Genomic DNA, 72089 nt, shown 5'->3' on the forward strand with positions numbered 1-72089 from the left:
GCAGACAAATTGGAGGTAACGTCTTTATGCTTTATACTTTCCTAGGCTATTGTAATTCTCACTTTTTTTTTCTGTGAAGAAATGTTTCATGGTGTTGGTGAATTCTTGAAAAAAAAAAAAAAACACTAAATGTTGTAACTCCCGTTACTGAGACCCGTGTATGATATTACCGACATGTAATTAGTAATGAGCTATATTACTGCGTTACAGCAAAAATGTATATATTACTGTAATTGCCTTACACCCAACACTGATTATGATAGATGCATCCTCAATGTTACGGTTTTGGCCATTGAGTCTGACTACAATGCTCTTTCTCCTTCTTACTTATTTAGGGGACACCATCCAGTGACAGAGACAGAATTAGCTGCCACAGTCAACTCCCAAGAAGGCGTCCAGCTGGTCATCCAGTCAGTTTCAAAATAGTTATTTCAAGTCCACAGAAGAAAAAAGCCCTTACCCCGTCATGGACTGAGAAGAAGGCGACTGCTTTGTAACATAGCCCCAGTTCCTCTGCTGGATAAGAGTGAACTGGTTGCTCAAGCCAGGTCACATTATAAGAGCTTGTTCTAGGCCTAGGAAAAGAGTATTGAACTATTTTTTCTTTGTACACTTCAGACTATGCTGCAGCATGATTATGTATTAAACCACACACTGTACTGTACATACTTTACATTAATTGTGTCTAGATTGTGATATTTCCTTTTTTTTGAAGTAAAGACACAAAAGCACAAATGTAATGTGTATTGTTATATTATAAAACCACTGTAACAGACAGGTGCAGTATAGAACTGTACAATGTACTTATTCTTACAATTTATTTATTCTTACAATTTACTTATTCAACTTTACTTGTACAATATACATATTCTTACGTTTTCCTAATATAACTGTGCAATTGGTTTTTTTATTCCTAGTAATGGCCATACCAAGTATTACTAGTAATGATAGTTTTTGACTCAGAAAATGTCCTCTGCCTCTTTGAATCCTGTGTAACTTCCAGTTGGGGAGGGGTACTCTTGTCTGATTGCTGCTATAACACAGGTAGGCAATGTTCTTCTGGTGCTACAGCCAAGGCGCTCTACTCTCAGAACCCACTCCAGAATCACCTGGTAGGCCACGAGTCTGCATTAGCTGGGGGGGGGGGAGAGGGAGAGCTTTGGTTATTTCACTAAAGAAGTGAGGCATTTATTTATAATAAATAATAATACATTTCATTTATAGAGGGCTTTTCATCATACTCAGACACTTTACAGTAAAAACCAGCACATATATCACATTAAAAACAGATAAGCAATAAAACCAACACATACAACAAGCAATTAAAAACAATAAAAACAGTAACTATCAGGTGAGAAATGTAAGATTATTGTATGTGGAAAGCTAATCTGAAGAGGTGTGTTTTGATTAGTGTTTTGAATGTGTATTTACAACTAAAAACAAATTTACCTAAGCTAGACAGAGTCACGAAAGCCTGTTGTACTCACTCATTAGACAGCTGGCCATCAGGTCTGTCCGGTTAGATCATCCTTATAGATCCGATGGGGAAACATCTCTGTATGGGCGAAACAATGTCCGTTGACCCGTCCAGACCAGGCTGTATCCTTACAGCACAGGCTTTCTTCCTCGGTGGTCATTGCGATACAGTATCCACACGAGCACCACCATGTACCCGCATCAAGTGCAACCAGCCATAACGGTAAAATCTCCCGGCTGCGGAGGTTGTAGACGGTGAAAGCTCAAGCTCAAATATCTCTTCATTTGGTTGCCGCAATTTGGAAAGGCACAAACTCGAAGCATTTTCTCATATTAGTCCTCATCTAACTCCAAGCTCCGTCTGTCAGCTCTGAGAGCTCCTCCCTGCTTCTGCCACAGGCAGGCTCCGCCGTTGCTAGGTTACCTATGCAAATGAGCTCCTGAACTTTTGAACTGTAGGTCAGCAGCTCTGCTTCACTGCGGTGTCAGGTTACAGCCTGTTGATACATGCTCATTACTATGGACAGGACCTCGGCAAATCGTTTTTTTGTGGAAAAAATACATTTTGGATTATTGGATTGTATGAGATCGGCACTCGATTGTTGAGGACTTGACCGGAAAGCAGTACATAAACAGAGGTAAGGATTAACACAATTTTTATGCCTTTCTGTCACATCTACTGCCGTCAAATTTGCTGTGTTCCCTCGTAAGGAATAACTGCACATGGCTAAGCACTAGTAATGGCATTTCGAACAGGTTTAGAGGCTAAAAACGCGTTTAAAACTTGCCCTGTTTAAGCCTTGTTTAAGACTGTTGGGTGCAAAATCTAGCAGGGGGATTACTCGGTGTAGGCGGCACCGTTTGTTTTCGTTTTTCTCGCTACTGACAGTACTCCTGATTTACAAACAACAGAGCTACGGGTTGAAATCGACCGGAATTCTCCTTTAAGGGCTGTGTAGTTTGTACGGTGCCATGCCATTGTTCCGGGTCATAATTCCAAAGCCCCAGTAGTTTGAAACATGTCCCGCAGCCTGTTATCCAGAAAAAAAAGCAGTTTCTCTGCTCTGCTGCAGTTTCTGTCGGGTAAAAGTTAGCTACGTCTCCTCCTGCATCTAATCAGCCAGTCAGAGTAAGGTTCTTCTTCTTCTTTTTGTTTCGCAAACCAGTTTTTAAAGGTATGTACTGCCACCTACTGTGTCGGATTGTGTAGTCTATTGTCTGAGCCACACACACTGCACCATTGTTTGGGTGTCTGTATTTTGTTTTTGTGCATATGAAGAGTGTGTGTGTGTGTGAGTGTGAGAGAGAGATAATTAAAAATGGATAACCGTAAGTGAATAGATACTTTTTATGGGGACATTTTTTTATTAGTTGTTTTTGTGGTTGTTAATTGCACATAAAAGTTTGATTACATAATGATGGCTAGTAAAAAAAAAAATGAGTGGCTGGTAGAATTTGAAATCGACCAGCCTAAGAAAAAGTTCATTTCCAACACTGTGCTGCACTATCGACTCTACCGCTGACTACTGGTTGGTTGGGGCACCTGCACATTGGAGGGTGATACTCGGGGTGAACTGCATTGTCAAGTAAAAAGATGCAGCTGGAAATATGATGTGTCATGGAGGCAACACAGCAGACTTAGCTGTGATGAGACTGCAGTGCGGAGGGAACTGGAAATGCAAACTAAGGGGAAAATGGGGGGGAAACCAATGGGGGGAAAAAAATAATGCATCTTGGATCACAGCATTGTCTGTGTAACTAAAAGAAGTTTGCCTTGTTTGTAAAAGAAACTTCTCTACCACGTCTGTGGTTCTTTGAAAACCATTACTTTCAAAAAGCAGATAATGACCTATCTTAAAATCCCATATGTTTTAAAGCAGCAAACCGTAGTATCTTTACCTTGCATGGCAGCTGGATTCTCGTGATATCACGATCACGTGAAAATCGCAAGATCACACGAAAATCCATCTTGTCAGGCTTCAGGTAATGTCCGAACAGCAGCAAACCGGGACCATTGTCCCGTGAGGAGCTACTGGCAGCTACAGGCATAGTTTAGTGATGGCTGTGACTTCAAATCTTGATGGCTGACGTGATACCAGGTCTTTTTTGAAAGTGCCTTCCTTTTTCAAAATAGTTTCCAATGATGGCTTCTTAGATGGTTCTGGGTTAACAAACCATCTGGTGCGTCAGGTTGGTAGTATCTGTGTGTTTTCAAAACAGAACTCCCTTTGCAGGTTGTAGGAATAGTATTGACCTCCAGAGACTGCAAGAAACTATGCATTACATCTGAGGCCAACACAACCGCCCTCGTCGTCAATGATGGCCCACATCCTTTTTCTCTTTAGCCCTAGACCGTGGCACCAATTTTGGCACCATTTCTCACTATCATCATCACTGTTTTATCTTCTCTTCTTTTCAACTAGAGGGAGTACAAGAGAGAAGGAGGGGAAGTGGGTGGATGTGAGAGAGGGAGAAAGAACAAGATAGAAAGAGAAACCCAGCCAAACAATCATGGCCCGGCATTAATTGGCGAACAAAAACCCTGTTTCTACCAGCCAGTCGTAATCTGGTCCCTTTGGCTCGCCTGCACTTGATTGGCTAGATGTGCTCACACGGTGCCCTGAGTGCTTCACGCTTTGATGATCCCCTTTAATTTCTTTCTATCTGCCCTGCATCATTTTTCTCCTATAAGCTCTTTTTCTTTCTATCTCTTTTAAGCAATTTAATGTTCTCTCTGCTCCCTGTCTCTCTCCTCCTCTCTTTCTTTCTGTGAATTAGGCAGCCAATAAGGCATGACATGAGGCCAGAGGGAATTGTGGGTATTGCAGTTTATTGGAGGTCACAGTCTGAGAGAGCAAGCAAATTATGTTGCCAGAGAGATTTTATACCGGTGCCTTATTGCACAGGGAATATTTGTGTTTGATTGGCAGCTCCTTGACTTTAGGTGTGTGTGTGTGTGTGTGTGTGTGTGTGTGTGTGTGTGTGCGCACGCGAATAAAAGTGAGTGAGAGATAGAAAAGGGGAATAAGACAGAGAGAAGGCATAATAATTATTCCTTTTTTTTATCAAATCATGTTTGCTTTTAAGTGACAGAATTTGGCCATAGAGCAAAAGTTATGTCTTGCTTTAACCTAGCACTTACCACATATTTTATTTTTCTGACACACAAGTGTTTAATTGATATTATGATTGACAATGAAATAAATTCACTGAAGCAAGAACAATGGCTGTTTCGGATATTAAAGGTGCAATATGTAATATTGTATGTAATACTGGCAGCTAGCGGTTAAAATAGTTACTGCACTACCAATTCAAAATACTGGAGAGTCGTCTCCCCCGCCCCCTCCTGCCCAGACTCGAAGTTCACGGAGGTTGCCAGGCTGAGACCGGAGCATTCACAACAATGTTGCTAGACGCTTTTCTCACATAGCCAGACATTACTCCACAGCACAGCCGAGTAGCTAACGGTAGATGCTGGCTATATTGTCAGTCATAAAAGCCCGTGCTCACGCTGAGCTCTGTAACCAACTGACAGACACACTTTTTCGGCTTAAAATGACAGTATGAACCGCTAAAAACACAACAACCTCACTGTCCTCTCCACACGCCAGTCAGGCACACTTCCTCGGCTTAGAATTACAATACGAAACGCTAAAAATACCACTACGGACGCCGACGGAACACACTTCATTGGATTAGAATTACGGCAACAATTGCTAAACACACTGCAAACTCACAGTCCTCTTTTTCCGATTTACAGCCCCCCTCTCGTGGCTTAAAATAACTCACCGTTGTCGGCTCCAGCCGCTAAACTACACGTTGTAAACAGCCATGGGCTGCATGCCTGGTCCTCCCGGTAACGTTAACAGTTAGCAGGGTTAGCATGGCGGCGTTAGCCAGGACCAGTCGGGATCACTTTACTGGCTGTCTCAATTGTTTTTGCGAGTAACCAACTCGGGTACTCTAGCTATATAATTCAATGTGAGTACACAAATGTTGAAATGACAAAAAATGCCCGTCCCTAGTAGCTGTGATAAATTAGTCTGAAGCTAATGCTTACCTGTTCAGGAGAAAATAAGCCAACTCTGCGTCCTTTTGGGATCTAAGCTGTCTCCATCTTTCAAATACATCTCCAATATTTACCAGGGGGTTGTTACGTCTCTGGTCACGCAACTGTTAGAAACATGCTGTTTTCTTTTTTTATGTCATGTAGAAATCTATCTCCGTTGATCCTGTTCGTTTGTTTGCTGCTTTCATGGCTGTACTACCGTTACAGCTGTAGCGTGCTGGGTTTACGTTTTTACAGGTATATCTGGCAACCCGGCCTGGCTGTCAAACTGGGCCGTTGATAACAACACACAGATCAAAACATAAACATAAATTCCGTCACGGAATGTGAATTTCAAAAAGAAAAAATACTGACATTAGCATTGTTGTCAGAAAAGATAGTATTTCAGTTTAACATGTTTCCTTAATATCTGATGAGGCATTGGTGTCATTTTTGGATTTATTACAGTACAAATATTACATATTGGACCTTTAACATTTAAAATGAAATAGGGGATGGTTGCAGCTTAGTTCAATAAAATATTTAAAATTAAATTGACCTTTTTGAAACGGTTGAGAGGTTTTGGATGATGAAACGGGCCCCAAAGACTAAATTATATTAATGCAGTAGCATCCAACACAAATGTTAATACATCAATCTACTTATCCTACATTTATCCTAAATTGTGATGACTTTTCATTTTCATTTGTACAAGAAATGTAGAAACATAGAAATATTGCGCAGTAAAGGAAGAAGAAAACAAAGTGAGTGGGTGGATGATACATCGCATCGTCGATGTCATCAACATCAGATTATTTTTTAAATCCAAATATGTTTTCCTCTGGAAAAGTAGAATGCAGCAGAAGAGCAGTAAAACTGGACTTGTACAGTGTACAGCTGCTCTTTTTCACCAGGGAGCAGTAATACAGAACAAGAGGAATAAAAAACAATCAGACTTTTTTTCAGTTCCCGGGTCCTGGCTGGCTTGATTTGTTCTAGTAATTGTTCTCAAAGGTCCTGGAAAGAGGGATAAATCTCTTTCGCTTTCAACCCCCACAACACACACACACACACACACACACACACTCATATTCATACTCATATCCACCACACAAAATACACATACCCACGGACTCAAACAAATCTGCTGTTAAGCACCTGTGTGTTTGTGTGTGCACACATATCCAGTTTTTTCATGTTTGGCTGTATACCGCTCTGCAAATGCACCTAGTAGTAGTGGTCAGTTTTCTTGGTTCTTCATACTTAATAAATTCTAAATATTTTTTAAGCAAAGAGCAAGAAAGAGAGGCCATGCATGGCAATCATTTGGAGAAGATCATTTGGAAGATGAGCAGTAACAGGTACAAACTGATACTTAATAAACGGTAGGGCTGGGTATTGTTAAAAATCTGGGTACAAAAAGGATTGCATGCAGGTATCGTTTGATGGGTTTATTTACTACTGTACCTGTTTTTTGTTGGTTGATACCTTAAAAGTATTGAGTACTGATACCCAGCCCTAATAATCAGACAGGGATATGTTAGGATATCACTGGAAAGACATTTACAATTGAACATTTAGAATTTAGAAGCTTAGAGGTTGTTAGCTCGAAGCTAGATCGATATAAACAAGCTGTCAAGAATGCAGACAGAATGGCAGACAAATGTGACTGAGCTCATGTAACAGGTAATGTATTGCCATGGTCATTTGCACTGTGTTACAGTGAAGGCATTGGAATGCCCACACAACAAGGACAAAGACAAGCAAAAGTAGAGGCAGAGACTAATGAAATAAGATATTTTAGGGTAATAATTTTGTATTTTGTATTGCTGAACAGACTACTAATCAGAATTGGTCCTCTGTGGGTAAAATGTGTGATTATGGACCAAAAAATACAGATGTTGCCAAAGATGGTTACACGCCAGGAAGTAAGATACTTATTATTGCATAGTACACAGAGTCTATGTGACATCTATACGGATTATCATATTTAAAGCTCAGTAACAGATATGTATACATAACATTAATTTACTGAGTAAAGAACGTCATTATACTGACATTCTAATATTCTGTACATGCGTAAGGCATTTGAGCGTATCCTACCTGAATAAATTGCCTTGGGTTAATCCATAAAATGAGCAGCGCTAGCTTTACTGAGCAGGCTCTACTCATCCTAAACCCCTTCAGTATGGAGGATCCAACAATAAATCATTGCATGGTATTAAAACTTATATGAAAAATTGCAAAAAAAACATGTTTTGAATACATTTTATTTGTTTCTACCGTACGTGTTTTTGCTTACTAACAAGCTATCTAATTAGGGTCATATTTCCCAATTCCTGTGTTTTTGCACTTTTCTTTAAAATGCCACAACATGCCCTCATTTGTAACTGAGAAAAAAATACAAAGAAGAGGAGTGATCTAGTTATAGTAATCACAAAAAAAATATGTTTATGAATTAATTGTGTATAATACAGGATACATGTTACTATTGAGGGAAATAGACGAGACTAACAGCTGGTGACATGGCCATAATTGTTCATTTAAAACTGATTAAGAGGAATCAATGCAGAACCTGCAGCTCCAAACAATCAATGCAAGACTCGGACACAAACACGTACACACACACACACACACACACACACACACACACACACAAACACTTACACACAAGGAGTACTGCTTCTTTTTTCATAACACTCATCCTTACGCAAACCCATTACAGTTTTTTTTTCGATTGCTTAAGCACTATTTTGAAATCAGGGTTTTTTCAGAACACTACACACAAGTAGCACAACCACACACCCACTTAGCAGAACACCTCAGACCCTTTGCAAAATTAACCACTCTTGCAAAAACTATACACTAATTTATAGAAACCATATTTTGTTACCATAACGTTCAGTTTGAACCAGTTACACACTGCTGTTGCTAACCTAAAACACTTTTAGCAATTCTACTTCTCAGTGATTAGAGTACTGTCAATGAAGTACACAGAGAAAGTGCAAATATACAATAAATTCACCAAACACTACACAAGACCAATGCTGCAGACTGAGGAAAATATAATTTATTTCTCTTCATATACCCAAATCAGTCAATGTGGAGAATCATAACATGTCCCAGTTTTCATGCTACAGTACTACAGTAGTGTGGATAACACTGTTAGCTCAGCAAACAACAGACAAAAAAAATAAAAAGATCTGAAAATACAGTACAGAAAATAATAGACTTACCTATTGCATTTTTATAATCCTTAAACCTGATTGGTGTGTCTACAAATTAGCAATCGTCTTTACGCACCTGATGGCTGTGTTTCACAGATTGGCTCATAGGTGTGGTCATTTGACAGTCACTGCTTTGGAATTGCAAGGAAGTGACATCATGATATACTTTTGTGTCTAATGTATACAAGTGTGTGTTTGCAAAAAGTGTGAGGCTGACATTGTGCTTATAGTGGTGCACATCTGGTAAAATGTTTTACTCCTTGAGTGTAAAGTTTTGATAATTGTGTAATACTTTTGATTTCAGTGTGCAAGCAATCGGCAAAAACTGTAACATCCTGCACCACATCCTGCACCTCTCCCTAAGCCTGGAGAGGTGTTAACAGATCCCTGTAGTACACATTCACATGCACACACACACGCAAACTCACAGAGGAAACAGTTTTTTTTTATTTATGTCCCTTGCCAGCATTACAAGAGGTATTGACTGTGGAGTCTATCTGCTCTGGCTCACAGTTAATTGCATGAAGCTCATGTTCAAAGCTATTATTTGTTTCTGCCCTCTACGGGATTATTTACACACGAATAGCGCGTGCAAACAAACACACACACACACACACACACACACATACATACACACACACACACACAGTTGAAGAAATTTGAATTGCCACACAATAAACAAAAAAGTGTGTCCTGTATATGTAGTCAATATTTAACACCTGCTGCTTGAGCATTCATTACCTTTCAAGCATGTCTGTGTTCCTGTAGACTTCCTTTTTATGTTTTCTATTGTACTGTGACCATTAATCATTCAGACCTTGTCACCCTCTCAGGCACAAACACGTAAAGACACACACATGCACCTACAGTACTGAAGCACACACTAAAGCTGATTTATTTAGCGGGGTATTGCATTATACAGATAGGAATTAGCTTTTATAACGATGGGGAAAACATTGGCACATCTTGGCCATTGTCTCCATTGTTTCACCAAGACCCATAATCACATTCTGATTATCATTTATTCACCTTTGTTTGCGTATCTGTGTGGCTACTTGAGTGTCTGTGTGTGTTGGCTCATGTATATTTAAATGAGTTGGAGGGCTTCTGAGTGAACCACATAGATGTAGTGGGCGCAGGTGCTCGTGTGTTGCTGATTGTTCTTACTTCCATGTAATGGGACTGAATACATTTGTATTCATATACTGCATGTGTGCGTGTGCGTCTGTGCCCGTCTGTACCGTTATTATGTTGATGAATGGATGTTAAATTAACGCAGTCACATAGACAGACGCAATATTAAAGGTGAAGGCCGACTCGGACAGATAGCCAGTCAAAGAATGAGACACGCTGACTTACAGAGGCTCACATACATTAGTGTCTTTTTGACTTGTTAAGGCTGACTCAAAAAGTAAGGTTGTGGTTCAGATTGGTATGTCAGAACTAGCTAAGGAAAGCTGTTTTAGTTTTTTTTCCTGACAAGCCTTAAGGTACATTATAGAATCAATAAATAATTACCACATCTATTTTGAGACACAACTATTACATTTTTAGATATTGTTTCCCTGGTAATCTCCTTGATTTGCTTCAGGTGCAAAGAGGGAGATTGCTTTGTGGTAGAAAACAATGGAGAAACTCCACCGGCACCATTATGTTCAATGACAGGTGGTGAATTGAATGAAATGCTGATGGAAATATTACTTTAAAAAAAAAAAGGACTGAAGTGGCAAGATTGCTTTTGTGACAGGTAGGCAGAATAAGAAATCTGTAATCTTGAGATGCGTTATAGTTTACAGAAGCATCACAGTTATTTTATGTATGGAGAGCAAGATACTGTCTGAAATTGTTAAAACTGATTTCTTTTTTTCTCATAGTGGAAATCCACATTGACCCATTTTGACTGACTTCCACTCTGATCAACGTCTTCATTAAATTGGCAGCATGGGCTAAATTGATATCCGCATGATATCAGTGTAAATAATTGATTACCCATAGCAATTCTTTCTCTTTTTGTAACAGTGTTCAAATCACAGTCCAGCTCTCGGGTAATCCCAACAGTGCTTATGAATACCTGACTCAGCACAAATCAACCATTTAATCATTTTAATGTGTGCTTATTTGGGTGCATTTGAATATTATGTGTGTGGGCATGAGTGTGTGTGTGTGTGTGTGTGTGTGTGTGTGTGTGTGCACTCTGCATGTGTATTCATGCAATACCCCTGCATTCACTTGTGTTCATGTGGTCTTTTATTATTTACTTTTTATTCCTGCCGTAACAGTACGGAACCTGTAAAAGTAAATGTCGGTGTGTAATTAAAATAGCAGAAAGAGAGGCGAGTTAGGGGTGGGGAGCTCTGCCCCCATATTACAAGGAGGATTGAAGCTGTGATCAGACTTGGCAGCATGATGAGATGATGCTTAAATGTCAGCTACAAAGCAGGTGTTCATACATTACGTAGACTTTGCAGAAGGGAGGAGAAAAGGGAAGTAGAGGATGAGAAGTAAGTACGGATGTTTTTCATCTATTCAAAAGGTATGATACTGGACAGGAACAGTCTGTTGCTGAGCAAAGCTGTACAGGTGTGTACTAATATTAATTTAAGACACATTACAGATATATCAGATAATGCTCCTTATGCTTAACTGTGTGCATAAATATAGACTGTGCAGAATATAGGTTTTGAATTAGGACAGAAGCAAGAAAAATAACTAATACATCACTAGACCAAACAACACTAATGGTGCATGTATTGGGACACTAGACAATGCTTGCAACATCAACATGTAGTTTTATTTCAGTTTTTTTTGCTTTTAACTAGATATAGTGTGAAGACTATCTGCTTAACTAAACATAATCTCTGTAACTCACGGCAACAGTCCTGATGTATACTCAATGTTTTCTTGTTTTTCTACACCATTCTTTAAGCTGTTTCCCCTATTTTTTCTAAACATCAACATTTCTGTAAGTATTTCCATCATCATTTATGATCTCTTAAAAAGGTCTGACATGTACCTAGTAATTGGTTTTTAACTGACATGATTCCCTCTGCTAACACTGTATCGCAACACTTTCATCACCTCTTATCAGTCAGCGAGCCACAAGATTCTATAAAGCATCGGGACTTTAAATAAGCGAAAATGGGAAGGGAGGCAGGCGGAGAAAAAACAGAAATATGTATAGAGATTGGGTGAATTGTAGAAATCAGCAAAGAGACAGCCAACTGACTAAAAAGAAGAGGTGAGAGAAAACTAGATAAGGAGTACAAGCATGCAGACGGCAGTGAAACTGGAGCAAAAGAATGTGAATAAAGTAGTCTAAGTGTGAGAAAGTGATAGAGACAGCAAGATAAAGTAAAAGGTATGGGCAAAAGAGTAATTTGAGCCTTTGTGAAGTGGCACACGTAAATCCATTTACCTCAAAACAGACGCTTTAAACCTGCAGGTTTCCTATAACTATTTCTCCACTGTCTCCCTGCCTTCTGCTGGTATTAACCCTGCACTGACATGAAATGGAGGCACATTCATTCTTTAAGAATTAAGGTGAGAATGATGAAAAGGGAGGTAAAATAGAACAAAGATGGAGAATGAGGCTGCTCCTAGAGCTGGATTTTAGCTCAGGGTCAGTGTTTCTCTATTTTTTGGCCATTGCCTATTCCCTTCAGAGACAATTTCAACAAAACATGGCAGTCGATTGCACAGCAAGATCAAGTGAATGTCATACATTATACACTTTCCCAGTCTCTCAACCAATGTTCCATAGCACTCATGTGCCATAACACTTAAGTGGTGTCCACAGTGGTTAGGGTTCAAGTCCAACTCACAAACAATGTTGCGTGTCTTTCCCTCTCATTTAGTTGTTATCTGTGTCCTTATTACCAAAGACAGTAATACAAGACAAAACAAAGGTTTATCCAACCAATAGTTGTATAACATATGAAACATCGGTAACACTTTACTTGACAGTACCGACATAACCATGACATGACACTGTCATAACTATGACATGACACTGTCATGAATGTGTCATAAACCTTATAAACAAGTCATAAACGTTTATGACTTCTGTCATTAAGTGTCATTCGATTTTTGTCATGACAAGTTGACATTGTTTGGCTTGTCTTGATTATGACAACTTGACATTAATCAAAGTGATATTACCAGAAGTTGTCTTTGTCATGACAACTTGACATAAACAGAAATTCACCTCTTTTTGTATTTATGACATTTTGACCTAATGATTATTATAATTAGATTACTTTTTCAGATAGATGTCTGACAGGAACTTTCACAAAACTGGGTGTCATGACACTGTTATGACAGTGTAACTAATAAATATTTTGACCTCAAGTAGTGGTACCAATTGTATTTGTCATTAAGATATCATTGATAAGACTTGCTGTCATGACAACATTATGACAGTGTAACTAATACATATTTTGACCTCAAGTAAAGTGGTACCAATTGTATTTGTCATTAAGATATCATAGATAAGACTTGCTGTCATGACAACATTATGACAGTGTAACAAAAACATTCTTTGACCTCAAGTAAAGTGGTAACATTTGTATTTGTCATTAAGATATCATAGATAAGACTTGCTGTCATTACCACATTATGACAGTGTAACAAATAACATTCTTTGACCTCAAGTAAAGTGGTACCAATTGTATTTGTCATTACGATATCATAGATAAGACTTGCTGTCATGACAACATTATGGCAGTGTAACTAATACATATTTTGACCTCAAGTAAAGTGGTACCAATTGTATTTGTCATGAAGATAGCATAGATAAGACATGCTGTCATGACAACATTCTGACAGTGTAACGAAAACATTCTTTGACCTCAAGTAAAGTGGTAACATTTGTATTTGTCATTAAGATATCATAGATAAGACTTGCTGTCATTACCACATTATGATAGCCTGACGTGGTCATACTCAGATTCTAGTCAGAATGTGAGTCTGAAACCGCTCCATTGGGTTGTGATTATGGGGCGTGTTCCAACCGAACCAGGAAAAGAAATGCCTCTGCATTCATTGGATAGACCTCCAACCAATCAGAGCAACGGAACTCAACACTGTGTATCGTCTCCATAGCAACCAATCTTTGCACAATGCATTCGTTCTAACTTCCGACTTTTAGACTTTTTTGAAGCTGGATATATCATTTGTTTCTTGTAAATATAAATGTGGATAACGTTAGTGATAGTGACATGCTCGCTACAGTTGCATTTCTAGAGATGGATTCGTTTTATTTCTCTGATTCACGGCTTTGTTCTAGCGCCGGCGGTCCCTCTCTTCAGTCTCTCTCTATGTCTCTCCACCATATAACGCTCTCTCTCTTCAGTCTCTCTCTATCTCGCTCCACCATATAACGCTACTGTGCTTTTGGGCAGTTGTTGAGGCTCCTCCGCTGAGGATTTTAAAATGAATGCGCTGTCGATATCTTCTGTAACAGTCAAGTAAAGTGGTACCAATTGTATTTGTCATTAAGATATCATAGATAAGACTTGCTGTCATGACAACATTATGACAGTGTAACTAATACAGTGTAACTAATACATATTTTGACCTCAAGTAAAGTGGTACCAATTGTATTTGTCATTAAGATATCATAGATAAGACTTGCTGTCATGACAACATTATGGCGCTGTAACTAATACATATTTTGACCTCAAGTGGTACTAATTGTATTTGTCATTAAGATATCATAGATAAGACTTGTTGTCATGACAACATTATGACAGTGTAACTAATACATATTTTGACCTCAAGTAAAGTGGTACCATTGTATTTGTCATTAAGATATCATGGATAAGACTTGCTGTCATGACAACATTATGACAGTGTAACAAATACATTCTTTGACCTCAAGTAAAGTGGTATTAATATACACAGAAATATGGCATACATACAGATAAATTAACTGAAAAAATAAAGTGTGCACACAAAAGAAACCCTTTTCAGTTCTATGAGCTCAATTGTTCTTTGATGACGAGAGTTCAGAGATGTTCAACATTGGGGCCCATATGAGTTTGGTTTCCGTTTGTCCTTCCACCATGACGAATGAACCCTGGAAGTCTCTGGGATGTGAAGAATCGATGTGATTCAATATCCCTCTGTGGACTGGGCCTCCCCTGCGTAGCCTTTTCACCTCCTCCACCTGTAGATAAGGCCAAAAAATTTCTCTCAATTACTATTCAGTAATAAAATCAATTGCTTAGGCTACAATGAAAATAAAATGAGGTCATATTTCAGTTAACCCCTATTGAAATGTCTAAACCTCTATTCAGTTTGTACAACTGTTCTTAAATTTCTTTTCTTAGGTATCAAACGTATATAAATCCCTTTCATGTACCAAAAGCACATTTATATTAATAGGTAACCTTTATACAAACAATGCATTTCTAATTCAAGTTGTATGGAACCTTAGTAACATTAACACTATCCTAAATATAATTGCATAAATTGCATGTAAACATCTCTCAAATTGTATTATTTTCCCATAACTTAAGCTACAGTGTTGTAATCTAGAGGCATTAAGCCTTGCATGCTTATTTATCCCTCCCTGCACCGGTAACTGTAAAAAGAATGCATTAAAATTAGCCTCTTTAAGTTAGCTACTTCACCATAAACTCCAGTTAAACAGTTAAACTCACAATTTGTACTAACATTCATTCAACAAAATACCCACAGCCAGCAATAGTGTTGAAAAGCAGCATTACTTTCCATAACCAATAGATATAATCATTAACTTTTGTGGCTAATTACCCTATTAGCATATGAATACAGCACCTTAGCTAACCCGTTAGCTTAATGCTATTAGCACCGATTAGCATGGATGCTAGCAAACTCTAGCGTTAAGGAGCAACTCACCATTTTACTGCCTAACTCTGACGATAGCTGATTCAGGCACAGATCTCTTTCACTCTATTTACAACAAGGTATAGCCAGTATTAGATAGTATTTAGTATGTAGAATTATTTCACTAACTGGCGTTCTTTTTATCTTACTGAGTGAATAACGGCAGCATCCTCCTATTTACCTGAAAGCTTGAAAAACACTTTGATGGGCTTGTAAATAAGCCAATGGGTGAACTTGGGTCCGTGAGCTGACCAATCAGATTTACGTCTCCTCACATCCATTTGGCGCCTGCATCAGAATGTAGGAGGCTGCCATTATTAACTCAGTAAGATAAAAAAGAACACCAGTTAGTGAAATAATTCAATTCTACATACTAAATACTATCTAATTCTGGCTATACTTTGTTGTAAATAGAGTGAAAGAGAGCTGTGCCTGAGTCAGCTATCGTCACGGAGTTATAGGCACTAAAATGGTGAGTCGCTCCTTAACACTAGAGTTTGCTAGCATCCATGCTAAACGGTGCTAATAGCATTAAGCTAACGGGTTAGCTAAGGTGCTGTATTCATATGCTAATAGGGTAATTAGCCACAAAAGGCTAGCAGACTAGCTACTGCATATTGCCTGTGAAAAGGCTAATGACTATATCTATTGGTTATGGAAAGTAATGCTGCTTTTCAACACTATTGCCAGGTTTGGGTTTTTTGTTGAATCAATGTTAGTACAAATTGTGAGTTTAACTGTTTAACTGGAGTTTATGGTAAAGTAGTTAACTTAAAGAGGCTAATTTTTAGTGCATTCTTTCTACAGTTACAGTTGCAGGGAGGGATAAATAAGCACGCAAGTCTTAATGCCTCTAGATCACAACACTGTAGCTTAAGTTATGGGAAAATAATACAATTTGAGATATGTTTACATGCAATTTATGCAATTATATTTAGGATAGTGTTAATGTTACTAAGGTTCCATACAACTTGAATTAGAAATGCATTGTTAGTATAAAGGTTGCCTATTAATATAAATGTGCTTTTGGTACATGAAATGGATTTATATACGTTTGATACCTAAGAAAAGAAATTTAAGAACAGTTGTACAAACTGAATAGAGGTTTAGACATTTCAATAGGGGTTAACTGAAATATGACCTCATTTTATTTTCATTGTAGCCTAAGCAATTGATTTTATTACTGAATAGTAATTGAGAGACATTTTTTGGCCTTATCTACAGGTGGAGGAGGTGAAAAGGCTACGCAGGGGAGGCCCAGTCCACAGAGGGATATTGAATCACATCGATTCTTCACATCCCAGAGACTTCCAGGGTTTAGAGATTCCCAGTTCAGGATCGAGACTCTGAACATAGATGGAATTCCCTTGATTCATTCTTCACGGTGGAAGGACAAACGGAAACCAAACTCATATGGGCCCCAATGTTGAACATCTCTGAACTCTTGTCATCAAAGAACAATTGAGCTCATAGAACTGAAAAGGATTTCTTTTGTGTGCACACTTTATTTTGTCAGTTAGTTTATCTGTATGTATGCCATATTTCTGTGTATATTAATACCACTTTACTTGAGGTCAAAGAATGTATTTGTTACACTGTCATAATATGGTAATGACAGCAATTCTTATCTATGATATCTTAATGAGAAATACAAATGTTACCACTTTACTTGAGGTCAAAGAATGTTTTCGTTACACTGTCATAATGTTGTCATGACAGCAAGTCTTATCCATGATATCTTAATGACAAATACAATTGATACAGCTTTACTTGAGGTCAAAATATGTATTAGTTACACTGTCATAATGTTGTCATGACAGCAAGTCTTATCTATGATATCTTAATGACAAATACAATTGGTACCACTTGAGGTCAAAAGATGTATTAGTTACACTGTGTTACGGCCTCCATTAAAAGGAACAAACAAAGGCTCAAAAGGGAATGGAGGATGCAACATATATAAAAAGAAGGATGCCAAACACCATGTTAACAATAATCCAACAAGCTTTATTAAATAATAAATACTCCCAAAAGTAACAAACCAAAAAGAAACCAAAGGGACTGGACACCCCGGCCAAAAAGAACAAAATATGGGAAGACGCTGGACCAACCTCGCAGTGGGTCGTCGCTCCCCGCGTCTCCCCCTAAACTAACTAAAAAAAGGTCAACTAATCCTAGAACAAACAAAAAGAACGAATAACTTAACTACCGGTAATCTCCAGCCCAAACTAAAACAATAAACTAAAACAACAAAACTCCAGCACCTAAATGTGCATGGAGGTTGGGAAAAGAACAGACCTGCTTGTGGAGAAAAAGGAAGATGAGGAGACAACTCCTCACTAGTGTGCTGCCAGTGTGCTCTCTCTCTCTGTGCTCTCCACTCTCTGCCTTCTTATCACCTCCCCCACTCTACCTGAGCACTGATTACTCTCAGGTGTGCAACAGGTAGAGAAGGAGGAGGGCAGAATAGGAAACAGAGAGAGGGAAAGAATCAAGACACACAAAAGAGGCACATGTAACAACTGTCATAATGTGGTAAAGACAGTAAGTCTTATCTATGATATCTTAATGACAAATAAAAATGTTACCACTTTACTTGAGGTCAAAGAATGTTTTCGTTACACTGTCATAATGTTGTCATGACAGCAAGTCTTATCCATGATATCTTAATGACAAATACAATTGGTACCACTTGAGGTCAAAATATGTATTAGTTACACTGTCATAATGTTGTCATGACAGCAGGTTTTATCTATGATATCTTAATGACAAATACAATTGGTACCACTTTACTTGAAGTCAAATAATGTATTTGTTACACTGTCAGAATGTGGTAATGACAGCAAGTCTTATCTATGATATCTTAATGACAAATAAAAATGTTACCACTTTACTTGAGGTCAAAGAATGTTTTCGTTACACTGTCATAAAGTTATGACAGCAAGTCTTATCTATGATATCTTAATGACAAATACAATTGGTACCACTTTACTTGAGGTCAAAATATTTATTAGTTACACTGTCATAATGTTGTCATGACAGCAAGTCTTATCTATGATTTCTTAATGACAAATACAATTGGTACCACTTTACTTGAGGTCAAAATATGTATTAGTTACACTGTCATAATGTTGTCATGACAGCAAGTCCTATCAATGATATCTTAATGACAAATACAATTGGTACCACTACTTGAGGTCAAAATATTTATTAGTTACACTGTCATAACAGTGTCATAACACCCAGTTTTGTGAAATTTCCTGTCAGACATCTATCTAAAAAAGTGCTAGAATTGGTCTAATCTTGCACATCTAATTATAACAATAATTAGGTCAAAATGTCATGAATACAAAAAGAGGTGAATTTCTGTTTATGTCAAGTTGTCATGACAAAGACATCCTCTGGTAATATCATCCTGGTTAATGTCAAGTTGTCATTACAAAGACATCCCAAACTAATTTAATGTCAACTTGTCATGACCAAGACAACTTCTGGTAATATCACTTTGATTAATGTCAACTTGTCATAATCAAGACAAGCCAAACAATGTCAACTTTTCATGACAAAAACCAAATGACACTTAATGACAGAAGTCATAAACGTTTATGACTTGTTTATAAGGTTTATGACACATTCATGACAGTGTCATGTCATAGTTATGACAGTGTCATGTCATGGTTATGTCGGTACTTTCAAGTAAAGTGTTACCGAAACAGGAGCTACAGAATTGCATAAAGATAATAGAACAGATAATGGATCGATATGCACACTCTGCAGTCCCTTCACAGACAATTTTCTATATATCTTGTCTTCTATTTGTCCATATCTTCGCCTCACAATATGGCAGTTTTCTGATATGAGTCGTATTGCATGGTCTAACAAGGCAAGCAAAATGCATTATGCTGGCACTGCAAGAAAATCAATTACTCTCTACATATAGAAAAAGTGAACACTTTTTTCAAAAAGGCCTTAATGCTTACACTGTGAGATTAAGAGTATCAGATACAATACAGTATAAAATGTGCAGTCTGCATGTTTGCTGGTTAATAATCATGACTTTCAGCAGCCATGTTTCCCCTGGAAATCAGTAATGTATGGGGTTAGTTGTATGCAGTTGAACAGTTGAAGTTGAGGGTTTTTTTCTGAATCTTAGATGTTGATAGTGATGCATGAGTATCTTTGCCAACTCTCACACACCAAATGGTATGTTATGAACACACACACACACTCACACATAAGGACGTAGGTTTAGTTTCAACATTGGGGGGACACATTATTAACAAGGGATTTCCGTGTTTTGGGATGTTTTTTTAGGAATCATGTAGGCCTACATTTCAACAACAAATCTTGTAGAGACTGAGACCATGTTAAAGCTAGAAGCTCCAAAGTTTAAATCTACATATCTACATGTCTATTTGTCTCGCTCCTGTTCTATTCTTCAACCCCCCGGTGTTGCAAAGTAGACACAGTTCCTGTATTCCGTTCATGCTTTGAGCCACTGAACAGTTATGTTTACCTCTTTTGGGGAGTGTGTTGTCTTTCATATGTTTTGAGGGGGACAAATCTACCTCTTCTAAATATTGGGGGGGACATATCTCCTGCATCCCACCTGAAATCTATGCCTATGCGCACACAACCAAAGTGCTATACAAGGTAAAAAACAACAATAAAACAATTGAATACAGAGTACATCACAAAGAAAAATAATAAATGAACAAGGGTAATAATATCTTTCCTTAACTGGAAGGAAAGGCCAGAGAAAAAAAGATGTTTTAACAGTGATTTGAAGTGTTCGAGAGTAGGGGCGGTTTTAATATGAAATGGTAAACTGTTCCACAACTTAGGGGCGGCTACAGCAAAGGCTTGATCACCTCTGGTTATGAGCCAGGAGGAGCAGATTGGCTGAGTATGAGCATGAAGGAGCTCGGTCAGGTAAGGCGGCGCCAATCCTTGGATAGATTTAAAAGTTAATAGTAATCAATCAACAGTATATTCTGAAGAGAGTATTTCATTAGTTGATCTTGGTCTTTTCTTTTGCCTCTTTCTTGCATAGTTCTTAGAAGTTGTTATTTAGTGTAATTAGGGTGGACTCTACAATTTCAATAAACATAGCTACGAAGGAAGTCTCATCTTGTACTAAAATATATGGCTTCTGCACAATTGCTTCTCTGGCCCCCATTGCCAGGAGAAGTGCCTAGAAAAATCATGTTATACTCCTTTTACTGCAGTCAGTAATAAAATGTGAAATTGTGTGGTAATTACTTGGTTGGAAGGAACAGAGTTTCCTCTTAGGATAGAAATGAGAATAGTATAGCAAGTATGAAAAAGTACACGTATGGCTTCATCTGCTAAGGACATTTGACATTTTTGTTACATTGTACATCTATAGCACAATATTACTGCAGGATTAAACAGGCCTATTCCCTCCTCTATGGCACGAATCCTATTATGTCCTGCCAAAGTATGTGCTGCAGTGAGCTATGTGCATATTTAACTTCCACTTGATATATGCCCCTGTGTGAAAGGATCTGAATGAAAGGGTTATTTTTCAAGCTTTTTATCTTCCTGACAAAATGCATCACATTCTTTGCTGGTGTAACATATGTACATTTAGTGTAGCACAAGTTGGTGGAAAAAATGATAGCACGTTTGCCATTGTTCACTGGTTTTGTTTGTCTCTCTCTGTACTGACACTGAATTGAGTTGATGTCCCTGCAGGCAAATGTTCTAGATCACACAATACTGAAGCGCTTATACTGTATAATACAGCGACATACACACAAACATTACTGGATCAGCAAGAGATAATACAAATTATAGCTTACAATCTGAGCTCCATTGTTTCCCGTAGCTAACAAAGAAGTAAACTCCTGTGCACTGTCAACACTTACCATCCTTTCATAATGTGTTTCAGTCAGATGACCTTCGACAGGCATTTCAGTAAAGGTTGAAGTGATATTGTACCGAGAGCGAGTTATCAAGCTTAAGTGGCTGTATCTCTGAAAAGCAGTTGAGGTTGCCCCCTCTGGTGTGTGCTAAATGGTGGGTCTGGCGTTAGTTGTTTTTTATGATTTCCATTGGATTGGCTAAGAAAATTTCTTCTGTCTTTTTGTTCATATAGAAAACACTGACAGAGTGATACTCATCCATATCTACCAACTTCTAGGATGCAGAAAAAAATGCCTCAAATGCAAAGCTAAGGTTAATCTGTGTATACATTTTACTCCACATTGATGTAAAAAAAAAACAACCTTATTCTTAGAAGTACATAAGGTTCCCAAACATGAACAATATGAGAGTAGAGAATTTAATTAAAAGCATTTTAATGGTCACGATGTTACAGATTTTGAAACCAAAAACCAATCAAAGGAACAGTTCAGATTTTTATATAGCCTGTCTGATTGTGATTGGGAATTTAGAATCAGTAACTGCATTCAGTCATCTCTGTGATCTCTGTGTTTTTGGTTGTTGAAGATAGTCAAAGAAACAACTGTTCTAATGATTTTGGCTGAAACAACTGTCCTAATGACTTTGGCAGAATCACAAAAACAGTTTATCTAGCCACTCAACTTATTTTATCAAAAAGCAGACACTGCGTGTTCAAATATATAGGCTCTGTGAAAATAATGAGCTTCAGAAACAAGGAACACCTCATGTATATTGTACGAGATTATCTCACTGATAATATTGCTGAAGTACTTTGCAGTTTAGATCAAGAGCACCTCGTTTCCATCTACTTTAAGTTTTTTGGCCCTGAATCATACGCACGTGCAATCAGAAAAATAATCTGTAACCGTAGCCAACTGGGTCAACGGGGATGTGGTTGCTAATGAAGACCCATCCAATAGTTGTTAGCTCTGATCACAGAGGCGGGTTTTGAGCCTTGACGGGGCCAATGAGTGCACCCGTCTGGCCATGACCTCATGAATATGAATGAGCCATGCAATGGTAAGACATCTTTGATAGGCTATATGCAAATAGTTCTGACTCTGTTGTCTGAAATGATTTTCACTGCTCAGGAGAGGTGTAAGAGAGAGAGAGGGAAATGCACAGAGAGAGAGAGAGAGAGAGAGAGAGAGGATGCAAAGCACACCATTGGAATATTGATGTTCTTCTTCATTGGCAGAGAAGGCCCTAGTTCATGAGGTTGTTGATGAACATAAACCGATGTAAGAACTCAGTAATATACTAATATAGACACAGATAATTACATAGACAGAATCTGATGTCAATTGTGGAACATTGACACATCACTGTGTTTAAATAATATGGTCCACCTCCATGCCCACCAACAGCCTTGCAAATAGATGCACACACAAACCTGCATTCATAGGGTCCTGAACACCAGAGAGCTTCCACTAAACTGGCAGCTTAATTAGTTTCCTCTAGTATACATGCATGTTCAGTCTCTTGACAGTCTAATGGTTTTCCAAAGTAAGTATGATGCCTAAACTCTCTCAGTGTAGTAAAATACTATTGACCGGTATCTGTATTCAGGGAAACTGTCTTACTGCAGTAAGAGCAGAAGCAGTGTGAGTGTTTCAGTAGTGTTTATGAGCGTTTCAGTTGTGTTTATGAGAGTGTTTCCGTCAGTAGAGTAAGAGTTAACATCAGTGTCCACTTCACAGTCTGTTCCCTTTCTGCCATTTATCCCATCCACCAGTACTGAGTATCATGCAGAAACACATCAAACCATGACAGAAAATTACAGTCTCAGCGTCTAACTACAAAGTGAATGCTACTTGCATAGTGATCCTCGTAATAGCACACAGCAAATGTCAGGGCGTTGTACCTGCAAAAGTGTATTTTTGTAACATTTGTCCATTTGCTATTTTGGTGACATGCTGTGAACTTGATTGCCTGCAGAGGAGTAGTACAGGGGAGGGGGGGGGAAGAGTGGTCAAGCAGTGCAGTGCAACTTTGTGAGCAACTGATACCAGCTGCTACTACACCTACTAATAATGTATTGCAACGATAGTCTCACCCTGTGTCAAAAATGTAGACATATGTGTTCTGAATGTAAATGCTGACAAAGTTGCTACACACATGACTGACCAAATAAATTAATTTTCTGATGCAATGACTTGTGTATCTGTGATATACACCACTGATTCATAAAAATAGAATTTGAGATGCAAACTTTGTTGTTTCTTATACATAAAAGAACAGTTGTGCGTCTGCAGTAAGTCTGGTTTTGTGACTCATTAAGTATACGGGAAATGAGATTTAGATATTACCGTATATTTCTATCAATGCATGTGTTTTATTTGCGTTGAACAAATTAATATTTCCATTTCAGGAAACAAAGTTCTTAATCTTGCACGTACATTTCCTTAATTTCCATTTTCACTCTTACAGTCTCAGAGTTACTTAATGTGCTTCAGGCCCACCTATCCTTTTAAAGGAGTACTTGAATTTTTGTGATCTCTTCTAAAGTGCAGCTAATAATGGAAAACACAGTTATAGTATATACTGACAGAGATCTCTCTTTTACTCTAACACAGACACACACACACACACACACATACATAGTAACACACAAAACCACATAAGACATTAGAACAGCAAATAATTTTCCCTCTGAAACTCTACCCCCTTTTTATGTGTACATATGGTTATGAAAAAAGTACAGTGTGGTTTATCATGTGCCAATATGGATGTACTGTATGTGAGTGAATGTTTAAACAGATAGATATATGTGTGTCTGTGTGTATTTATTGTGTGCACATAAGGATCTTTGTGTACACTTTAGAAAGAGGTTAAGATGACACTGATCTGTGTCTATTTCCTCTATGTATACTTCTAAATGTTTGTATGGGAGGACAAACCACTGCACTGCAGATGTTCCAGCAGCTGAAAGCACCCCCTTGTGAGCCACATGCTGCCATCATTACTTAGAGCGTGCCCTGGCTCAGCCGCCAGCACTAAACACGGTGTGGAAGACACTGTGCCTTATGGGGTCTTTTAACTTTACAATTGGTTGTCCCAGTTCTGTCAGCTCACCATGGAGTGTGCACAAATACACAAATGACTGTGCATCTCTTTGAATGCACATATTTATGTGTGTGAATGTTTGTTTTCTCTGGCTTTCTTTAATGTTGTTTGTTGATAGATACTGAGCTAAGTTCAGGCACTGAGTAAACCGATAAGCTCTCGCACACTAGTTCATAAGTAGGCCTAGATTAAAACACACTGTAAAACATTTATAACTTTTCAAAGTCGTGGCTGATCATGTCCATTACAGGTTTCCTGTTCACACCAATGTTTTGATACTTACTGATGTTTATGTAAGTCATAAGATATCATACTTATAAATAGACTAAAGATTAGTCGAGTAGATTATTTAAATACTGTCAGATCGTAAATAGACTAAAGAACGAAACTCTGTCCTCACCCAAGGCCAAGCTTGAACAGGATTTAACCAGCATTCATGGTGTTAAAGTCATTAAAAAGAGGTACAGGAGAAGTGATTAATTACCTGTTCTGTTTAAGTTGGGTCCCCATTTAACAAATATCGCAGCATGTGTAATCAATCTGGACATCTGGAGTCAAAACTCTACTTGGTGAATACTTGGGTTTTAGAATACAACTGCTCCAGCACATCTGGCTCTAGTGTAAAAGATGACAATGCATTTTAAAAGGAAACAGAAACAGTGATTAAACACTGATTAAAGCAAACACTGCTCAGGTACACAGCATGTATCAAAAGCTTAAAATGTGTTCCTATTGAGAAGCAATCCAGCTTGACCTTACAGCTCATCCCCTACAACTTGGCAGTCTGTTAAAGCTTAAAACATGAATGCACTAAGCACACACACACACTGAGCCCCTAATTGTGTTGCTACAGTAGTGACCTACTACTATTTACTCACTGTTTTTTTTGAAATTGTGAACAGGAGTGATCACACGGGAGCATTTTTTTTTCTCTCATAGCATTTTTCTTTTGGCTTAATGAGCACTTAACACCAGCCTGACGGTAGGGGTTGAGAGTAATGGGCACAAGGCCAGGGTTCATTTGACTTAGCATTGTCTTGCAGATAGTGATTGGGATGTCTAGCACAGCTGGATAATAAAAGCAGGACGGCTGACACTGGTGTGCCCACTAGCTCCCTTCATATTTCCCCTGTTGCCTTGTTGTTGCAGCACCTTTTAAGGATAGAAAAAGAAAAAAAGCTACTGAGGCACAGGATTTCCCATGTCCTCTCTTTCTGCTTCAATCAACATTAATGGAATGCTCTTAATCAGTTAAACCCTTTTCTTAGTTTAACATGATTTTTGAACAAATGTCGTTTCACAAGATGATATTAGGGTTATAACAACTGTCTGGTTAAATTGGGATAGGAGCTTCTCATTTTCACATTCCAGCAGCAGCAACACTGTTTAAAGTGGGAACAACATCTTGTGTTTTGTACAGTGTGTCTGCTATGTAGGTTCTTGTCTTAGGTGATCGCCATAAAATTCATACACAACACCTGTGCTTATCTCTGCGACAGCCTTACAAACATTTAGCAGAAGCAACGCTGCTTAGCCATGGATTTGGCTTGTTCAAATCCCAATTGTTGTAGCTGCTTTTAATCTCAATGCCAGCCCCTTTTCCTATATGATGCAGTTGGCTCCTCACTGACAATAGATACGATGATAAAGCAAGTTGTCATTGCATGACTTGGCTGGTGAAAAGCTTATTTGGGCAGGAGAAACACTTCAGCCGCCAAACAACCATTGAATGTTGGAAGGGTCTGTCATTCAGTCTTCTGTGCCATTAACCCCCACTCAAAAGAGATTAACACACAGAATCAGAGCTTCCCTTAGCTTCCAAGTGCACCACCTCAAAATATGCACACTGATGCACATCCATATGCAAACACGGGCACATTTGCATACATGCATATACAAAATGCTAGACACAAGTACATCTTCATTTTAGGATGCAGACATATGCATGTTTCTATTGCTTTCTTTCAAATTCACCTCCTTTCAAACAATTTAAACAGTTGTTTAGTGCTCCATTATTGGCTACCAATCAATTGCTGTATGTGCCATTCCTTACTCTAAAGCCTTTTACTTTGTCTATTCATGATTTGTGTGATATGGGATAAAAATGGCTACTGGCACAGGAAAAGAAATTAATAACCCCTTATTTTTGTTCAATGTTTGTCTAATAACACAAACTCCTATTTTCAAAAGGTTGATTTACATTAATAAATGAAGAGTAGTATAATAGAATAGTTAGATGAAAAATGAACATTACTGTTTCACTGTGTTTAAAAATAGGCCTGTTTTATTACTAAAATTGAAAACATTAATGTTAAGCTAAACTGCAAGAAATAATGACTAGTATTTAGTTGCTTCCTCCTTTTTAGGTCTACAGTATGGATTTAAAACTTGACAGGTCATTTCAGAGTCAGAGTTATAATCTTGGATGTCTGAATGTTTGTCCACAGTTTAATCAAAGATTCTCTCTTTAATACACATTATTGTGAATTTATTGACAAGAAAGTTGAGACGTGTGCAAGGAAATAAAAATGTTCTGTGCTATACAGCAATAACATGTGTTGTCCATGGTAATGCGGTTTTCAGCTGGCTACCAGATTGTGATTTTAATCCATTAATTTTAAAGTGTGTATTTATGGCTTGAAAACTTTTAGTCAACTGCAATTAGGACTCTCACTCTGACACTCTACAAGTGGCTCCTGTGATGATAATCAAACCAAGCCCTTTCTCACCCTGACAGATTGTCCACTAGTGAGCCATTCTATTTCTCCCTTACCGGGCTTGAAGGCTTAGTGCAATTGCAGAGGTGGGTTGTGTAAAAAATGAAAACCAGTTACCAAACTGTGTAGTTTAAACAGTTGTTGGCACTGGTTTGTTGCTGAAAGGCACCCAAGGTCCCTGCAATATAAAACAGAATAAGTTAAACAATTGGCTTGAGGAAATTGAATGTCACATACTGTTTTACATTTCTATGATTGTAACTGTTCATATACCAGAGGATTATCCTATTTTAAAATTATTGATGGACAGTATGTGCACTAATGCTTTATTCCTCCTATAACGTTGTGGGCCAATTTATTGATTTCAGTTCTTGGGTTGTGGAAAAACATACTCATTTTCTTATGTATGCTATTAAATTGCATCATGTGAGGCCCTGCACTTCAATATAAAGTTTGGACATAATGATCCATTTTAAAGGTCTGATGAGGCAAGATGATTTAAATAGGGGTAATTTATAAAATATACACAAGTAAAAACACTGACTTTGATGCGAAAGCGATTAACATTGGGGGTATTTCCCTTTTTATATTCATTGCAGCTCCTCAAGTATTAAACTCAGTATGTGAGGGACAGAAAGAGTGCATGTATTGGATAAATGGATGCATCCCTGGTCATTTAATCTCGGTGTATCGATACTGTGCATCTTTACATCTGAAGCACCACCAGACAAAAATTATCAATACTGAATCCTTCTGATCTAACTTTTAAAATGATAATATGCTCTTTCTATTCTATCTATTCTCCCTCTGTGTGCAAACGTACTGCACAGTATGTGTGATGAAAGGTCTAGGCTCTGACTAGCGCTCAATGCATAGTGCAGATTCCACTGGTCGCTGAATCTAATTTTTTAGTGCAGCCACACTCTGCACAATGCATGCTAGTCCTATCACAATGGAACTGACATCAAACAGTCTTTCAATCTCTTCAAAATAGTACAGAAGGCAAACCTATTTTAGATGTTTCCATGGTTCTTTTAAGGGACTTTCCTGCTCTTTATGAGGAAACATTTTTTTTTTGCTTACGCAGCTCAAACAAATGCTCCTTTATTTAACTACTGATATTGTGGATGGTTTGTATGACTATGAGAATAAAGGTGTGTGTGTGTGTGTGTGTGTGTGTGTGTGTGTGTGTGTGTGTGTGTGTGTGTGTGTGTGTGCGCGTCTGTCTATTGTGTGTCTTTGGGCTTTTTTCTGTCTTTTGGCTGTGAGCTGGAATGGACTGGGTTTGTTTCTGTCTGGACTGATAAGAGGAAGCCGCTTACATCCCTCTCTTATCACTCTGCTCAGGGCTAATATCCCTTTTATTTTTTCTCTTTTTCACTCATTGTCACCCTTTGTTGTTAGCGGACTGGGAAGTGGTTTGGTAACTTATCCACTGTCTCTCTTTTTCTTGTCCTTCATCTTCTTGTCTTTCTTACTTTTTTCTTTTTCTCCCTCGGTCTGGTGTCACCGGCATATTACTTTGAGTGGCAACAGACAGTAAACTCATCAAGAGATTATGTTTAACCAGAAGCCAGAGCAATTTATAATTAAAACATTTGAAACCCACAGGCTGTTTAAAAAAAAAGGATAGCTCTGTAAAAGTGTGTTTGAACATCACACACACACACACACACACACACACACACACACACAAAACTATCTATTCACTAATGGTTATCAATTTTTAATTATCACACACACACGTACATGTAGCCCTCTAAAGGGGGCAGAAGGTGGGATGGGATCAAAACGCTAGATTTGAGTTTTCAGTAATTTTACTGTCTTATATCCTGTTTTGCTCCCCCTCTTGATGCCTTTTTGTTGGCTTATATTGCCTTTCCTTGTGTATTTACTAGAGATAAATTGATTTCTGTTGCAACATGAGATGTGCCTGTCAGTCATATAAGAGATGCAAATTTAAGGCTGCATTTCCACGTAAACTGGAAGAAAAAGAAATACACGGCACAAAAGTGTGGACATCAAGCTGTGTATCAATTCATGCGCCACCCAAGAGAACACCCAGAGAGGTCATCACAAGGATAACCCACACATACTGTATGCATGCAAACTCTAGCTAGTAGGCATTTCCAGTTTCTTTCATATATGTGAAGTTCTAATTATCTACGTTAAGCCATTATCAATGTAAATTGTACCCTATCCACAACATCAGATAAACACAGTCACATGCCATGTCAGAACACAGTTGTGTCCAGGTTTTTATTTGTGACTCACTCACTCACTCACTCACAGTGGTCAAAATTACACATACAGTGGGCCGAATGCTTAACATGATACATTTAAATGCAAGCATTTTAAAAATTAACAAGTTTTCACTGTTCAGGTGTTTGTGTATGTGCTCAACTTCCCAGCTTTTGCATCGTTGTCATTCAGTTTCCATAGCAATCTTTACCTATCTTTACCTACCGTATGTATATTTATCACAATAGCCCACAAATTAATTTCATGGGCACTTCTTTTAGAGATTGACAATTATGAGAAAAAAAGCGTTGTGAGTTTGCAAATGAGGAAGCCAGTGGACTGGAATATTTCTTCAATTTATTGCAAAATACATTTTAAAAATAAATGTACTGATGACTTTAACGAGCGTGAAAAAATAGATAACAAAATAGTGTAAGGAGGGACTAAAAACATAGAGGAAAGATGCTTTTTCATTGATGTCATTCTGACCTTATTACAAGGCAACCAGCATCTTTAAACCTATATGACCGTGCTCTGTTCATAAACATACATGAACGTATTATGCACATGCACTCAGTGACAGTGTCAGTCCAAACGGAACATTGTTATCTTTGTTGTGGGAAAGTGAGAACTAAGTGTATAGATACCATATTAAATACTTTTTCAGTAGTGATGATGAAGCCTTTACAGAACACCTTGTTATGTTAGGCAGTGTTACTTTTCCCCCAATGGCTGATTACTACTGCAGTCCTACATTAATAACACACTAAACACACACACACACACACTTTAGCTGCTTTAGTTTTACATCTTTACCTCAACATACCTATAATATTTACACACGTCATGCGCCATGAGTTGCATGTGAATCACATGAAAACCATTGATCCATGCCTTTCATCCTCAACATGCTGGCTGTGAAAGCCACAGTCGATGACGAGACAAGGGGTTCAAGTAATGTTAATCCGATTGACTACTTGAAAGGGATGCAGTGATTTAGTGAATACGCAAGCACTCCTGGACACACACCCATACACACACACACACACACACACACACACACACACACACACACACACTCACGTTAAGGAGCATGCCTGATTGATTGAATATCTTTTTCAAAGAATGTGTCCTCATGGATAAACATATGTTAACCATGGCTATGTGCCGCAGTAACTCGCTGAACGATTGAATTATAGAAGTCTCTTGTACTTTTCTTGTTAGGGGTAACATTGCATATTTGCCCCCAATCCCCTGTTCTTTGTATACTGGGACAGTAGAAGAAGAAGAGGCAAATAATTACCCTCTGCATCTTCTTTTCCCTGAAGGTGCACTAGAGAGAGGCAAAGAGAAAGTAACTACAAGGAAAGGGAAACATATTCCCAGCCCATTTCTTTCCCTTTTAAACAGGTGATATGACATAAACTAAGTAAAGGTAAAGCAATATTTTAGGGATCTTACAGTAGGGACAGAAGAATGGTTCAGCGAATCAGAGGAGTGCAAGGTTATGTAGTTATCTTGCACTCTTTTCTGGAAGCGCTCACCTTTGTGTCTAGGAAGCTTTTTAAATTTGGTAAGTGATGAGGCTCAAATGGACTAAAGAAGCAGACCTGTGAATGAAAGGCAACCAGCAACCCTTCTATTAAAAATATCTTGTCTTGGAAAAGTAATGAGTCATGCTTGCTTGTATTGCATCTGCTACTGTCGATGTGCCCTTAAGCAAAACACTTCAGTGCCAGTCCCCAGGTGCACCATCTGTTTAGTTAGAAACAGTAGGATAATTGTACTGACTGTGTGTGCAGCACCGTGAGTGTGAAACAGTGAACCGTTGCAAAGAAGCATGCATGATAAATAATTTTTACAACCTTGAAACACTTATTTTAACCTAAAAATGTATCACTTTTCATCCTAAATTTATTGGACAGTAGCCATGACAACATCTGACTGATTTATTTATGTTAATTACACATTAAGTCTGTACTCGGTCCACACAATACTTCAGAGAAAATCTTGACACTGTAGCAAGAACTGACTGGTCAATAATGAGTAGAATAACAACATGTTGAGACTATTTGCGCTCAAAATGCCATCTGGCTCTATTTGCATTCAAATTATGGACTTTACTCTCTATGGGATTGTAGTTACAGTTTACAGTAATTACAGAAGTTATACGTGTTTCTGGTTAAAATGTGTCTATTGCATTCTCTATTTCTGACCATTCCCTGAAATTGTTGCTGTATTTCAATTATTGCACCCTGTAACCCTGGTTGTGAAAGGTACCATAAAAATAAAGTATTTTTTACTAACACCATGTATTTCACACAGCCTGATGAATCACATATAATTTTCACAACCGTTTCAAAAGAGAGAGGGGGGGGGGGCAAGGTGGAGGGTGGGGGTGTGTCCTTGACCAACTGCCACTTTGCTCGTTTGAAAGCCATGATGTCTCTCTCTCATGGGTGGGCAAAGCAGAGAAAGGGGAGGTAACCTTGCTCCCCATCTGAGCTTTCATTTTCTCAAAGGAAGAGCAGGATATCCAGGGCTTGGTTTACACCTATCACCATTTCTAGCCACTGGAGGACCATAGGCAGGCGGGGGGAATGCATATTAATGTTAAAAAATCTCATAAAGTGAAATGTTCATGCCATGGGACCTTTAAGATATAAATTGATTGATTTGTTGATTTTGTGAGCGTAATACTGGATAAGACTAATCTTAACATTCTGCTTTTTTTTGTCCCTTCCCTTCTCTCTCTCTCTCCTTCCCGAATCTTTTTTGTCCCATCGCTTCCTGTTTTCTCTCCAACAAGGTAAGAGCCAAGTGTCCAAATGTCTCCTACACCAGTTAGTACAGTGTCAACACATTGTCAGCACCTTGTCAGATTTCTAATATGACCTTGATATTTCCTTGCCCTCTGCACATAAAAGCAAAGTTACCTTTAACAGTTAACAGTGGGATTTTTCATTGACTGCACAAACGGACAAGAACACAAAGCACTCTAGATGGGGCTCAGCAAACATTTCATAGTCTCTATTTTAGGGAATCACTCAGCCATTACTGCTTTTGCTGTGATTCAAGCCTCTTCATTTCTTCATTCCCTTGGAGGGAAGACATTTTGTGCCATGTGGCAACCATTTTACAGTTTTTGCCTATTGCTTACACGCTTTTTGCAGAATTTGGCTCATTATGTCAAAACTCTACACACAAGCCAATCAGACAGCACTTGGAGATTAACAACTCACATCTATGACAAAATGAAACACTGCCATCAAAACGTAACACTCCTTTCTAAAAATGAAATTCTTGCAACAAAACCATACACACTTGCACCATTTGAATTACTCTTTCATATCACCAGCAACACACTGATGGGCTTCATATAAAACACTGCAGTCTTTGTGTTTTTATTTTTATTGTCATTTTCTCAGACTCAGTCTTCTGTAAAACTCAAAAGTAGAATTTCTGCAGTAATCAAACAAATGTTTTACAAAAAACAAACATCACAAATCATCAAATTTAGCAACAAAACAAAAGTAAAAAAACAAACAATTACTGGATGAATTGCTATTGGGAGAAAAAAAAAACAGACGTGTGTGTGTGTGTGTGTGTGTGTGTGTGTGTGTGATGGGGGGCAGGGGGATGGGGGCCTGGATCCCGCCTTCTGTTCGGATCTGGCCACAAGACCTTGTCAACATCACAGGAAATGTCTCTTCCATGTCTGACTCCTCTCTCTCTCTTTGTCCTCCTCTTACTCTGACTCTCATTGCCTCTATGCTTGCAAAGTTCTCAAAATGGTTTACCTGAGGCCTATTTGTAGTGCTAAGGCTCAGACCGATTGGTGTTCTGTTTTCTGTGCAAGTGTTTTCAGGTCTGTAGGTAAGTTCCTACAATTGCCAGATGAGTTTTGCATTATGTGTGTAAGCAATGGGCAAAAACTGTAAATATGCTGATACCATGTCTGGTATCACTCAGCATATTGGTTTGGTTCTAATTTTAGCTATGCTGTATAGAAAGTCTGATCTTTTTATTTTGTATTTTTAAAGAGAGTCAAGGGATGGATTTGAGTGAGAATTTCCCCCCAGTGAAAGGTAATCTTTTCCATTTGAGCAGATAGAGGTGATATTCATTTGTGAAGTATTTATCAGCTTTTCAGGAACATGATATAGAACCACTAACTTTTACTGTGGAGGCTTGTGGATAGACCAACTCACGTACCAGTTGAGACTATGTTGCGTGTCTTTAGAGCTTATTAGAAAAAACTCCTGTATTGCCTAACAAATAGTGATAAACAAAGACTCTTTATCCTGTCCTCTGTTGTAGTTTTACACAGGCCATTTTTTTGTCTACACAAACTACACTCATTATGCAGAGCATCAAATGACAGGATCTTAGTATCCTGAAGTGTGAATGCCATCCTAATTCTTGCCTCCAGTCAGAGGGCTGTTGCATTGAGGCAGTGAGCAAAATTAAACGCTATTCAAACATTACTCACATGCACTTAAACAATGTGAATACTGTAATGAGGATGATGTGGTGATTTACTCTGGGAAGCTTGGCATAACCACAACATGGCATAGTTGCAAGTCTGTTGAACCTCTGACAACATGTATGGTTACAGCTTGGTGTGGTCAGGTGTTGTCTGTTGAAATTGTGCCCACACCCAGCAGCATACTGCTACATGGGGTGTGGAAAAAGCATATGACTACTGGTTGGCAGCGCAAGCCAGATTATTTGTCTGGGTGCAGTTATTCTTTGATGTAGTCCATGATCATTAAATTAGTTTTAGGGTTAAAAAAGCATGTAAGCAGTGTACTGGAACCAAATATCCCTATAATAAGCTTTTGGTTTTGGCTGAAGCTAAAATCCTGTGCTTTGATTTTTTTTTTTTCTTAGTCTGTAATAAGGACAAAAAAGGATTACACTTGAAGGTATCTGCATAAGAGTGACATGACACTGTCATGAACGTGTTGTAAACATTATCAACAAGTCATAAACATTTATGACATAACACTTCTGTCATTAAGTGTTGTTAAGTTAGGGTTAGGGTTCATGTGTTCATGACAGTATCATGTCACTCTTACGTAGATACCTTCAAGTAAAGTGTTAGCCAAAAAAGTAATACCCTTGTCTTTACTTAATGGCCTGTCAGATCGTAACACACACACACACACACACACACACACACACACACACACACACACGTTTCTATCCCAATAGGTCATCCACCTGCTGTGCTACATCCCATATTCTGGCACTTTCTCTTTTCCTCTGATTAGCTTAGAAGAAAGTGGCTGAAGGCCAGCACCAATGCTGTGTGTGTGCGTGTGTGTGTGTGTGCGCTTGCATATGTTACTAAGAACTATCCCCTCTGCTGTGTGTTTTACTTCCTGCTGTTAGGGATTTTAGGATGTGCACATGAAAGGGATTTGCAGAGTTTCCAAAAGACAACACACTTGGAGACACAAACGCACACACAGACACAAACACACTTCCTTTTTTCCTGATTTGAGATATGCTCTGATTACCTAAGATAATCAGCTGCCATAATTATCTTTGATGATCAAACCAAATGAAGCACTGCACTGTATAATCATATGCTATTCAAAATTCAGAAACTACGTTTTTAAAGGAACAGCAGGTGCACAGCCTATATATGCGTTATTGTATATTATGGTCATGATCAGTTCAAGGTGTGCTGACCTCTGACATTTTCTGTTTGGTTATTTCAGTAAAAATTGCATTTGTTTTTGGCATTGCCACATTATAAACAAGAAAGACTTTCTTAGATAACCTGTGACTTAAACAGTGTCTTTGCTTGATGAGACGAGTGCAGACAGCGACCTTTAGTCAATTAACTCACAAACAATCTCATTAGGACTTCAGTTAATCTTCCCTGACAGGTTCTGGCTTTTAGCTTAGGAACAGTCAACAAAATTAGAGACAAAATGTGCACATCTCTAAACTTGAATAATGCACTGTCTAAACAATATATGCAAGCTTATTATGATGTAAAGTGAATAGTTTTTTTTACAGATATACAACATGTTCACACACATAAATATGGATAAAAGTTTAGATTTCATGAGGTGCAATATATTGATTATTATTACTCCTCAATGATAAGGGGTGCAGCTGAGTGGAGGCTTCTTGAAATCTCTGTTAGGCCTACAAATTGAGGGTCAGGGATTTTAAAATTCTGATTTATTCTAAGATGAAGAACTTAAAGCCTAAATCTACTAGCAACAATATACTGACAAAGCTATTTTCTGGCAATGTTAGACTGACTGCACAAAGCAGATTAGGCTGCTGTAAATTAATAACCTAAAAACATTATGAGTTTAACAAGAGAATGCTCCACTAAAAGCATATTAAAGCTATTGATGTTTCCCCCAATTAGAACCTGAGGCAAATGTTTTACTTACACACTCATCTACGGTATATCACTCTTAAGCTTGCGCTTACAAGAAGAAAATATTGTATGTATGTATAAATCTGCATAATTTTATAGCACATGATATCCATGTTTGCCTTGTCACAGGTTGGATTCAAACCCTGGACCTCTGTGTCGAGTCACAAACCTCTCAGTACATGTGCGCCTCCTCTACCATTGAGCCCAACCCCGCCACACCATATTTAGCCCTTTTGACGTCATGGCTCATGAATGCTATGTTTTTGTCAGTGGACTCTCCATTCATGACACACACACACACACACACACACACACACACACACAGCTGTGGGTCTCATCCCTCTAGTGACCCTCTCTGACATCACTGGCTATGCCGAGCCAGCAGTTTTGATTCCTCCATGGTCTCGCTCTCTTCCTCTCTCTGTATCACTCTATTTATTTTTGCTTAAAGGTTTAATATGTAATACCTTTACTGTATTTAATCAAAACATTACCACAGTACGTCATCAGATATTAAGATGTCTTTGTCTTCTATGCTGGGCCAGTATTTTCTCATTTGAAATCTATTCTGGGACGGAATGTCTGTTTTTATTTTGGCCTGTGTGTTGTTGTCAACTGCCCATTTTGACACTGGGGTCGCCAGACATGAAATGCAAACACGTAAAAATAACAGGCTGCAGCGATAATAGCAGCAACCAAACAAACTGGATTAACAGGGATAGATTTAGTCTACCCGACTTACTAAACAGTTGCATGACCAGAGACGTGATAATGAAAAAGTTCTGAAATATTGGAAATGCATTTAAAAGATGGACATAGCTTAGAGCCCAAAAGGACGCCGACTTGGCTAATTTCCTCCTAAACAGGTAAGCGTTGAGCTTCATTAATTTCTATCACGGAGATGGCCATTTTCAGTCATTTCAACATTCATGTTGCTCGCATTAAATTATATAGAGTACTTGAGTTAGTTACTCCCAAAAAAATGATGTCACACGATGGGTCAGTTGATTGTTAGGCCTATATATATATCCCTTCATCAAAGCCTGAAGAAGACCCAGCAGGGTCGAAACATTGCCTTTGCATTAAATATGGGAGTTTAAAGCAGTGTGACAGTAACATTACATTTTTTCACTGTGATAACATGATTCCCACTTTGTAACAAACTGGCATGCAACCATAATGTGTGTACAGTGTATGTGTGTACAGTGTATAGACAAGCTGTATAACAGGGTCTGGAAAGTATTAGTCTTAGTCCCCCCCCGCACAATTTTTTCCCCCACTTCTGTTTAGTAGCGGTCTTTTTAGCAGCTATTGCAGTGACGTTAAGCCGAGAAAGGGTGGCTGTCAGTCGGGCAAAAAGCTCTGCAAGGTTGCAGTCTTTTTAGCAGTCGATGTTGTTACGGTTAGCCGATAAAATGTCACTGTCAGCCAGGTACAGAGCACCGCGAAAGCATGGGCTTTTATAACCGTTAACATAGCAGCATCTAGCAACTCCACTGTGCTGTGGAGTAATGTCTGGCAATGCGAGACTAGCATCTAGCTAACATTGACGTTGTAGGATGTTGGGTTTAGCGTTTGCAACCTGGCAATCCCCATAATCTTCAATGCTGGGGAGGAAGGGCGGGGGGAAACGGCTCTCTCTAGTACTCTAGTATTAGGCAACATATTGGACCTTTAACTCCCTCTACCTTTTTATTTCCTCTTTTCCTCTTCTTTTTGCCCCTCTCATTGTCTTTATCTGTTGTCTTATCTTTAATCTCTAGGCTCTGTTGCTCACACCTTTTTTCTTTGTTCTTGGGGTCATGGGTAAGTGTGTGTGCGAAGTGAGAATTGAGGAACAAATTGGCTGAAAACTTGGGTCAGATCACTGGGGACTAATAAAAAACCAGTCGGAATGATCAGTTGGGTCCCGAGGTCCAAAAAACTGCTTCGGAACACACTGAGGCGACACCGACTTGAGAAACGTAATACGTCTCCATAGCAGCAGGCGGCGCTACTCTGTATTGTTGCCCAAGAAATGAAAACCGGCAGCTGAATGGATGAACGCGTCACATGGGTTTGTTTTCTCCAGAAATTCAAAGCCAGACTGTCATGGCAGCTCGTTCAGAATACGATCTCATATTGTACTAAAATAGTTCACTGAAACATGTTTCTGAAAACATTTTAAGCAAGAAATAGGCCATGCAGTTGCTGAATCTGTCTTCATTTCAGCTCAACAAAGGTCAGTTTAAAAGATTTTCATCAGATTTTGAGAGACTCTAGTCAGGCTCATTCCCGCTCTCCATTTCCGGGTGAGTCCCGACTGCCCTGCCTCTGACTGAACATGTCAGGTCGGCCAAAATGAAGACCGACAGCCCCTCAGACGGACGAAGGCACGGCACACACCAAACAGACTCGAGTCACTGACCTCACCAGAGTGTCCAACGGCCAATTATCGGCTTGGTGTGTCTCGGGCTTAAAGGATTCCCTGTATGTTACTGCTTTCCTTTATACAGTAAATAACACCACCAGGGTCGTGCACAGACATTTTGGGCAGCAGGGGCTCAATGAAAAAATAAATAGTTAGTGTAATTATATATTTGAAATTTAATGAACATGAAATATATTAATACAACTCTGACTACCTTACCAATTTATCTTATTTCCCTTACGCAATTGTTTAATAGATTTAATAAATACTCAACAAAATAATCAGTTCACACAGATACTTTCTAGTATTTACCAGGTTAATCACAAACACCAAATGGAAACTCTGCCACAATGTGCATGTTTTCTATGCTACTAGTTTCAAGTATGTATTTAGAAGAAGCGACTGCACCAGGGAGAGGGACATTTTGTTTATTTAGCAAATGGCAATAAATCATTTTAAATCTTTTGGTCTTATCGGAATAAATAAAACTTCAAATAATCTTTTTGAAAAATCTCAACAAAAATCTTCCACACTAAACTGAAAAAGGCTGTTGCTGCAATTTTGTTAATTTTACAGGAAAAAACACTGCACCAATAATGAAAAAACACGATCCAAATGATGAAGTTACTGTTTAATGCAGGACACGTTTTTCATGTTGTGGTCAATTTAGAGAGTTTGGTCTATTTTGCTTCCATGTCTTCTTTTACTCTAATCGAAATAAAACTTCCAAAATACACATTTAGATGGTATTTGTTTTAGGCTGCATCTGTAGATTTCTTCTAAATTAATCTAAACCAAGCATTTAAGGGGGACAGCAGGGGCGTTTCTAGGACTTGAGGAGGTTCGGGGCTTAGCCCGGACCCATTTAAATAAACTTAATTCAATGTAAAACAGCAATTGGCTTGCCCAGCTTGTTAATAGCCGGTATATGTTGCCCAGTTTGTAGATGTTAGTTAGATGGCACCAACATTTGGCCTAATCATAACTGGCCTGGCAACCCAAAGGCCAAGGTTTTGTTTCCAGATCTGTGGGGCGACTTATGATGCGTTGATGACTTCTGTACGGTGGCCGACGGGGGCAAACGCCCTGCAACTTCAGAAAACACATGCAAATAGACAAAATACAAGCAAATTAAGAAAACAACTTCATTAATTTGACAACACATGTGCAGCATTCAGCAAACGCGCTACATATACACACAACACAACCAAATATACAAACGCGCTGCAATTAAAAAACGATGCAAAAAGAAAAGTAAACCCCGAAAAAAGAAGCAATGCAAAAAGAAAAACAACTTCATTAATTTGACAGCACATGCGCAGCATTCAGCAAACACGATGCAAATACACACAACACAACCAAATACATAAACGCGATGCGAATAAAAAACGATGCAAAAAGAAAAGCACACAAACCCCGAAAACAAATGCAAAAAAAAAAATATATATATATATATATATATATATATATATATATATATATTGTGATTATACAACAAAATAAGTGACCAATCTCTATTCATATTGTGAAGCAATTCGCTCTTGAAATACAAAAAACAGACTATTTATAATCCCTCCCTGTTTAAAAAACCAGCCAATTTACCGTGGGATTTATCAAACTGAATAAATCCCGCCTGCAAATAAACACAAAACTGCTTTGCTTGCTCCACTGTGTTGTAAGTAAGACATCTGCTGAAAAATGTATTGTATTCATCAGCATGATTGCCGTACTGTTTAGTTCAAAAACATCCAAAACACCAAAGGAAGACGAGCTGACCAAACGCGAGCTTTTATTTTGAAAGGTCGAAGCTCGAGCACGGCACCAGCCTCCCGGCTGAGACGGGAGCAGACTGTATGTTACTAATATATTATATTATGTTATTAATAAGGGCATGAGACAGGAGTTCTCTTTTTACTATGCAGCCATACCCGACTCTAATAAAAAGGCAGAAAAGGGGTCGAAAATCCAGCTGTTCCCCTTAGCTGCTCCCTCTAGAGGTCTGGAGAACTTCCGTTGTGGAATCTGGATGCAGTGTTTTTCTTTTGCATTTGTTTTTGGGGTTTGTGTGCTTTTCTTTTTGCATCGTTTTTTAATTGCAGCGCGTTTGTATATTTGGTTGTGTTGTGTGTATATGCAGTGCGTTTGCTGAATGCTGCACATGTGTTGTCAAATTAATGTAGTTGTTTTCTTAATTTGCTTGTGTTTTGTCTATTTGCATGTGTTTTCTGAAGTTGCAGGGCGTTTGCCCCTGTCGGCCACGGTACTTCTGAGTGTTAAACACTTAATTTCCTGCATTCATGTGAATTTTCATGGGACCTACATATTTTTACCTTTTTCTGAATCAATTTATGCTGGAAAAATGTTTATGTAAGGGGAAACATAGACAGTTAAAAAAATTAAAACATAATGGAATATATTGCAGTAAGGCTCTTAGACATTCTGTATTGCTCCTTAAATGTGTATATGACAAGTATTCACCTCATTGATACATTAATTAATTTTGATGAATTACTCAATTAATTAATAAACCCCTGGACAGTAATATTTCAGATGTGTTTGAGCAAGATTTTTGCTCATGTTCAAAACTTTGTGTCGGGATATTTTGAGAAAAATAAAGTGATAATAGGATAATTTCAAGAATACAGTCACTATATTTCAGAAAATAATCTACCTGCACCATAGTCTGCTGTGCATTAAATGATTGCCATGCTGATACGGTAGATCTCAGACCTTCTGACAGACTCAGAGCCCCGTTTGAGACTCTGGTCTCTGAATGACACAAAGTTTAGCTAGGGAAGTGGCTGTACGCTGCTCTACATCGGAGGTGGAAAACTGAAACTACGGCAGAAATACACGGAGCACAAACGCGTCACATCTGCCGCAGCATGTCCACAGCAGAGTGCGTCCTTTATAAACCTGAAGCTGCACTGACCACGGAAGCCGCGCTGCTCATCTCTATTTTTACAGAGAGAGTGGACACTAAAACGATGCACAGGTCTGCTTCAGAGCTCCGTGTGTCTGAGTCTGAACCGTAGACTGTGAACATCACGGCACAGGAACTTCAAACTAAATTATTAGTATTGCACTCCTAAATTTTGTGTTAATGACGTCAATGTATTAGACTGATTTGGCTAGGAGTCCTCCAAAAATTTCACCACTTTCCTCACTTAGAGACGGTTGCTAGGTGATAGCAACAAATACGTCATGCTGGTCAGACCCCGCACGTAGCTGCCGGTTTTATTCGCCTCGGGAAAAATAAACTGGACAAAGTTACAGTTCTACAACAAAAATGCAGTGTTGTAATGTAACAAAGTACAAATACTTTGCTACTGTTCTTGCATAGAATTTTCATGTATCTGTACTTTACTTATATTTCCGGAAACTTTTACTTTAACTCCTCTACAGTTTCTAAATAAAATGTATACTTTTACTCCACTACATTTCCCCTAAGCATCTTAGTTACTCGTTACTACAAAATAAAATCAGAAGCAGGTTTGGCGAATCATTACTCCTAAATTGCCAAGATAATGCACCCTCCATTCCAGTTGGTGATTTAATACCTGTTTGTTGCCAAGCGGCAAAAAAATAAGCGATACAACAAAAATATTTATTAATTTAACTAACTAAGCTGTAGTACAACTAGCAGGAGACAAGTTATATTTGAGGTAAGTTTGCAGACACTACCTTATTTAATCATTAATTAATAAATATTTTTGTTGTATCTTTTTTTTGGTGTTGTAGTCTGTAGACGGTCCCTAAGCACTTGTCTTACTGCCGTCTCACCGCCGGCTGCTCGTAGAGACCAAAGCCATCAGGCAAGTGCTATTTAATAAAAAAAAAAAGGGCACTTTCTCTCCAGGAAGAAAAAGGGCAGGTGCTCAAGCCCCTTTGGATGTCTATGTGTGCACATGCCTGAACACCACTATGGTAGCTAAGCTGGTAAAATCCCCACCACAGTCTTAAATTTGCATTGTTTGACCATAAAGTAAAAATATAATGGGTTTATTTTCTGTTGATAATTAATTAAAACAAATTGTATTATCAATTAATTAAAGAATGTTGTTACCATGTTTTTTTCATGTCCATCTTCTTCTTATTCTGTTAAGTAGCTCTGCTTCTGTGTGATTTATACCACTCCACTGATTTGACGTCACATTACATCCTCATTTTAGTAGTTTTAGGTGACTAATTTTAAGCCTTGATGCCTGATTTTGATGTTTTTTTGTTGCCTAAACTTAACTCTCTGTTTAAGAACATGTTTAAAACTGTACCCGTTACCTTAAATTGAACGGCTACGTGATTATTTACACAACCTATCGTTTAGGTATGAGGATGTGTTAGTTTCTTCCCCACATTTCCCATACGTCTTCCTTTCTACCTCCTCTTTTAACACCCCCCTCTACCATGCATTAACACCTAAAAAGCATTAGGCAAGCTGCTTCCCTTATTTGACAACTTGTGAATTTTGTTCATTTAGAAGCTGTTATTTCGTCTAACACACGTTGGTGGGTGGTCTCAATTCTTAGTTTTGTGTTCCACTTTTGTTTTGAAAAGAGGTGGTGAAAATCAAAAGTGGTGAAATCATTGCTGGAAGCGTCTAATCCCTGTTAGAAGTCTAACTGTTTAACACTGCACATGACTAGGACCCCCTGCTACTAGAGTGGGCTGAAGTCTGACTCACACACACAGTCCCACACATGCAAACATGGTATGAGAGGCATGTGTGAGTGTGCTTGTGCAATTCATGAGTACTTGGTAGAACAAAACCAAGGCTGTACTGTCCTGGCTCTCCAGGGAATCTTCAACCTACTGGTTTAAATTCAATCAGCTTGTTGAAGATGCCCTGGAGAGTGCCCCCACAAGAACAACAACAACATTGGTCATTTGTTCAAACAAAGTTAAAACTATTTTTTCGTTTTCTGCAAAGGCGACATCTTGTGTTCATGCTAATAATGACTAGAAACAAAAAACGGAAGTTGCCTGATGTTATTATAGTGCCGTGTGTCTGGGTGGATGGGTATTTGTAAAACAAATTGGCTTTGACTCCAGAAATCACAGTTTGCATCTTAACCCCTATCAACCATCCACGTTGGGTTGCATAAACTCAAACCGTTACAACCTTGTAATGCCCATATTGATGTTTTTGGAAGAAAATGATGAACAACCAATTTTGCCATTTTGGGGCTCTTTCCTCCAATGGCTCTTCTCTCTCTCTCTGTCTCTCCCTCCCTCTCTCTCTCTCGCTCTCTCTCTCTCTCGCTCTCTGTCTCTACAAAAATCTGATTTTTTTCAAAACAAACATTTGATCTTTGATCTCACTCTCCACATTGTTCAAGCCTTCTTGTGACATACTGTAATGTCATGTTTAACAATTAAATATTTCAGGTGAATATGATTCAATTCTGATTGAATGGGAACTGGGTGAATGGTCTATAACTTGTAATGTTTAGGGTTGGATTATGTGGATGCTTTTTTGGCATCAGCAAGGCTTATTTTTAGCCAGCAGAAATGGATAAATCATAAGCACTCGAAATTCAGCTTTAAAGCCTTTTTTATGAGGCTTTCATGAAGGGAAAGCACTAAACACAGCTGCTTTTAACTTCATATTATGATAAGGCTGTAGATGGAAGCCTTTTAAAATGAATTTGGGATGCCTTTGATCCTCTTTTATTCATACATGATACTGACATCTGAGCACTTTGTGCATAATGCAGTGAATATGTATGGACATTGTGTAAATACATGAGAGAGAGAAGAAACACAGAGAAAGACAGAACACTGGATGAGCAGATTTATTTTCTACTTTTTTATCTGTCAATTTCTATTCTCAAATGAATACAGATGAGTGCTTATTCAAAAAGACAAAAGTAAGTTGAGGTATATCCAACCCGTTTTCAACCACACTCCCTCAGCTCATGTTCTAAACAGGAAGTATTTTTCATGTCCAGTGACCTGTGTACATGACCCACGTCAACGGTAGCATCTCTTTCTAAAGTGTAACATGGGCCACTCTGTAAAAAAGGCTTGAAGCAGAACAAGGGTCTAATTGTGGACATACATAATTCAATATTTTCTCCTCTGGTCTTCTTTGACCAGAAAACCTGACTAATGTCTACATCCACAGCAAGACTATACAATCCAGTAGCCATTGGACAAACTACATCAAACTCAACCTGAGCAAAATAAATGGTTGTGTGTGATTCATATCCTAGATGACTCTTTCAGTCTCTCTCTCTTTCCATTTTTTTGAACCAGGCATTTTAGATTAAATAACTCACGTTTACAATTTTCCTTGTATAGACTGCCTTTTGTTTATAAATGTATGGCACTCATTACAAATAAAACATCTCAATTACACTCTTCTATTTGAAATCTTACACCTTGCTTTTAATAAAACAAAGTAATGGAATCATACCACTGGAGAAACTGTCCATCCTGTTTGGCCCCAATTTGAACTGGCAGTAACACACCAGTTTATTTCCAGCAGTCTTGTATAAAGTACTTGAAAGCAATACTTGAGTAAACCTACAAGTATCTTACCAGAAAATGACTTTGGTAGAAGTTAAAGTCTCCTTTCAGAATAGTACTTGAGTAACAGTCTTAAAGTATCTGATATTTACTAGAGATGTTCCGATACCGATACCAGTATCGGTATCTGCTCCGATACTGCCTAAAACGATTCGATTGGAAACCAGTCATGACTAGTCGAACGCCGTGCAACGTGGAATCTCCATAGACAGTATGGGAATCTCAGACTCATTTGCACAGCGCTCGTTTTTCGACTAGTCATGATTGGTTTCCAAGATGGCTCCCGCAAGTAAACATGAACGTGACTGTCTTTATAATCTATCTTTTTAATAAACTATCTGTACGCTTACAATGTTGTCAATGCTTCGGTTCACATTTAGGGACCCTCATTATGCTAATGTTATGGTGTGGTGATATTTCAAGCCTTTTTAGTGGTATTAAATAACTTTAATTTGAGTGTCTCCATGCCCCAAATACTAGCGTTGTAAGCTAACCAGCGGTCCGCGGTAACCTCGTCAAAGCTCCAAACTCATTTGATTAGCATGAAAACATGTCCCAGAGAGCGACAGAGTAGGTACACATTAGTTAATAACCCCTAGGTTTGTTTTGCGCCGGAATTGTCCTTTAAATACAGTAGCAAAGTATTTGTACTTCGTTACGTTATATTACAACACTGATATTTAGCACTGCCCGACTTGCGTCCCATGCCTACCTTTTTCCGTAAACCATTTATGTAGGGATATTGTGGGTCATCAGCTCTGGAATAAAGGAGCTCTATAAAGGTCATGAATTTTAAGAAAAATAACAGACCATGCACAATCTTATATTTTATAGTATATTTGCAGATAGAGAGCCAGGCAAGTTTGACAATGTGTGCATGGTGTCGGCACATTCATTTGACAAGCTTTGGCCAGGGGATGTGCAAGAAATAACTCCTAAAGCTTTCGGTAAGCTGAAAAGTTTTCTGGAGGAAACCCAGGTCACATAAGAAAGTTGTTTTTGGGTTTGAGTTTTTAGCAGAAAAGCGCTGAATAATCATGTAGGTGCAAAGGCTACTTTGTGGTGTGACACATACACATGGCCACATGAACACACACAAGCATGAACACACACACTTTTAGCTGACCGCTATACTGTGTACTGTTGAGCCAGGGGAACAAGGGAAAAGAAAAAGAGACATAAACCCCCCACAGCAGGTGCTGAATAATGTAGTTGAGCAAGACACAGACACACACGCACACATACCTGCCTACACCTGGTTTTTGGGGTCTAGGGGGCATGAAGCTGGCATAAGGCCTGCTGTGCATGTCAGAACCAATCAGAACATTCAGCTGATGGCTGGCATTTACAGCTGATTTGTCAGGATCGGTGGGCCCATGGGGTCCGGCCAATAATAAACCTCCACCTGTGGTGACGGATCACTTGTGACACAGCTGGCCACACAAGGAGAGACATGGCCACTGGCGTGCTTTGAGACAAGACAGGACCAGACACAGGAAGGAAGGGAGGGAGAGTAAAAAGAAAGGAGAGTGTGTGCAGATATAGGAGTTTTCTCACCTGTTCGTTAACACACAGTTCTAAAATATTGGCTGGAAACCCCAACTGCCCATGTCTGGGAAGTATATTCAATGCTGTGTAAACTGGTGTTTTCTGCCATTGGAGGTTTATGCTTATCTACACAATGACAAAACTACTGCAGAATTAGCAAAGTACCAGAGCAGAAAATGCCACTCTCTTCTGAATGTCAGAATACTTTCACCCAATCAGACCCAATCAGGGAAGTCTCTCTTTCAGTAAGTCCCCCTTTCAAACTTTACTTACCAGTCTGTCACTTACACACGGTAAGCAACAGATAGACCGGATGTCCAGGCACACACAGGCATACACACGGACGTATAACATCTCCACTCACAGAAACAAACTCATACACTAGCAAACTCTCAAAACCTTCACTTAGCTCAGTGCCATGTCAGTCCTTCAGTGTCTTATTTTAAGTAGCAGTCATACATAATAGATGTGCTGAGGGGAATAATTGATGGGACACACAGCTTCCTCTAATGCTGCTTAGTTTGACAGATGAAGGGACAGCAGGAACTCTTTGGTGAAATTGTCCCACACACACACACACACACACACACACACACACACACACACACACACACAAACACACACACACACACGTAATTTGATGGATGTACAGCAAGGAACTCTTTGGTTGGATATTTTTCAGCACTTTTACAGCAGTTATTATCTACATCATTTAGAGCAATATTAATAAACGTTCAGAAACCCAATAATGGGCTGCAGTCCTTATTCTATGTATGTCACGAGTGAAAGTGTGTTTGGAGCCTGGAGCAATTATGAATTTTAGAGTTGACAAGGACTAAAGAGATGGAGCCCAAAACTTTGATCTAGATTGCAGCTGAGCACTTGATTTTCATATTAGACATTTGCCACTGGGGGAGTTAAGAGTTGGTGATTGACTAACAGATGCATCTTAAAGTTGCCTATTGGGACACCTCAAACATAGTTCTTGTTAAAACTTTAACCATTGTTATAAATGACAACACAAAGTATAACTGCAGGTAACCATAGTAACAGTGCTTTGTCATGAAACATTCTCATTCTTGAAACCAGCCATCCACTGGGTTGAATTGAATATAAACTTCTTTATTCTGTTTTTTTTTTATTTTATTTTTTATTGAAGTAGCCATACGCCTGATAATGCACTTTGACATCTTCCAAATATAGAAAATAATGGACTTGGCCTCCACCTTGGGCAAACAGAGCTTGATCTCCATCTTGTCCAAGATTTATATTCATCAGGACACCTTTTTGTGCATTATTGCTTACATGGCAGTATTCACCCAGACCATGGTATAAATGGCAGTTAATTACCGTCATGTCATGCTGTAAAGAATATGCTGTAGGGAAATATAGCATCCCCATTAGTATTCAAACTTTAAACTTGGCCTGTGTGTGTGCCCTATAGTAAATATATTATTGGAATCCCTCAGAGAGAATCATGTCCTATTGATGACCCATTCACCCAATTAGACCATGTCTCCTTTTCCTGCATGCATGCATGCGTGTGTATGTTTGTTAAGACCAGAGAAAGTAAAACTGCTTTATCAGCATGAAAAAGTCTGCTCTTGCTTTTGGACATGTCACTGTCATTTTACAGTATGTGCAGCAACATCTACTTGCTACTGCAAGGCTATTTCAAAACTGTGAGGAGGGCACAGTAGGGTGTAAGGGGATGTAAGGTCAGAATATAAATGTGTGCTGAATTGTTTTCCACGCCTGTCCATGCCTGCATGTGTGTTTGCCTGTGCACATCTGTTAGGGTATTGTTCCCTCTCCTGTCCCTGAAGCGAAAAACAAAACGTTATCCGACATGTCACACAGCAAAAGAGATCATCTGACTGTAATTCAAGAAGAGGAAACCATTCTGTCTTTCCCCAAGTGCTAGTTTGATACAGAAGTAATGTTTTGAGATATATATATATATATATATATATATATATATATATATAGGGCTGTCAAAATTAACGCGTTAATTTTTGCGTTAATTTTTTAATATTTAACTCGTTAAAAAAAATTAACGAAATTAACGCAGCTGTGTTTGTTTACTTCATGTGGCGGCTGAGAAACGTAATATGTCTCCATAACAGCAGGCGGCGCTACTCTGTATTGTTGCCCAAGTAATGAAAACCGGCAGCTGATTGGACGAACGCGTCACATGGGTTTGTTTTCTCCGGATATTGAGAGCCAGACTGTCATGGCGGCCGTTCAGAATACGATCTCATATTGTACTAAGATAGTTCACTGAAACATGTTTCTGAAAACATTTTAAGCGAGAAATAGGCCGTGCAGTTGCTGAATCTGTCTTCATTTCAGCTCAACAAAGGTCAGTTTAGAAGATTTTCGTCAGATTTTGAGAGACTTTAGTCACACTCATTCCGCTCGCCATTTCCGGGTGAGTCCCGACTGCCCTGCCGCCGACTGAACTCTCGGCTCGTTGGAGATGAACTGCGCCTCGCCTGTAAAGTAGACGAGAGCAGGCGACAGCAGCCGGGGACGGTGACAAAAATCTGCTCTCAAGTCAGACAGTTTCTAGCCGTTTCAGCAGCCTTCAGCAGGACTAAGCCAAATTGTTGCTGCTGTTGTTCTGAAAGATATTAAACATTCTGAACTTAGCAGAACCTTTCCTTGTTTGGTTTTTTCTTCATATTTGCAAAGTTAAATGATTTAGCATTTAAATATCCATTATTATAAGCTTCAGTCTCAATTTAAAAAAACGATTAATCGCGATTAATTACAGCAAATTGTGCAATTAATAGTTAATTTTTTTTAAGCGATTGCTTATTGATATATATATATATATATATATATATATATATATATATATATATATATATATATATATATATAATCATATTAACATTCTATTACTATTTTTATTTGTCTACTTTAGTGTACATTGTTTGTGTGTGTTTTTAAAAATTGTATTATGTATGGTCAAAGCTGTGGTAGATTTGGCTGACTAATCAGCAGTAAGGCTGCCAAGTTGGAAAAACAGGAATGCCATCTGGCTCATCACTTCAACTGTGTAGCACTTGTGGTGCATGACTTGTAAACAGATTTTTCTATGTTCACATACGTACAGACATACTTGCTTTATGTACAAACATAAGTATGTAAGTGTTTGGCCTTGTGTGTGTGTGTGTGTGTATATGTGTAGGATTGTTTTAGCACAAGCATAGTTTTAATACAAATCTTGCCTTTTGTTATATTCACTTGGGCATGACCAGGGCAGGTATTCATGGCATTGGTACATGCGTGTGTGCATACACTGTATTTGCATCTGCCTATGTGCCTGTTGAGGACACATCACAGTTAGCAGTTGTGGATTAAGTAAGAGTATGCGGCATTTACCTGGAGCAACCAACTCACTCCACAAAATAATACACAACTTTTTTACAGCGAAACTATAGAATTCAAGCATGAGTTGTTGTTAATACTCACCTCTCATGGGTCACAATTCAATGATGTAATGTTAGACGTCATTGCTCATGAAGTGTTTTATTTTCTTAACTGTGATGTTCTACTTGAAAATGTAGCTTGCTTCACCAAGTGAGGGTCCAGATTGGAGACAGTAAGATCTGAAGGACAGCTACAATATTTTTTAATGTTTTAAGAGTTTTTAATTCCCAAAGTAGTAACCATAACTATAGAGTACAGGAGTTATATTTAAGACACTAGCCAGACTGCTTAATGACAAAACAATAAAGCTGGATCATAAAACTATTTTGTTCTGATTGATAAACCAGATTATACGGACTCAACCATCCAACCTACAAATATTTGCATTTCTTCCCAACATATCATAGTTTCCTTTTTGTCCCCAGCAGTAGGGGAACGCAACCTGTCCCCTGTATCTGCACTGTTGCATTTCAAAGACCTGTCAAAGGCTCATCTCTTTAAATACTTAAAACTCCTTTTCTTTCTCTAACCTACTGACTGCACTTAAGTACAGTAACCACTTTATCCATTAATGTTATCCTGCAGCCTTTCCACTGAGTCTCTTTTTAATCATCAGTCCCTAGTTATTCTTTTAAATAACCAGTGACCAGTCAGTCAGCTATGTTCTCGTACTGTATTTTCCTTTGAATAGCATACTGTATCTGCCAGGTCTATTCATTTAAGGATTACAACTGTTCCCAATTATCCTCACATGCTGCCATGTCTGCCTTTAGGATTATTCTGGATGAGGCCATTGGGCTGCTGCTTCAAGGCAGGGGCAGGTTAGGACAGAGAAGGAGAGTGCTAACCTTTTTCATAATTTTTTTAGCATATTTTTTAAAATGACAGATGCCTTATCCCAAGTGACCTTTGATATGTATAGTTTAAACACCCTACTGGGGTCCATTTATCAATTTATTAGCAGGTATACTGACACTGACATGCTAGCCAAAATCTCATTTGATATACATGGAGCACATTGGTGCCAAATGGCTGTGATAACTCTCTGCTGTCTAATTTGCATTTCAAATGTTTACATACATATTTTGACCATTCCCTATGTACAAATTAGTTAGTTTAAGAAATGAGGTCTTTTGTCATTGTAAAGCTCTTCAAAAATGTGGGTATTTTGACAAGAAAATATTGCTAATGGACCTTGAACTGATGGTTCGGAGTAATTTCACCCTAGGGTCCTTTGCACCACGACCTCGAGCCAAACAACCCCCCCAGAACCTTTATTCACCTGGGTCGAACATTGTGAGAGTTAGCGTTATCAGCTGAATAGCTTAGTGCAGGCGCTAATGGATCCAAGAGTGTATCTTGTACATTACCCCACTAATAATGTCTGAAATGATACCAAACTTCTACACTAGTACAAAAGGTTTATGTACTCATAAAACGATGGATTGGAAAGTTTGTAAGTACACCAGGAGTTTATTGTAAATAACACTTGCCTGCTGGCTTCTGCTCTCTGCTGCTGCTGCTGCTGCCGGCAGTAGAGTGCTTAGGGACGGCACCGAAAAGATATACAACCAAAATATTTATTAATTTAATGATAAAATAAGGTATTGTCTCCAAACTTACCTCAATTATAACTTGTCTCCTGCTAGTTGTACTACAGCACTTTTAAAAAATAAGTTAAATTAATAAATATTTTTGTTATGTCTTCTTTGGTGTCGTAATTTGTAGACGTCCCTAAGCACTCATTTTACTGCCGGTAGCAGCAGCAGAGAGCAGAAGCCAGCAGGCAAGTGTTATTTAAAATAAACTGTGCGTAGATTCTATTCTGAAAGATTTTGTGCGCAAAAAAGTCAGAATTTTCGTACGCAAAAACAATATTCTGATTTATAACACCTTGCGGCGCACTCTTTTCGTTATAAATACGGACGTGCGTTACCTTATGCGGTCCTGCACGAGCCTCACGCTCCTCCCAAGGTCGTCCCATATTTGTCCTAATAAGGTTCATGTTAATCAATCAATGAATAGTCCAGCCTTGAAAGGAGCCATTGATCACCAATCACGAAACATAAAAATGGGGAAAAAACACGATTCAGTGATTGTGAGATCAATGTGCTCCTAACAGAGGTAGAACATTGAAACAAAATCCTGTTTGGAAGCCTTAACCCTTGTGTGGTGGTCATATTTTTGTTACACAAACTTAATAATGTAATTTAACAGATTTAGCTGAATTACCAATGATACATAGGCCTACATCATTTATGGTTCATATTTACCATTTACCCCTGTGAGATCACATTTATGATCATATGATCATTTTTGATTTTTGTGAGAAAACAAGCAAATTCAATTATTAAAAAGTAGAAACAAGATTGTCAATCAAATCAGATCAAACAAACAACGCATTTCATGGGGAGAGGCAGGGGAGAGCAGCGGAGGAAAAGCGCATTTCCTCCGCTGCACGGTGTGGGAGGATCCCCTGTCTCTCCCCGTTGCTGGCAGCCCCTCGCCGGGCGCCGCAACCGGCTTTGGGTCGGTTTAGCAAGAACAGGATTGTTGGGTTCAGGAAAACAAAAACTGGGTTAGGTTTGGAAAACGGGCATACCATCGGAGTTCACTAAAACGCAGTCTACAAAACCTTGGGAGCATTACGCACGATCACACGTGTGGTCAAAAGGTCGCTGAAAACTGGGAACATGTTTACGCATAGAAATTCTTTATAAATCCCGACTATTGCGAGGAATGTTGCGACGACAAATTTCACTCTGCTTCACGCAACTTTTTCTTGCGTAACAGGTTTTATAAATGAGGCCCCAGGTGTACTTACAAACTTTCCGATCCATCGTTTTATAAGTACATAACCTATTTGTACTAGTGTAGAAGTTTGGTATCATTTCGGACATTATTAGTGGGGTAATGTACAAGATATACTCTTGGATCGATTAGCGCCTGCACTAAGCTATTCTGCTGATAACGCTAACTCTCCCAATATTCGACCCAGGTGAATAAAGCTTCTGGGGGGCTGTTTGGCTCGAGGTCATGGTGCAAAGGACCCTAGGGTGAAATTACTCCGAAATTACTCCGAATCATCACTTTAAGTTATTATTATAATGTTGCACAGTCTCGTTTACGTACACTTTGATCTCTGGCAATAGACTTGTTATAAGGTGTAGGGCCAGATGTTAAGTGACTGAAATGTTTAACGTAATGATGACTATAGAGTAGTTATTTATGGCCACAACCTGGTATAGTGATACCATGTCTCAATAATCCTATGTAATGTGAGCATGTCATGTTGTGGCATGATCACACTGTCCACAATTTTAGACACTGTTCAGAACTGAATGTGGAAAATACGCTTGAGTGGTTGAATGCATTAACAACAGCCTTGATGTGCAGAACCATGTGTAATGTGAGAGAGGATAGAAGAAATAACATTGTTGTCAGAGCATATTTGAGAGGATGTGCACTCTGAATGACCTCAAAAGTTTCAGGATTATGTATTATGTAAACGTTCTCTAAAGCATTGTTGGGGTAAGTAGTAGTACTCAGATTACTTTTTTGTTTTAACCACTTATTTATATACTGTAATGGCACTTATTTGCAATGTCACAAAAATGGTGACAGCACAACTCTTAAGACTGTGAAAAGGATTATAGTTATAATATAAATGAAAATATTTGTACCACATACCTAGGTGTACCTAATTTTCTTCTGCATTTGTATATAAAACAGGAAGAGCCTCTAATTAAAATTTTCTTACTTTGCAAACGTGTTATAATGGACTATGACCAATGTGTTTACCAAACTGAGCAGTCTGCGAGCTACAGGGGCTTTAAACATGGTATGACCAACACCGTAAGAAAACTACCATGGGCCCAATATATTTATGTATGTATCTTTGTTTGTATAAACTCTAGGTGGGAGAGAGCCATCGGACATGCATGAGAACACACACACACACACACACATGACCAAATGCAGGATAAAACTTTCTATGTATGTGACAAGCAGGGTAGAACTACCTTTGTTATATTTTTCTCTCTTTTCTTTATTTAAACTACTATCATTTGATATGGTATGTATCTCCCAGGTCCAGATTACATGCTGCTACAATGTAGTGGCAACTGTTACAAAGCATGCACTACAAACACTCAACTTCAAAGACAACAAAGTTGAAAAGAAGAGCTAAGCCTATAAAGAATTTGTTAGAATAGGAATGTTGTTAAGGCCTCCCAGAAGTGGCTCTTGTGTATCAAACCACTTCAGAAAGTTAAGCATACAAATGTATACCCATAGAAATCCCTTTTTTGTTTGCTGAATCACTGTTGCAAGTGAATTTGTTTTGAAATAGTTTCTTCTCTCTTCAGCATAGACTTTATAGAGGGACACCCCTCTGCAAATGACTTGGTGAAGAGATTTTTGTAAATAGTTTGTTTGCATACTTTTTATTTATATGACTATTTGGTTCTAATGTGTAATTCTAGGCTTGTTCCAGATGAACTGCGCCTCGTCTGTAAAATGGACGAGAGCTGGAGGCAGCAGCCGGGGGCAGTGACAAAAAGGGACAGTCAAGTCGGACAGTTTACAGCCATTTCTAACAGCCTTCAGGCTGAGCAGGAAGTCACAGAAACACTCACATCCTGTTAGGTCCGATTCTGATTTAATAAAATGTTATCAAACCCATATATCAGCTTGTACACAGTCTCCAGTTGTTTTTATTAAGACTGAGTAGCTGTCAAAATGCTCTACATGCGATCTGTTGCTGATGTTAATAAACAACAGAGTAGAAGATCTGTAATCTGATTGGATTTAGTCTATCTGATTTCTAAATGTAACTATCAGCCACACAACATGTGCTCTTTACAGAATAAGCCTTTAAATCAGACAAATAGCAATTAAAATCCCTCCAAATCATAAACTATAAAAAGTTTATATAAAACATCATGTTGAGTCAATTCTGAACCAATTGCTGAGAGCAAGGCGTTTCCCAGCATTCCCTGTGTCTGCCTGGGTCTTGCAATCGGTGAAAAGCAACTGCGCTGCCTGCGTCTCTGACCTGCGGCTGCCTTGATCTTGTGAGGGTATCGTTGCCCACGTGTGCATGACGTCAGAGCAATTCGGGATCAAGTTGGACAGAAATTTAACCGGGATGCATTGGGCGGCGATCGCCGGTGATCGATTCTGAGCAGACATTGCTCATCTCGAATGAGCCTATTCAAAGAGAAGCACAGAAAAACTCTAAACACAACTATAGGCAAAAGTTGCTTCGTTGAACATCCTCTTAAATATCTATCAGGGTTGGAAACAAGGCTACACTATGTTAGCAGTAGTTAGAATTCCATTACAAAGACATATAAATGTAATCTGGTCCATAGCAGACCTAACAAACCCTTTTTAAAGAAAAAATGAATTCTTACTTGGGATATACTATAAAAGCTGAAAACGTCAGTCCATAAACACACAGTTTAATACATTTTTGTGACACAGCTCCAATTGTTATCTCTGTGATTCTCAAAAAAATGCTCACTAATTAGTTAGATATGATGGCATCTATTGTAGTTGTATTTCACTGCTCTAATACATACAGTGATAGCAGTGAGGACAATACATCACAAACATGACACTGGAAAGATGGAGAAACTGCTCCATTTTTTACTCTTCATTATGAGTACCAACCTGTATTCTCTGTTTGTCGGGAGAAAAACTTATGAAGTCCCAATTAAAGGACCTGAGAGTTTTCCAAGATTGTGTCCCCAAAGCACAATTCAACTAAACTTGTTCCAACTGACCTACTGCAGTTTTCCAGAGAGTGACTAGCTTACAAAAAGAGAGAGAGAGAGAGAGAGGGACACACACACACACACACACACACACACACACACACACACACACACAAACACACACAAGATACATGCATTATTCTACAATTACAATTTCAGAGGGGATGATGGTAATGTTTTTTAGTATTTTTCTCTGGGTTCTGGAGCCAACTCATTAATTTAATTGAGCAATTAAGCTTGAAGTTAGCATGTTAACTGTGTGAACTGGCACTACCTCAAACCATGTTGTTCTTTTAATATGTGTTCAACAAGCATGCATTGTGTTCATTCACACATTTGAGTAAATTTGTGAGAAGTCTTGTGAATGTGAATTCTGGCACATTATGTGTTCTCCCTTTCTTTTCATTACTTCTCAGTTTTTCAAGCAAAGCCTTGTACTGTATTTATTATTAATATTCCCTCTGTCTCAGCATTTAACAATTCAGTAAAGGCAAAATAAAATAAAAAAAGACATTGAACAGAAGAAAGTGAAAGTTGTGAAGAAAGTTTAATGCAATTCTGTGGAATTAGTGGAATAAAATAGGCAAAGACTGGAGACAATGTTGCGTGTGAGGAGCCAACTGCGTGACAAGGAATCCTGAAATTTTATTTTTCTTTCTTTCTTTTGCCATTTTCCTGATATTATTGCACTAATATCTCAAATGCTTGTTTCAAGACTTGACAAGTCACCACACTGACATTTTTCTTCCCTTGCAATGATACAAGTTTTGGCCATTAGTGTCTTAAAGCCTGAACCTGCAAAACATTACTTTTCTTGTGTGGTTCAGATCTTATGCCAAGTTTTTACTATCTAATTTTAAATGTATTTTATCCTTAATTTGTTCGGATCAGATCTTTATTATCCCTCGAGGGGAAATTGTGGGATGTGACCCCTAGTCAAAAACAACAAATTGAGTGATTTGATATTTTTGACCAACTTCTTTCTTCAGCTCAACAAACAAATGTTTGTCCCCATTTGACCAGTGAAAAAACCTGTCGAAATGACGATGAGGCACCAGGGGACCCAGTGCCAACCACAGATTACCAGGGGAACACACTGACAGTCTGTGGTTGGTACTGGAGAGACAAATCTCAGATAAATACTGTATGAGGCCTTAAATAATAGATAGGGAAGCAGGAGAAACACACAACCCTGCGAGGACGTGCAGACATACACACACACACAACTTTGCGCATACACACATATGATTATTTTGTGAGAATAATTGGCATATGCAGATGAGGAAATGTGGTGTTCCATGCCAGTCTCTTGATTCATAGGCGAGATAGAGGAGAATTAATTAACAATCAGGGACTTAAACCTTACCCAGAAATGCACCACAATATACAAACACCTGAAGCACAGACTTGCATGTTATTCAAATTTCAGTTTTGTGTAGCAGTAAGGCTTTGGTGTATCCTCCTAAGAGGATTACAGTTTAAACTTTTACACTGAGTAATGCAGAGACTGACCTTCACTTGCCACAAGAAAGACCTTCCACCTAAAATAAATATTCAATTTTGGAGGAAATAATAAGAAGACAATTTGTTTCTGTCTGGTTACAGCCTAGGCCGTAAAAATAAATGCAATGACTTTCTTCCTACCACCTTTTCCGTTCTCATTGCGAGCCGCTACTTCTCTCCCTTCTACACTTCTTTCTATACGAGGTTGAACAGAGGAGAATTTTTTTTTTCTGTGTCCAAGTGGAACTTTTAAGCATAGGGTCAGTGTTTCTCAGGGGAGAGCTGAGTAGAACCCATCATTTCTGTGCAGCAGATGTCCTGCCATGAACGTTGGTAGGATTTACACTGGCTCTGGGTTTCAATACCCATACTACCATACTATTTAGTGTGCCAGAAAAATACTAATACTAAAAAATCTGACCCACAATTCTTTGAGCAAGGGGGTCAAAGTTAAATTCACATCGTTATGAAGAAGTAGTATGTTCCAATTGTATGCATACTGCATGCAACAGTATGTACTTTGTAAGGACAGTTGCAGTACATATTAAAACGTATACAATTTGGAATTCAGTCTGGTAGTTGATGCAGCAGCTTGAAACTACATTTTACAGGGGGATGTGGGAGACAGGCACAGAAATTCTCAGGGAAGGTATAGTGGAGTGTAGCAAAAATTATATTTACACATTTTATATTGGTGTGTGTCCTTTCAGTCTCTTGTCACTGCAAGAAACCACACTTTCTAACCCTCAGTGTGAAACTGAGCTTCACCTGCTGATATAGCTGACATCTACACTCACAAAGCTCTGAAAAATTCACCCGATTGTTCAATACATCCAGGAACTTGCCATGACATGAAGGCAGATAATTGGTGCAGCACCTTGCGCCAGAGTGAACTTGTTTGGTAGAGCATTGGGAGCATCCATTTCAGTATTGCTAAAAGTAGTATACTGTAATAAGTAAAAACCTCATAAAAGCTTTAAAATAAATTTACACAGAGATTCAATTTTATGGATTGTATTGTATCTCATTCAACTGTTGGTAAAAAAAAATCAAGCTGATTTTCCAAAATGTCGGAGTATTCCTTGAACTATTTTTGCCAATTTGTCAAAAACATAATGAGGCTTAGAGAGTATAATGAAGTTATTATTAAGCACAATGGAGAGACAGAGAAAGATGGACTTCAAGAAATATAATAACTTCTCTGGGGATGATCTTTTTTAAACTGAATTATGTTTTTTTTTGTTCTTTTAAACTTTATAATTAAAGATTGTAAAAAGCACTGTTTCAACCAGCAGATAAAAAAAAAGTTGAATGTAGATTATCAAAGGGCACTGAGAATGAAAGTAATCCCAATAAAAGTAAACAAGACAAATGAGGGTAACTGCAGAAAATTAAGCAATGGAAATAAGACGGATAAACATGTTAAATAAATCAACCTTACAAAAGATAAGTCCAGGCTTTGTCTAGCTTGTACAGTCAGGAGGGTCTAAGCCCTTGTACTATGGGAGAGATTTCAATTGTGTCTGTCCACATAAGATAGGAATGGTTGCCATAGGAGAAAGAACTTGTCAGTTGAGTCTCTAGTGTACTTAATTTTTTTGGAGGTGGAGAAATTGCAAAATATCTCTAATCCAGTGAATATGGGATGGTGAAGATACTTGCTTCTAATTTAACAAGATAGGCATCTGTTCTCTGGAGGAAATATTTATTCATAATTCAAATTGAAAGTCCAAAGAGAAATTGAAAATCCAAAGGGAAAACAAAGCGAGATCAAATTAAAAATATTATTATTATTTTTAAAATTTTCCATTTGGCTTTGGCTTTTGAATTTAATATTTGGCTTTTGAATTTCAATTTAACATTGGATTTTAATTTTCATTTAATATTTGGCTTTTGAATTTCAATTTAACATTGGATTTTAATTTTCATTTAATATTTGGCTTTTGAATTTCCATTTAACATTGCCTTTTCATTTGGACTTGACACATGTCAATGTAAATGAGGAGGCGTGGCCCAAAGGCTGGTGGGAGGGTCTGAAACAAAGGGGTGCAGAGGCACCTTATGAGCAGCAGGGGGAGCTTACTGCTGAGGAGCACACTGTTAAGCATCTGTCTGCAGATTCACCACTAGACTGGGTCTTGTTTCACATGATAGAAAATGATGATGTAAGCTAAACACAAACCACATTTCATGCAACAACCGTGAAGTTTTCATGTAGTTACTATAATTGGGTCCGTGTTAGTGAGGACTAGATTAGGACTGGATTTAAAGCTGATTCTGGTTCCCAACTTTGCCCCAGGGGTCGCCCTGGGGCGAAGTTGGGAACCAGAATGTTAAATTGAAATTCAAAAGCCAAATATTAAATGAAAATTAAAATCCAATGTTAAATTGAAATTCAAAAGCCAAATATTAAATGAAAATTAAAATCCAATGTTAAATTGAAATTCAAAAGCCAAATGAAAATTAAAATCCAATGATAAATTGAAATTCAAAAGCCAAATGAAAATTAAAATCCAATGTTAAATTGAAATTCAAAAGCCAAATATTAAATTCAAAAGCCAAAGCCAAATGGAAAATTTTAAAAATAATAATATTTTTAATTTGATCTCGCTTTGTTTTCCCTTTGGATTTTCAATTTCTCTTTGGACTTTCAATTTGAATTATGAATAAATATTTCCTCCATATTGTTCGAGAGGAGGGTTCCAATTGAATTCCAAATATCTCTGAAAATATCACAAAAATAGAAGTATAGCATAGTAGAGGATAGCATTTGACAGGTCCTAAAGGAATAAGAGAGCCTATTTGTGATTTACATCTGTTACAGTTGGGATTTAAATCGGTGTAATTCTTAGGAAGCTTTTTTATTAGAAAGAGGAAGGTGATGTAAATCTATAAACTGTATGAATCCGTGGCCAGAGCAGATCAAGGATGTGTGGACTCGCTTCAACTTTCATTCATCTTCAGAGAACTCAACACCTAGATCATTTTCCCAATGAGATTTAATAATGCTAAGAGAAGGGCAAGAATTGGCTGAAAACATGTTATAAAATCTGGAGATAACTTTTCTATTCCGAGGTTTTATTTCCAAAATCTCATCTAGAATGGATTCCTGTGGTAACTGAGGAAATGTAGATGTTTTCTTACGAGTGAAGTCACGGACCTGTCAGCATTGGAAGACGTGTGACTGTGGAAGCTTGTAGTTTTGTGAGATCTGATCATAAAGAGGTAAAAACGTTGTCAATGTAGGGATCTTTAAGTAAATCCGAGAGAGGTCCGTCGTATGTCCGTGGTAGATGTGTGAGCCGGCTACAGGCACCACCAGATCACAGTCCTTTCAGGAGCCATGCTAGTTGAATTTTGCAGAGAAAAAGTGAGCATCATGCAGCGGCGAAGACAGTTAAGTTTAGGCACCAAAACAACTAGTTAAGTTTAGGAAAAAGATCATGGTTTGGATTAAAACACTCCCTAGGAATGAACATGCGTTTCCTGGGTAAAAACCTTTTGTTTTCGCCAGGAGGTGAACTCCGCTCCCCGGCTTAAAAGCTCTGTTTTATGTTGACACCACATTGTGCTATTTCATTTTGATATTTCCCACTGAATATTGAAGTTCACAAGTACGGTAAGTGTTTTGGCATGCCTGGCTGAGGTGCACTATCCATGTGTAGTGGAAGGGGGATTTAATTCTTGTTTTGTTTTGTTGTGCATGATCAAAAAACATCCACCCCTCGATTTTGTGAACAAATCGCACCCTGTCCATGTACATACATTTTAACAGAGGAGAAAGGCTATTAATAAAATGCTGATAAAATTCGGCGGAGAATCCGTCAGAGCCAGGGCTCTTACCACTCCGCATTGATCTAATTGCTACTTGGATTTCCTCCAGAGCAATAACCTCTTCTAGTGTTTTTGCAGCATCAGAATCTAATGTCGGAATAGGAAGGTTGTCAAAGAACGGGTTAAACAGGTCAGGATGTTCCAGAGACTCCAGAGATTTGTAAAGGTTACAGTAAAAATCTCTAAAAGTGTTATTTATTGTCTCTGTATCTGTTGTTAGGTCACCTAATTCCAGTCTAATTTCAGTAATAAGCATTTAGCTATTCGACTGACGCAGCTGATAGGCGAGTATTTTCGATGCTTTCTCACCATATTCATAGAATGTCTTGATTTTAAAATCTGTTCCTCGGATCTAATTGTAGTATGAGATTAGTTAGCTAGTTTAATCGTTCCCGTTTTTTCTTATTAGGTTGTGAACTGTGTGAGATTATGTGACCCCGTAAAAATGCCTTTAAAGTTTCCCATACAGATACATCCGGGGTTAAGTTAGTCTCAAGGAAAACTGTCATTTGTGTATTAATGTACTGGACAAAGCCATTATCACAAAGAAGAGTGGATTGAGGCGCCAAGAGCAGTAGGTATTTTGTTGTTTGGGGAAGTTAAGGCCAAGTACCAGGGGACTATGGTCAAATATTACAATACTATGGTAGGTGCAAGAATGAATTTGGACAAGTAATTGATACAAGAATATTTCAGATGAACTGGAGAGAAAAAAGAATACTGTCTACCCGTGGGGTACAAAAAGTGCAATGGATCTAGAAGTCCTAGCATATTAAGGAATGATTCACTGAATTATGTTTTTGAGATTTTTAGACATATATCAAGCTGTCATTTGTTAAAAAAAAAATAAAACTTTTAATATCTACCACTTTACACCCCAAATAGCCTGTCAAGTTTGTCAAAAGTAATACATTTAATACACTCTATCAATCATTTTGTCTTCTCAGTAGAACTATTTGTTCATTTGTCTTCCTACATTGCACATCCTAGATAGACTCTCAATGGAGTCAACGAGTCACAGTAACTTATCATCCACCCAATCAGTCATTCAATCATTCTGGCAGACAATCGGAGTAACTCGGGTATAAAAAAAGTATGCAATACAGTTTTTCATTTTTGACAGTCTGATTGACAATAAAGTCCTTAAACAGGCTTCTTCTGCACATCTGTTCTAAAGCAGACAGACAGAGATTGCTCCATTTTGGGCTCCCACCTTAACTTGTTCTTTATGGTTCATCACTTCATGCTGGCTATCAAGTGCAGTGCCCTTGCACTGGTGAATTGGCACACGATTTCTTTGTTCTTCTTTTCCCCCTGCCGATACCTGTTCCCGAATTTTCTGAATTACCACATCATTGGTTGCACTGAGCTTGGGGAAAGTGGAATAGAGGCTGGAGTGTTGATTCAAATCAGACGGTGCCTGCTCTTCTTCCTTCTCGAGGTTTTGGACATTCAAAAAAACCTTGTCCACTCCCCATCGCTGAAATCCTTCAGCAGGATGCCACCAATATGCTCCGTGCATCATCTTGATCCAAAAGCAACAATTCCATATGCCATTCCTTTGCAACAATCCTCTAGAAGGCAGTGCCTAAAGCAGGGCAGACCATAATATTAGTTGGCTAAAAGAACATATTATTTGCATAATAATAATAATTTCACAATTCTATGATTAATCAAAGTAAGTACTTCAGTTATTTAATTATTGGAATTCAATTTCTGCAATTATGAAACTAGGTTGCAGGACTTTACTCAATGATATGTTATGAAACATTCAGTGCACCTTGGCCGGGTGCACGCTGCTTTAAAATACCATAACAGGACTGAATTGAATGGACATGACTCCTAGCCCTAAAACAACTACAACTACAAGAAGAATAAATAAAACTTGCCAATATTCAATTGGTAGTTGGTGTATGATAAGTATGTGTAGAAAAATTGCAATGTGCTTATTTGCTATATAAGGGTTTAATGATGTGACATATAGACTTGGCTATCTCTGTTTATAAGGTAAATGGTTTTGTTTTACATATATGACTGACAGTATGTGTTTCATTACTATGTAGGTATGATTATTTTTTTTTTCTTTTAGTAGCCTGTTCCCTTATGTCAGTGAGCTCTACATCGAATTGTGGCCACTGATATTAGATTAGTTGTCTCAAGCAGTGCAGCCAGTGTTTTCACAATTCCCAAAATACACTTTCAAAATTAGAATCTTCATTGTCCAGTCAGCTGTTCTGACTTCAAGAATGTCTTTTTTTTTTAGACACCAGCAAATCATGACAGGGCATTAAAATTGCAGTTAAAGTTGCCTTGTTTTGCAAATGGAACCCATCAGGTGATGCACCTGTGTACCACCTGTCAGTAGCGGCGCCAGATATTTTCCTTTGCTGATGCTATGGGGTTGCTCAACGTTTCAGTGAGGGAGCTCTGAAATTTAGAGTTTCCCTTGACACACACAGTCTAACGTTACAAACGCGCGCAGATATGCACCCACTTCCACCGCGTTTTGCTAAGCGAGCCAACGAGAGAGATCGATTGATGTATTATTTTTTTTTTTTAACTAAAGTTAAAACTAGAGTTGCCGATAAAACAGCACCATAAACCTCTGATTAGCCCATCAAACATATTTCAAATACCAGCCAACAAGCCAGGTTTACACAATCATTACTGCAGCTTTCATACAGTAGCTTATATTTTCAGAAGAGTAATGCAGCAGGCCAAATAGACCACACACAGCCAAGCACACACATCCTCACACAGTATTCATACTTGCACACATGGTAAAAATTATGTAGTCATATCTGTAGTGACTTAATATATCTAAAAAAGCCACTAAGGGCAAACAGCTGAACCTGTTTCGATCTATACTATACTATTTCAAGCTAAAAATAAACCAGTGCGCTGTATAACTTTGGATTTATGGATCCATTTATTCATAGTTCTGTAAAACACATGTTCACAGTAATGTTGTACTACGAGACAGAGATAAGAGTAAAGTTCTTGCATGGACCCCTATTAGATGACTCATCCACTTTGGCCCCACTGTGTGATCCCCTGGTCTAATGTCATTTACAGCAGTGTAACGTAAAGCATCCTCAGCAGCAATCACAGCCACGGTGAGGTCATCTTCCTCCGGTGGCTTTATCCTGGTTGGTGACAGGTTCACCATAGCTCTCAGTCTCATTTACAGGTTTTGATAAAGTCTCCACGGGTTGACGTTTAGGGAGTAAAAAACAATCCATTGCTAATGTTACACTCACTTCTCTAATCCTAACGGCCCAAATATTGTGTTCTTCTTCTTCTGCGTAAATATGTTACTGCAAAAGTAAGGTCAAAAGTTCAATGCATGCTGTGCCCATTGGCCAAATACAATCAACTGTGTTGGCTTTATGTTTTTAGTCTAAAAATAATCGGTTTGTTTGATTAATGTATTTATTCATTTTTCAAATATAAATTATACTATTTACACATGAACGAAATATAAATATAAATAAATGTAATGCTAAGGGGATGCTATTGGAATCCTAGGGGTAGCTACAGCACCCCCAAGCCCCTCCCTGGCGCTGCCTATGCCACCTGTTGGAAAGTCCTGGCATGGTTGACTAGGCTGTGCAGCCAAACAAACATTAATCTGGGTTAAGGTGGCGCAGGAGGGGCTTGGATTTTTGTGTGAAACCTGCATGTTCTGGTGTGTGTGTGTGTGTGTGTGTGTGTGTGTGTGTGTGTGTATGCATGTGCATGTGCATGTGTGTGATGTGCCTGTCTGGGCTTATTCATCTTCATTCTTTCCACCTTAATGTCTGGGTGTATTTTAGAGTGTGTGCATAAGACTGCACGCATTAAAGCTGCTGTGCTCAAGCTTATGACTCATTAGCTGGCAGTGTGCAAAGTGCCTTGTAGAGAGCAACAAACAGGAAACATTGGGAGAGACGGGTAGTGCAGCGGCTAGATACAGGTTGTGAACTGTGCTTTCAGACAATCTGGTAGTAGGATGAGTCAACCTGCCTCAGATTTAAGGACTCTGGCTCTGCTTCTGTTTAAACTAAAGGATTGTAAGCAGCTTTGTGCTTGCTAGTTTCGTTTAGCCTCACATCTGCAATTCTCCAACCTGAAAATAGACACACACACACACACACACAGTTAAACTAGAATTTAAATATGCTCTTTAAGGGCGTTTTCACACATACCTCGTTTGGTCCGGACTTTCGGACTTTTTAGTTTGATCCAAACCAAAATTACAGGTGTGAAACCTCCCCCGGACCGCGGTCCGGATCAAAAGACCAAACTTTGGTCCGATAAAAAGAGGTGGTCTCGGTCCGGACCAAACTGAACCATGGTCCGGTTCGTTTATAGTGTGAAAGCATTTTTTGGATGGTTCGGACTTTTGGACCAAATACAAGAAGCTCTGGCAGGCTCTCCTTGTGTTACAAGACCGGGGAAGCTCCTTTAAGGTGCTTAGTGAGAGAGAGTGACGGTGAATGCGTTCAGAGAAGACAGCTGTCGGCTATCAGAGCAGAGAATACATCAGCAGTTTATTTGTTAAGTAGTAAATGTACAGCGTAGGTTTCAGTTTGTCTCTGAATAAATGCTCCAGAAAGAAAGTTCCCGTGTCTTGCTTCTCAACATCACAACAAAAAGGGCCGCGACAGTAGGGGGAGAGCAGCAGTCAGTTGGAAAAACTCCGACACAGAGAGAGCATATGAGAGGACGAGGAAGCCCTTCAACAAACCAATCAGTTAGAAGTATCTGGAGACGTACCTCACGTATGTGATGACGGCAGGATGTAGGTTTGTCACGTATAGATCTTTAGTGCGCTTGCAAAACTGCAGTGTGAAACCACAACTTACCGGATCAAATGTATACAATGTAACAAAAACATGAACCTTGGTCCGGACCTTGGTTTGGACTTTCATGTGTGAAAACGCCCTAAGATTTGAGAGGTAGCTTATTTGTCATACATACTGTTATCTGTGAGAAGCAGATGTTGAGAATGGATGACATTAAAGTGTTTTTACACAAACTATAACTGAAATGAATGATGATGTGATAGATTTCCCTGGACAATTCAAAGGACGAATTGTCTATGTGCAGCTATGGCACTAGTTGTGTCGCTCTGGGAAGCTTCTTTTTCTACAGCACAGCAACACATTGCCACAGGATATAACATCCTTGCTTTAACATGTCCACTTTCTACTGTTGATCTCTGTTTTTTTATATATACCAAACTAATATTTGCTTTTTTTTGGAACTGAATCTTTTTGCTGTGTGTTGCAGCAGTGTTTTGCCATTGAGAACGAGGGGGCTAACCGCTAATTACATTCTGGGATATACGTATGTTAACTCCTGTTGTCGCTTTGACAAAATACATGAGCAACATTTCACATGAAGGGCCTTGGCAGATGCACCTTCACATATGTTCGCTCCATTTACCAAGACTGTTCACCCGGCACTATACATAAGACAGCACCGCTGTGCTGCATGGCGTTAGTATCACATCAGACGCATGAAAGATTTAGAGAAAGATCACTTAAAACTGGTTTAATTTACAACAGCAGTAATCCCTCCCAGCAAAGCTAGGGTACAGTATGTGTTGATGGAGGTGATCAAGTTACACTGTTAGGATAATTCAACAGTGTCTAAAGGATTTTCAGTCACAAGAAACATGGACAAAATAATAATAATGACCTAGACTTGAATAGATGTGGATTACTGCAGTCATAAGAAAACAAATAGCAGCTAATTTTAGATTATGTGTGGACACATTATCTGTTCTGTAAAATCAGATCTAATTTTTTATTAAAATATCAGTTTATATTGTTTGCCTGTGGTTGCCTTTCAAGTTGTACACAAGTGTTAATTTCCTCTCTTTTTAGATGAATAGCAAATATTTAACACTGCTGATAAAATCATGGGCTGAGTGTGTAAGTATAAAAGTATGGATATGTGTTTATTAGGGGTGGGAATCACCAGAGGCCTCATGATACGATATATCACGATACAATATTATTGTGATTTTAAACATATTGCAATATTCTGCGATATATTGCAATTTATTACCTTTTTTCCACCTTCAAATTTTTCCCTATTTCAAATGATGTCCCCAAAAGGAAACTTTGTTAACATGTGTTTTATCTAAAAATATACATTTCATTGTTTGTTCATCTCACTTCACTTGTATTGCTGCAAAATGGGATTGTCAAGCAGACAAACTGACCAACACAATAATAGATCAATACTTGGGCGTCTGTGTATCGATACAGTATCGCCACGGAAAATGTCACGATACTATGCTGTATTGATTTATTTCCACCACCCCTAGCATTTATAGAATATACAGCATTTCTCACAGACTATTAGTGAGAAACTTTAATCTCTCTCTCAGTCTTCCTAAGCTTTACATTTATCTTTCAGTTGGACGTTTCAAAAAGAAAAACTGAATTGAAGATACTGAAAGGACCAGAGTTGGCTCTATGGAATACTGAGCATTTCATCTTGAAGAGGTTTAAATTGAGCGTTACACATATGGGTGCTTACACAGATATGTGCACACGTACATAGCCTCTTTGAATTGACAGCACTGAGAAAACTCGGAAGCAGTGAAGAGTTTGTTGAAATGACTGTGATGTTCTTTGACGTCTTATTATTGCGTTATGAAGCAAAACAAAAACAACAAATGGAAGCCGTTGTGCTTGTTTATTGCTTAAGGGCTCATTTAATTTGATCACATATTATACAGCATTTCATGTTCACTCATATCTTTTCATACGCCGACTGTGTTACTGTTTAGAAAGCAATCTCTATCTGAGTAGTGTCTACTAAGATGAAATGTTTTTTGTAAAGCATATAATTGGTAAAGATTAAAACATTTTATCAGTCAAATCAAACATTGTAATTGGGTGTTAGGTGTTCATCCCTGTGAAAGTAAAAAGCTCTATTCAAAGAAACTAAGACCCATTGATTTCCCCCTGCATGTTTGATAAAGAATGCAGAAGTGTTAACTTATCAATCATTCATTTCTCTAACTAGCATTGAGGAGCTCAGGGTGGGTCTGTGTGGCAGCACAAATACAATAATCCTTGATTTTTCTTAGAGAATTACCCATACACTTTATAACAAAAAAGTAAAGCATAATAATTTGTTTTTTATTCAAGCAAATAAACTAAAGTGTACAGGTACATTGTGCACGGAAGGGTCAGTGTTCGGGACTCTACTAGTTTGGTAATGACGCCTGATGATAGTTTGGTTATTTTATTTTATAGGTATAACAACACTAACAATGGCCCTGTTCCATTTAAGTGTCCCAGTAGACCATGCCAGTGACCTTTTATGCACAGTACCAGGATCCTGGAACTGAAGAACCTAAATGCATGAAGCCATTATAATTTTATAAGTTCCATCTGTGCTTTTCTTGCTATAACAAGCAAAAAGGTCTGCAGTGTGTACATAATGTCACCCTTCTGACTTTGTTCTTTGACATCTTTTCCCCCTGTTGATGAGTTTGATTATGATTGTATCAAAAGGGTGAAAATGATACATTTGAATGTATCAAACATCTTCAGTTCTAGCTGCCGACAGCCTCAACAAGTTCCCATTTCTAGTGCAGGAAATGATCAAATATTTAAATTTTTTTTAACATCCTGTGCTAATGTTGTGTTTTTGTATTGTACGTTTCAAATTCCATGCCTGTTATTGCGGACCTGAAGTAACCATATCCTGCTATGGTTAAAATAGCGAAGGCTGGTTTGGAATAAGTATTCTACCCTGCATACATACTGTGCCACATATTTAAGCTCAACTCTGCTTTTCATCTTTCCTTTACAGCTATTATACTACATTGTTGATTCTCTATAACACAATAAGTCAAGAGAAACTACATTGTAATGAGCAGTATTTTTTTCCCGTCCCCCCATACTGATCTGCTTGTTTCTAAGCAAGCAATACTGGTAAGCCAAACACCTGGCAACTGTGATCCTAAATCTGGCAACCACCTCACCAAAGCAGTCTTTGCAAACAGATGAGAATTAGATTTTTTTTGTGCAGTGTTTTAATGTGAAAAATGAACTACTATCAGTTAGGTTTGGAGCAGTGGGGAAAAGGGGAAGGAATCAAGAGGGAGAGTGGGAGTAAATACTGAAATAGTCATTTAATTTAATTTGTCTGCTTACTGGCTCCAAGATACAGCTAAATAGACTGTAGTATATTATGTATGGTGTTGAAAAGAGAGATAAATGTTACTTCAGGGAATAGGATAGAGCTTTGTGGGCATGAATCCACATATGTGTGCGAAGCTGTGCTGTGTGTTCCCTTTCTACTCTTCACCGCCGTGTCTGCGGGCTCTCTCTCTCTCTCTCTCTCTCTCTCTCCTCCTGCAACATTGTCAGTATAATCCACACCTGTGAAAGCAGTCTGTCTCCTCAGTTTCACAATATGGAACAGTAAATTTCGATTGTCTCCAATGAACTTGCTGAGCTTAAAGGTCTGGTACTAGCCCCTCCTGTGCTTCAGAGTCAAGTTGTGTGTGTGTGTGTGTGTGTGTGTGTGTGTATCAGCTATTTTCCACAACTGAGCCGGGAGAAGCCTCTGAAAGCCGGGCCTAGGTCATTGTTTATCAGCAGGCTTTCCCCATGGTTTTTCAAAAGCTTAGGTACTAACATAGCACTGGGCAGGGTGCTTTAGATACTCAAATATCACACCAGTGTCCTTTGGGAGCAAACATAAGACTATTAGAGGCGATTTAGAATCCCTATGCAAGGGATAGCAAAGTTAGTAAGAAGCAGAGCACAAAGGGATTAAGATATTGTCCTTGTGCATGACAATGTGTGTCCATGTGAGTTGTCCTTGAAGTGTTCAGATAAAAAGTTATGCAGCTTTGCGAGCAATATAAAAGGGACAGCACGGCTTAGAAAGTTATACTGATGAATCAAGCAAAATCCACCAACTGTCAAATTATTTAAAGGTTGCTATAATAACTTAAAAGGTTACATAAATGTTGTTTTCGGGAGAAAATTGCTGTTTTATTTCTGAATGGGTTGTTTAACAGAGATATAAGCGAGGGGGAACATACTTTTAATATTAGTCCTCTTTTGTCTCACATCCGCTAGGCAGAAGGTTAAGATAAAAAAACGCACACACATTTGTGATTAAACTTAATTTATTTTCTCAATCTTTCCTGCTCTCTCGTTCACTACCTCCAGCAAGATTCCGCAGACTCCAGCAGAGACAGATACATAAATCATCTCATGAGGCTCGTTGCCCAGAGAAACAGACTGGGATCATAGGAAGGATTATATACAACTCTTTGGTTTAGCCCTGGGCCCTCTGATAGGCTGGTGCCATAGCAACCGCAAGTTAGTGTTAGCAGGTTGTCTTGGTGTGAGCAGTCTAAGTAATGTTGTAATCTTGTAATGTGTGCTTTGACTGGTTAGGTGGGGTTGTGTCAGCATCAGGTTAGGATGAGATTACGTGGGAGTCCTTGCCATGTCAGATAACAGTTCTCAAACTGTGTGCAAGCAAAGAAGCTGCCAAGTAAGAAAACTTGGCAGGCACAACAGCATCTGGGGCAATATGCTGTGATGAGATTACAATTTATGAATATTTAGATAAATGGTAACTCACTAATTATTGCATTTCTGTAGAGGAGTAATCTCTGGAAGCCCCAGGAAGGGGTTAAATTAATAATTTGTACACCCATTTATCACAAGTGTGACTCAAAAGAACTTCACCACGAAATAAAAGTAAACCTAAAGTTAACTAATCATCAATCACAGAACAAAATGATTATGTACATAGAACCCAAACATTAGTCATACTGTTGGCTTTGCATACTGTTTTTGAGATATAAAGAAAGAATAGCTCAGAAAGAGATAAAGAATTTTAAAGGAAAAAAATATCTAATGAGGCTAAAAAAACACATGCACACCTGCATGCACGCACAAACAGACAACATACTGTACAAACAAACACACACAAGTAAAACAATGCATTATGAACCAGGTGCTCATTATAGGACAAGAGGAAGTGGTTCTTGTTTGCATGGCTGTCAATTCTGTAGCACTTCCTTCCTTTGCTTGCACTGAAGATGATGCACTGTAGCTAAGAAATAAGGAAATACTGTAGAATTTAATCCATGTCTTTATTACTTACAGTACATGCATTCATAAGAAAATATAACCCTTTCAGGAATTGAGTAAAAGCTGGAACGTTACTGCAGCAAATAACATACATTGGTACGGTTCTGACAAGAGTCAATGTACACTTGTGGAAGATGTGCTGAGAAATAATGACACCAAATAAAACATATTTTGTCTCAACCTAAATAGGTGCTAGTATTGGATAGCTCACATTGTGGCCTTTGTCTCTCAGATAGAAGGATCACTTACATACACATCTTTTAGAGGGAAATTTCACCGCTGGAAAGCTTAATATATCTTTAAATTGGGTCACTAATGTAGTAGAAATGTGAAAAGAAAATTGAAATTGGTACCTTCTAGGCCGAGATAAGCCCGAAAATGTGTTTTTGGCTCATATGGATGAAAGACACCAAATCCCAGAATGCACTTGCTTTGCTACTGTATGAGGCCACTCCCAAGCCACGCCTACCCTTTACAGACAGACAGTGAGACGATCAACTCAACAAGTGTGTTTTATTGTCATTTCAACCATATACACAAAAAAACGTTTCACCGTGGCTCAAGTGGCTTTTTTTTTGGCCACAGCTGATACATTATCCGCACTTCTTTCAGCGGATTGATTGATAGCTCCAGAGTGAACAGAACTGTGTCCATGGCGACGCTCTGCTATGCATGGCAACGGTGTGTTATCCTTAGCCAGAGGCGCGGGAAGTCATTTTCAGCAGGGGGTGCGGGGTGCTCTCGGGGGGGGCGCAGAAACGATTCTACCTCTGCCTCCCCCCCCCTCCATGAAGTACGTTACATACGGTGCGAACTAAATGGGCACTAAATCCCATGCCAATCACTACTGGTCAAAAGATGCCTTTGCAGCGGCCCAGGTTTAATTCCGACCTGCGGTCCTTTGCTGCGTGTCATTCCCTCTCTCTCCCCCTTTCCTGT

This window comes from Perca flavescens, chromosome 5 (genome assembly GCF_004354835.1).
Source record: "Perca flavescens isolate YP-PL-M2 chromosome 5, PFLA_1.0, whole genome shotgun sequence".
Taxonomy (NCBI): domain Eukaryota; kingdom Metazoa; phylum Chordata; class Actinopteri; order Perciformes; family Percidae; genus Perca; species Perca flavescens.